The sequence below is a fragment of the Eublepharis macularius genome, chromosome 1 (assembly GCF_028583425.1).
Source record: "Eublepharis macularius isolate TG4126 chromosome 1, MPM_Emac_v1.0, whole genome shotgun sequence".
Taxonomy (NCBI): Eukaryota; Metazoa; Chordata; class Lepidosauria; order Squamata; family Eublepharidae; genus Eublepharis; species Eublepharis macularius.
The window spans coordinates 238,637,616-238,698,563 of record NC_072790.1 but is presented as its reverse complement, the minus strand read 5'-3'; the positions used below and the strand labels follow the sequence as shown (position 1 = coordinate 238,698,563).

At 48.3% G+C, this 60,948-nt stretch overlaps 1 protein-coding gene across 1 annotated transcript; it reads left to right on the top strand.

Annotated features, from left to right (window-relative positions):
- The first annotated feature begins 2,803 nt into the window (after positions 1-2,803).
- Positions 2,804-33,999, top strand: EFNA4 (ephrin A4). Its single transcript, XM_054981393.1, has 6 exons — positions 2,804-2,996; positions 25,669-25,961; positions 27,092-27,160; positions 28,792-28,851; positions 30,001-30,384; positions 33,454-33,999. The coding sequence occupies exons 1-5, from the start codon at positions 2,884-2,886 to the stop codon at positions 30,090-30,092; spliced, it is 627 nt and encodes a 208-aa protein (XP_054837368.1). The 5' UTR covers positions 2,804-2,883; the 3' UTR covers positions 30,093-30,384; positions 33,454-33,999.
- Positions 34,000-60,948: the final 26,949 nt, after the last annotated feature.

Here is a 60,948-nt window from a genome sequence, read left to right as displayed (position 1 = left end):
AAAGCTGGTACCCTGAACATCTTGTAGGTCTCTAAGGTGCCACGGGACTCGAATCCTGCTAGTGTAGAGTGCTGGACTACGAGTGAGGAGGCCTGGGTTCAAATCCCCACTGAGAAGCCTGAGATAATTCTATGCTACACATGCACTTTCAGCCAAACCCTCCATCACAGGGTTGTTTTGAGGATGAAATGGAGGTGCCACTCGTGGGCTATCACATTGTGTTCTATTGGAACTAAAGCAAACGACTCATAGAATCTTAGGGTTGGAAGGGACCTCCACGGTCATCTAGTCCAACCCCCTCCACAATGCAGGAAATTCACAAAGAAGAAGAGTCCCGAAGAAGAGTCCTCTGTGGCATCTTGGAGGCTAACTTGTTTATTGCCACACAAGCTGGTTTGGGCATGGGTTTGATTTGTTTGTTTGTTTATAGTCCGCCTTTCGCACTGAGACTCAAGGCGGATTACACAGTATGAGATTAGCACAATCAGTATCAAGTACATTTCCATAAACAATGCCATAGGGTAAATAGATATAGCCAGGGCTTTTTTTCTGGGAATAGGGGTGGCGGAACTCAGTGGTGGAACTCAGGACCACACAATTATGTCACTTTGGGTCAGCTGGAACAAGGGGGGAGTTTTAATCGCCCTCGGCGAAAATGGTCACGTGGCCGGTGGCCCCGTCCCGTGATCTCCAGACAGAGAGGAGTTTAGATTGCCCTCTGCACCACTCCAGCGGCACGGAGGACAATCTAAACTCCCTTCTGTCTGGAGATCAGGGGGCGGGGCCCCCAGCAATGTGACCATTTTCAAGAGGTGCCAGAACTCCGTTCCACTGCGTTCCAGCTGAAAAAAAGCCCTGGATTTATCATTAGCAAGAATCCGATACAGAGCAGTAAAAATACTGAAGCAGAACATAATCAATTCTAGGACTGACATTAGACAACATGGAGCACTGGTGGTACATAGAAATACATATTTAAAGCAGCAGATAAGTAAGGCAATATATTGATGAAGTCTATGGTCCCTAACACATTAGCGAAGCATCTGAGACCCCATCCCTACAATACAGCCCTCCCATTTTTAGTAAAAAGCCTTTTTGAATAGCCAGTGGTATTTTCATGCAGGCTATGAATTGGCTAAAGGGGTGCGAGATCTCTCTCTGGGGATCTGAGGAAGTGGTAGCGGATCTACTGTCCTGGCACAGGATACTTTGCCTCCTCTAAGGCGCCAACTTGTATAGTGGTGGATAAAATAAACAAGTCTCTGATTCTCTCTCATCCAAGGGAAACTGACATTGCAGAGCTATTCCTGTCTCAGCTGGTTGCTTCCAGTGGGATAACACTGGAGTCACTCTATGCAGGATTGCACTGTAAGCTCTACTCTTGGAATTCCTTATTAGTCAAGAAACTAGTGATGCTGGTGTCAGCGGTGGGATGTTTTTCAGAAAGAAAGGATATGTGTAAAAGAGAGGGATAGGGAGGGGCTGGGAACTGAAAAGAGGTGGAAAGTGAAGCCCAGGTATCTTTCCCCTCCACACACACATGGAGTGGTAGAACAGCTGCATTTAAAGAGTGCCTGTTTGCCTCTACCTGACTGCTTTGTGTATTCGTAAATAAAGCTAATATTACAAAGGTCTTTGGAGCTCTGTTATCCAAAGGAAAGCGGGCTTTGTAGGGCTTCCTCAGAACTTCTTACCACTTTGGGATGTGGTGTGACTTTAATACATTTTTAAAAAATCCCTCTGACCTTGGGGATTGTTTCTGGTGGGTTGTTGTGTTGGCCAGCAGTAGAAGAGCAAGATTCGAGTCCAGGAGCACCTTAATGACGAACAAGGTTTCCAGGATATAAGCTTTTGAGAGTCCAGCTCCCTTCCTCAGATCTCCTTGGGGAAAGCTCTTTGGAGGAAGGGCAGGGCTTTTTAAAAAATGTAATGAATGAATTTTTGAAGGCTGTTATTCACTAGCTTGCGGGAATTCTCGCTAGGCCGAGCTCGGTTCTTGTACTGATCCAGCCAGGCCCAGTTCCAACTTCCTGATGACAGAAATGCATTCTGTCTTAGCTGTTTGGAGACCTTGAGCTCTGGATTGGGAAATGCAAAATACCTTGAAGGTCCACAGAGTCTGATTTCGCCCCCCCCCCCGCTTTAAAAAGAGCAGCATAGAGCGACTTCAGCCCACCCCAGGAACCGAAGATGGAGTGCCTTCATCATCTATGCAAGCCAAGGAAGGGAAAACAAGAGAGACATTCATTTCTGGGGGAAAAAACCGGACTTTATTATTGCTCAGAGGTTTGGACTCTAAAAGAGAAACAAAACATTAATCATGCTAAATGCTTCAATATGTTGCATTCAGCAGAAGGGTCGGATTTGACTAAATGTTCTTCTGGCGATGGAGAAATGATTGGATATTAGCCTCGGCCCTCTGAAAATGTCAGCAATAAACCGAAGGGTCTGGGCCCAGGAGGGTGATTGCCTTCGCCTCCTTTGACCCTCCCTGGGTTGCCAACTGACCCCAGTTCACACCTGCTTTGCTGCTGTGCCTTAAAGAGAGGCTGGAGGGGCAAGGATTTTTCAGAAGCTTCTCCAGGGAAGGCACAGGAGCAAGGGCAGAGAAAAAGTTGGCCACCCCTTTTCTTTCCGGGGGCTGCTGAATGAATGAAGCGGCAGCGGCGCCGCGAGGGTTAACTCCCAACTTTTCTTCTGGGGCTGCAACTTTTCCGCGGAGCGGCAGCCGCCGATTGGTGGAAAGTTGGAGCCGGGGGCGTGGCCGGCGGGCCTCTTTCCCCCTCTGCGGGTCCCCCGGCCGGCCCGACCTGCGAGCGGCTCGGAGCGACGCTCGGCCGAGCAAGTCCCCCGACGGGGCTCAGAGGGCGAGCCGGCGGAGCGATGCGCCCGGCTGGGGCGCTCCTTGGGGGGCTGCTGATGCTCTGGGGGGCCCTGCTGTGGAGGCAGGTGCGCGGCCTCCGCCACAGCGTCTACTGGAACGCCAGCAACCACAGGTAAGGGCGGGGGGGCGGGGGGAGCCAGGATCCTGCCCCTGGGGGGATCCAGCCGAGAGATCCCCTTGGAATCCCTCGCTCCGGGGATCTGGCTGGCCCGATCCGCTTCTTTCCGCCCCGTCTCTTTCCGCCTCCAGGCCCCTGCGCCCCTGGGGGGCCTAATCCCCCCTTTCTCCTTCCCTCCTACTAAATCCCACCACCAGATCCCCGCACCGGATCCCCTCTCGGCGCGCGGCTTGCTGGGTTGCCTCTCCAAGGCTCCCTTTGTTTGAGTGGAGAGAAAAGGCTGGAGCCAGGAGAGACCCCCCCCTTTGTACCTTTTGCCCCCTCCCTCCAAATCTCTACTTTCTCCTCCTGCGCGCCTCCGAGGCTGCTGCTAAGCGAGGATCTGGTTAAGGCAGCCGGGAAAAAAGGGGGGTGCCTCTCTCCTCCCTCTGCCCAGCCGGGCTCCATGTTGCGCGCTCAGCATCTCTCCTTTGTTTGGAGGCCTTCCCAGGTGCCCGCCTCCCTTGCCCACCACGAAAACCCAGCTTCTTTACCTTTCTGGGGAGAGGATGCCCTTTCGGAGCCCCCTCCCCAAGCCAGCTACTGGGCCAAGAGGAGGCCTTCGCTTTGGCACAGCCCTGGGCTGGTTTGGATGGGCCAGGATTTCTGCAGCGCTGCCCACCCTTTTGGGTTTGTGCCCCAGCACTGGCAGCTTCGGTTGGCATAATTCCCCCCCCCTTGCCCACATGAGCCTCGTTGCCTTGGCCTTCATGTCCACAAACGCTCCCATGAGCCATGCCCTGTCTTGTGCCCGCAGCGCTGGCAGGTTTGGACGGCTTGCCCCTGCTTGTTTTCTGCACCTCCCTTTCTGCCTTTAGATGTGGGTCATGTTAATACCCTGTGAACTTCTGAGGCACTGCCAGGTACCCTTTTCCCCAATGAGATCTAGCATGGGAAGCGTGGCTTTTATGGGACTTTCCATGTTGAGGTTTCGCAGTTGTGCCAGGTTGGCTTCTCGTTTCCTTGGCATGGGTAGTTTAAGGCAGGGGTGTGGGCCTCAAAAGGCGGGTGAGTCCACTCTACTGAGAAGAAATTGGAGTATATGAACAGCCACAAAGGATAACTCCTGCTCCATCTCCTAGAGGTCCCATCACAAGATCTGTGCTTTTTCTGGAAGAAAAAATCGATACAGATTTCAAAATCCAGTGACAAAAATCTTACTTTCCCCTACGTGCAGACGTTTGTGTTTTTCTTTAAAAAAAAAAAGGGAGGCTAAACATACACATTTGTCAAAAAGAAGGAGGCTATCATGTTTGAGAAAAGGAACTATTACACAACGAGACATCATCCTAAATAAACATTCAGCCATGCTCAGCGGTTGTCCGTAGTTGAAAAACGAGAGTTGTGTGGCACCTTAAAGATGGACAGATTTATGGAAGCAAAAGCTTGTCGGAGGCATAAAATGGATTCTCGGGTGGCAGGAGAAGAGATCCAGGCAGAAGGAAAGAGGAGGTGTGTGTGTGTGAAATGCAGGTTGTGACATTTCTGTGCAAAAAAATGCAAAAAAGTACACACGAGACCATTCACCCCAGCTGTGATTGGTGATAACAACTTAATTTAGCAGTTTAGTTTAACACTTGTAGTGGCCAAGGGTTTACAGTTAGGATTGAAAGTTGATTTCTTATATAGATTACCTCTAGAGACTGGGTTTCCTGGAGTGCGAATTTTTTTTCTGCTTCACGTTGTGGTAGGTGATAATCTCACTAGCCAAACGGATCTCCTTCTGGGGCAGATCGAGTTTCGAACAGATGAATTTGCCCTTTCCAAAGCCCAGCAAAGTAGCTTAGCTGCTGCTCCTAGTTTGGCTGGAAACATGGAGGGGAATGTGCGTGTTTTGGAGTAAATCCTTGGAGAGCGCTGTGCTTAATTCTTGTCCAAAGGGAGGGCGTGGGCCTTCATCCGTCTGGAGACCGGGCTGAGTGAGGTCAGAAGAATGCTTACAACGTTGAGTGTTCATAGCCATGTACGGTTGCCAGGTCCAGGTTGTGAAATTCCTGGAGATTTGCGGGGTGGAGCCTGGAGAGGGCGGAATTTGAGGAGAGGAGGGGCCTCATTGGGGTTTGATGCCGTGGAGTTCACCCTTCAGAGCAGCCATTTTCTCCAGGGGAACTAGTCTCGGATGCCTGGAGATCAGTTGTTATCCTGGGAGATCTCCAACTACCACCTGGAGGCTGGCAACTCTAACTGTAGTCCGCACAGCAGCCCTCTAAGGCAAGGCCCTTCACTGCGTAGGGCCCTCCGGCTTTTCTAACTACATCTCCCAGTTTGCTCCTGTGTACTGGTCGTGTTCTTTAGGCATAAGAACTTAAGACTAACGCTGCTGGATCTGACCCATGGTCTATATTGTCTGGTGTCCTGTTGGGCATAGAAGGCCTTCCCTTAACATGGCCTCCTACCCGCTGGTATTCTGAGTTTATCTGTCCTGAATATGGAGGTCCTCTTTAGTTACCATGGCTAGTGGCCTGTGATGGAATTCTTCCTCCTAGAGGAATCTGTCTAACCCCCTTTGAAAGCCACCTCGGGCCAAGCTACACATGACGAATGACACAGGTTGGACACTTGTCAGCTTCCCTCAAGTTTTGATGGGAAATGTAGGCGTCCTGGTCTTGCAGCTTGGCTCTCTGCCTGCTGTCCAATGGACTTTCCAACTGTCATTTGTCCAACATTCCGCCAAGCTGCCTACATTTCCCATCAAAACTTGAGGGAAGCTGACAAGTGTCCAACCTGTGTCATTCCTCACTTGGAGTTTGGCCTTCACTCTTACAGCTATCTACATCCACTGGCATCCAACACCAGAATTTCATAGCTGGTCGAGTGAAGGTTGTGTGCCATCCTCATGCTAGAGATTGTGTGTTTCTCTGATGGTAGGTAGCTTTGGAACAGCCTGCCGGGGAAGCAAGTAGGATATTTTTCAGTACTTCATTTAGGAAGGCGTGTCAGGCGGTCCTCTTCCAGAAGGCATTGGGTGGAGGGTGAATTGTTTCAGCGGCTTTGGCTGCGAGTTTGCCGATCCTGCGAATGGGGAAGCCTTTGGCTTTTAAGCCTGCATGGTTTTAAATTGGTAAATTGTTTATCTTAATCTGTTTTCATGTGAATCGGACGATTATTTACGGCTTTACAGCTTGGTTGCTACGCCGTTCGCCACCTTGACTCCAAGGAGATCAGGCAGGTAGAAACATTTTCAAAAACAAAAATAACACAAGCCAGCAATATTACTGAGTTCACGGCGAGGCACAAAACCAGAGAATTCGATCTCGTAGCCAATGCGTGACCGCTTCCCCCCCAAGCCCATTCCTCCACTCTCTGGTGCATAACTAAACAGGAGTCCAGTGGCATTTGAAAGACTGTCACAATTTATTCCACCGGCAGCATTGTGAGTCAAGTATCGCCGCGTCACTCGCCTGCACGCCAAAGCATCCGGCGAAGCGAACTCTGATTCACAAGAACTTATGACGGAATACCTTTTGCTAGTCTTTAAAATGCCACGGGACTCCTCTTTAATTCGTCAACAGGCTCATTTGGCTGTCCCTCCAGAATGATGATCCCTGTCTGGAGGCACTCTCAGTGGCGAGAGAAATGCACTCTGGAGATGCGCAGGAGCACTTCAGTACTTATTTCAGGGGCTCCTGCATTCAGCTGAAAGTAGGAGCTGGTGTGATGGAGCAATGAGAGTCAGACGAGAACAAGAGAGCAGAGATGTAAAATGTACAGCCATGGGGTTAGGTAGCAATTTTCCCCAGGCCGGCTAGGGATCCTGACAGTGTTTTGCCATCTTCTGGGCATGGAGCAAGGGGGTTGGACTAGATGACCCTGGAGATCCCTTCCAACCCTATGATTCTGTGTTGAAGCCCTGGGGAAAACCTGTGGTTTTCCCCCCTTCCCAGGCTTGGGACAGCCATTCCTGCTCAGCCTGACCTACCTCACTGGATTGTTGTGAGGAACCGTGTAGGTCTGTGGGAAAGGGCTGTGGCTCAGTAGCAGGGCCCCTGCTCTGTTTGCCGAAGGTCCTAGGTTCAGTCCCCGGCATCTCCAGTTAAAAGGATCAGGCAGTAGGTGATGTGAAAAATCTAAATCTTAGACCTCGGAGATCCGCTGCCAGTCTGAATCAACGATACTGACCTTGATGGGCAGAAGGTCTGATTAAATATAAGGCAGCTTCACGTGTGTCGCTCTGAGATCTTGGAAAAAGCGTGAAATAGAAACATACTAAGCCGTTTATTATTTTTTTAATTTTGTTCCTTTGGGAGATTTCTGGCCCGTCTCTTCAGGGCGCAGTGAAATGCCGCCGCTCAATTTTGACGAGCTCCCCCCCCCTGCACATATTAAAGCCCCGTGTGGGTGTCCACCAGCTGGTCAGTCCAACCCACAGTTCACAGTGCCCAGGTGTGAGTGTGTGTTTGTGTGTGCCTGTCAGAGGGGGAGTGAATCTGGAATTCAGATTAATCTGGAGTCTTTGTTTCTGTAATCTTAGCCTCTTTTCCTCCCTTGCTGGGCCCACCCGGGCAGGAGGGGGGGGGGAGCGAGTTGGGGCGAGTCTGCAAGGGAAGGATGAAGGGAAACGGGGAACATTCCAGCCCGGTTTTTGCTGTGCTCAGCGTGGGAGCCGTTGGGTCTGCTGGCGCTTGGGGCTCGGGCCTAGCCAAAGCAGCGTTTTGGGAGTGCCATGGAGGGAGTTGGCTTGAGGCCCGAGGAGTGCTATAAATCCCAAGAAAGGATGGCAGCGTGCGTAGGAAGGCCTGGCTTGGGTGGGCGAAGGAGAGAGCCTTGCTGTGCCAGCATGCTTTGCCGGCAGAATCCAGCTCTGTCCTCTTTCCTCAGACTTTCTCCAGGCTTTGCTTTCGCTGTGTAACTTCAAACTGCAGGTCGGGGTTTACACAATCCAGTGCTCCTCCGTAGCCCAATATAAATCATCCCTGCATGTAGAGTACTAGCGTTTCAAGGAAAAGCATTCAGGCCTAGCCTGCTCCCTGACATGCTAGGTTTCGGCATGGAGGGTGTTTTAATGGATGGAAGAAGGTTCAGCTGTGCGCGCTCCACCTGTAGCTGAAATGCAAATTTCCCCTTTCTGTGAGAATTTGGCTTTACAGTAGCTGTTGAAGTTAAATGTCAGTTTAATCGGAACTGCAGTTGACCATGTTGGCTTAGTGGAACCTCTGTGTTCAGAGGCAGTATACCTTTGGATACCCATTTCTGGAGACTACTCATAAGGGAGGGCTGTTTGCTTCATGCCCTAGTCGTGAACTTCTCTGAAGCATCCTATTTCAGATTTCTGCAATCCAAACCCTGTCGATTGTATATTGACGTACAATATGTAATCCATCTTGAGTCTCAGAGAGAAGGGCGGACTATCTATAAATAATGTAAATAAATTTTTTTAAAGCTGGTTGCAAACAAGTTACAGTGCTAAATGGCTCTTTGGTTGGATCCTCCCCATATGAGCCTCAGAGGACTCTTCGCCCGAGCGATAAACATCTATTAAAGATCCCTGGCCCTAGGGAGGCCCGCCTGGCGTCGACCAGGGCCAGGGCTTTTTCGGTCTTGGCCCCAGCCTGGTAGAACACGCTGTCTTATGAGACCAAGGCCCGGCAAGATTTGTTAGCATTTCGCCGGGCCTGCAAGACAGAGCTGTTCCGCCAGGCATATGGTTGATGCTAGGCGGTGCCCCCCCAGTCGGGGGGGGGGGATAAACTATATGCCCTCCTGTCCAATGTCACGTTCCATCTCCCACATATTTTTCTGGTAAAAATGCTTTAGAGACGGTGGAAAGGTGAGCGTCTAAATTATGTGCTGCTATGTTTCTTGTTTTTATATTTATATAGTAGTATTTTAAATTGTGGTATGTAGTATTTTATGTTTTAAATGGTAATAATGGTTTGAATTGTGCAATGTGTTTTAAGCCTTGCTGTGATCCGCCCTGAGCCCGCTGGTGTGGGGAGGGCGGAGTATAAATTGATTAAATTAAATTAAATCCTGCAGGACTTACGTTCTTATGAATCAGAAAATGTTAAGAGGAGGAAAGAAACCTTATATTTTCCTGCATTAATTCAGTAAGACTCAATACTCACCCAATTTCCACACTTTTAAAAAAACTTTGCCTTTATAGGGATGCACTCCTCAACATTCTTACTTAGGAGTAAGCCCCTTTGAACACATTGGCACTTACTCCTGAGTAAGCGTGCGTAGGGATCAGGGCTGTGTGGCTTGCAGTCGGCATCTTATTTAGTCCTAACCGCTTTTAGAGTGCAAGTTGAAAGGTGAGATTTAGAGATTAAAAAATAATAATAATACTGAAGTAACCACCTTGGTTATATGTCCTGAGGTTGCTCTGGAATTCGCAGGGAGTGAATGAAGGTTGCCAGATCTTAAATGCATAAGCCTCCTTAACTGAGTATATTATTCAACATTGTTGAACATGTAGAATCCCAGACTGTACTTTGCAAAACAGATTCGTGTTAGGAAAACTTGCTTTGAGACACTGTTCCTTCTCCTCGCCCCTAACTAGACATGGGCACAAACCACATTACGAACCAAAAAAACCATGAATCGCCTGATCATCTGTTCACGATCCAGCAGTTTGTGAGGGTCTATGGCCAACGAACCAGCATTTGTTGGAAGCCTGGTTTGTTGCGTTGGGCCGTGGTTTGTGAAGCCAGACAGTCAGGCACCATCAATCATTTCCCTTGGAAACAGAGCTGGGGGAATGCCTGAACTTTGTCTGCACTCCTTCTTTCACCCTGGAAACCCGAATCGAAGCCCAGCTTACCTTGATCGGCAGGTCTTCCTTCCAACCATGGAGCTGCAAATTGGTTACAATTGGTTACATGGGAGAAGACACCTGGGGGGAAGGAGGGGGAAGGGGGGGTGTTCTGTAGCCATGGGCACTCCAATCTCATCCCTGCAAACCCTGATAGGCAGTTCTGACGGCCAACCCCTTGTACACTGGGCCAACGTCAACTGGTGGCTCTAATTGTATCGAGTGGGAGTTTCCTGGGGGCCTCGGATTGGAGAGGGTATAACTCCAAGATCCCTATTGCAATCTTGACCAAACTTGATTGCTGGCTGGAGAAGAGCCTGCTAAACACTCCCTGTGAATATGGGCTCTCTAAGTGCAACGGGGGCCGTTCCGACGCCCACGAACCGTGAACCGGTTTGGTAACGGGAAATGTTCGTTATGGTTCGTTTGTTCAGGTTCATCGGTGACCATGAACCACAGGTTCGTTAATTTTTTTTGGTTCGTGCCCATGTCCCCTGACCTCCAATTCAGATCAACTTGAGTAAACTCCATTTATTTGTATAACTCTGGTATATTACATTCTTTATTCCATTTATTAAAATGTTTATATTCCGTCTTTCCTCGTGGCTCAAGGCAGCATACATATCACAATTAAAACCAGCACAATTTAAAACATAAAAAAATTAAACCCCAAATAGTTGCAATAGATGCTTGCAGCCAATGCACCCTTAAAATCTTCCTCTTGGGGTTTAAAGTGGGCAGGCTTCACATGCATATTCCCTTCTGGGAATATGTTCCTTTCAGCTTTATCCCTGTGCTGAAAAGACAAGCCAGAGCTGTCTTACGGGGCCCGAGCGTGCATCCTCAGACGCTATGGGGGACTCTGCCTCTGAAAAGGACGCTCTACCCCACTGTTTCTGCTCTGGAGGACCAAAAGTAGTTCTAGTCCATTCCTGATCTGTTAGTGCTATTTTTTTAAAATAAGGCACACGAGACACCTCTCACAGATGTGCACCCATGCGCAAGGTTGCTTCAGAAGTCTCATTAAACTATAGGGATGGATACAGGATAAATTTTCCATCAGTGGAACAGAAATGGACTCTCCCCCCACTTCAGACCACCGATCTCCATAAAATGCTGCTGTTCGGGAACTCTGATGAACAACGTAAGGATGGCCTGCTGTGGAAAGTGGAAATGGTGGAACTTGCCGATTTAGTTTCAGGTGGGTAGCCGTGTTAGTCTTTAGTAGAAGAGCAAGAATCGGGTCCAGTAGCACCTGGAAGACCCACTAGATTTCCAGGGTATGAGTTGTCAAGGGTCAGAGCTCCCTTCGTCACAAGCTTTGACTCTTGAAAGCTTCCACCCTGGAAGTCTATTTGGTCATTCCATAGTGTGGTGCTCCACAAACAAGTTTGGTGTTCTGCCTGTGGCCCAAGTCAATTAGCGGCTTCTGCTTCAGTCCAAATCGTAGCTTGCCGTAACAGTCGAGGTGACATTCTGAGCTCTGTGTGCCTCGCCTCCCAAGCCATTGTTGCAAACTGTGCTTCGAATCTACTTTGCAATCCTGGTTTAGTAGGGAAGCATGCAAGCCAAGGTTTGCTCATTAGGATGTCATGGTAAAAAAACTCTGGTTTGCATGAAATTGGGAGCAACCAACGGTAGCCTTGGGGAAGAGGAGGGAAGGTGTTCGAGAGTGTGTGCTTTGCTTGATGTAGTGCCAAACTGAAGAATGGACTCTTGAGTATGCCGCTGTCACTGGGACTGCATGCGAATGCCGGCCTTTACTCTGGGAGGCTGTCTTGAGTGGGTGACTCGGAAGCCTGCAGTCACCCCTGGGCCACTAGAATTTAGGCAGCCGGGCCAGAGTCACACGGCAGATTATTTTTTGCAAAGTGGTTCTCGCAACCATTTAAACAGAGCCTTTTTTTATTTGTCTGCCTTTGGACTTTGTACCTTCTTGCAAAATCTGCAATCTTGGCTCCTCGCTTAATCTGCCTGTTGACTGTTTCACTGTTTAGTCATTGTGGGTTTTTTTTTAAAGCCACTGAAAACATTTCTCTTTCCCAAGTTGATTTTAACTATCAGCACTCCTATTCCTTACCGAAACTCAGCCCTGGAACCTGGCTTTGACGGCAGGGCCATGTTGCAGAATGCAAGCTCGAGAATGTTCTCTGAGCATGTGCAGAAAGTGGCTTTTGCATAGCCACTGCGAGCCCCAAGATATATGGGACTTTGTAGGAAAGGCTAATTTCTAAGCAGTCCTGATCCTCAGCAGAGAAAATGCAGTTGCCTGTCTCCCTTCCTTTGAATCCCTCCTCTAAATCTACATTTTCTGTGAAGCCCACGGCATAATCCTTTAAGTCACTTTTACTTAATAGCCATAATAGCTAAATGGAAGCTCCACGTTCAGGCAGGGTACCTTTGAACATCCATTCCTGTGAGGTAATAGCAGAGGAGAATGGTTGTCTTCCAGTCCATTTGGTTGGACGAGACGAGAAACAAGTTGTTAGACTAGGTTTGATCTTTTAGTCTGATCCCGCTGGCTTCTTAAACGAAGCAAAGCTCGGATAAAAATATTTGTTTAAAAGATTAATACCCTGCATAGCAGTGGGCTTGGAGATGGCTCTTGCATTAAAAAAAGAAAGAAAGCTAAGTGAGATACAAAAATCAATTGGATTAAACCAATAATAAAAGCGCCATCGGCATTATTATCAAGCTTTAAAACCATGAATGGGTGCTTAGTTGTATCGTTTCGAAAGCTTGGGAGACTAGGACAGCTTTTTCCCAGACTAGTAAGTGGACGCCAGGCCAGTCTTGTCAGGGGCGCATGTCATAATTGGGGTGTCGCTACACAGAAGGCCCTGTCCCCCATAGCCACCCACCAGGACTGTGAAGGAGCAGGGCCTCCTTTAATGATCTTGGTGCGTGGGTCAGTTTTTGTGGAAACAGGTGATCCGTCAAAGACACAGGCTGGTGAGGACTTTGTAGGTCAAAGCCACACTGTTTTTTTGGTGTGTGTGTGTGTGTGTGTGTGTGTGTGTGTGTGTGTGTGTGTGTGTGACCTGGGTGTTGCCAAGAAATGGGTAATTTATTTATTTATTTTATTTCTATTTATATCGTATTTGTATTCTGCCCTCCCTGCGAGCAGGCTCAGGGCGGATAACAACATTAAGAAAATTTAAAACATTCCATATTAAAACATTTAAAAGCATTATTCAAAAATATCATAAAAAGTGGAACAAGCTTTGCGTTTGTCTGTTTCCCAGCAGAGGCCAGAGCTGGAGAGAGGCAGTATTGTGTAATGGTCAGAGCGTCCATCTAGAACTGGGGACGCCCTGTGTCACTAACTCTCCCTTGGCTTGGAACTTGCTCATGGCAGCCATTTTATGACTGGTCCCTCCCCCCATGGCAGCCATTTTGTGGTGATCCTTTCTTAAATTTCCGAAAGCATTCACAGGTTCAACAAATTTGGGGGCTCCTGGCTTTAAAACTTCTCTCCTTTGCCATTTTCTCGCAGGAAAAAGCCATCGGATGGGAGGGCCTACACATTTTCCCCAGCAGGAGTAAAGGTTTTCCAGTGGGAAAACGGGGGAGAAAGTCTCGTTCCTCTATTCTCCTCAGTAAAGCAGGCCTGGAGGCTGCATTTGCAGAAGAAAAAAGTCCTTGCCATTGAAGAAATTAGAAGGTGTTGCTGAGCCCTTAGCCTAATGTACCTTGCAGGGTTTTTGTGACTCTTGGAGGATAGAACCTTCTACCCCGCCCTCAGCTCCCTGGAGGATACGAAGAGTAGAAATCAGATAAGTAGATGGTGTACTGACCGAAGTTGGTCAAAAGTGCGCTGATTCATGGATGCCACTTGGGTATCCATGCACAAGGTTAGATACCCATTGCCTGGAAACAGGGTTGCCAGCCAGTGGTTTAACCATAGAGTTTCCACTGAATCCTAGAGTGGCGTGACATCATTTCTGCATTTGCTGCAGAAATGATGTCACACTGTTTACTCAAAATCAAAAAGAGTCCAGTAGCACCTTTAAGACTAACCAATTTTATTGTAGCATAAGCTTTCGAGAATCACAGTTCTCTTCGTCAGATGCATGGAGAGCAAAAAGAGAAACTGGTCAGATATAGAGGAGGGGGGGCGGGGTAGATGCAAACATCTCCTTCTGATATGCAGATGCAAACAGCTCCTTCTGATGTGGAGATCAGTTTGCTTCTGTAAAGGTTCAGAGGACTTAGCTGTGTTAGTCTGTAGTAGCAAAATCAAAAAGAATCCAGCAGCACCTCCAAGACCAACCAATTCCACTGCAGCACAAGCCTTCGATAACCACAGTCCTCCCCGCCAGATGCATCTGACAAAGAGAACTGTGATCCCCAAAAGCCCACGCCAGGTGCCACTGGGCTCCCCCAGACCCCGCCTCTGTAAAGGAAATCAGTTACCTGTGATAATGAGATAACCATTCATAGTCCCTATTCAGTCCCAGCTTGACAGAGTCAAATTTACATATGAATTCCAATTCAGCAGCTTCCCGTTGGATTTTGTTTTTGAAAGGTTTCTGTTGAACTACAGCGACCTTTAAGTCTTTGATGGAATGTCCTGGTAGATTGAAGTGTTCTCCCACTGGTTTCTGGACGTTTCCATTTCTAATGTCAGATTTGTGTCCATTTATTCTTTTGCGTAGAGGTTGGCTGGTTTGTCCAATGTACAGAGCAGAAGGACATTGTTGGCACATGAGGGCATATATCAGATTGGAGGATGAGCAGCTGTAAGAGCCAGAGACAGTGTAGTTGATGCCATTGGGTCCTGTAATTGTATTCCCTGGGTAGATATAGGGGCAGAGCTGGCATCTGGGTCTGTTGCAGGGCCTGGTACCTGTGCTGGTGACTCTGCTGGCCGATTCATGATTGTAAGTGAGAAGTCGTTTAAGATTGGGGGGCTGTCTGTAGGCAAGGAGAGGTCTTCCACCCAGGGCTTCTGAGAGAGAGGTACATTTTCCAGGATGGGTTGTAGCTCAGTGATGATACGTTGGATGGGTTTGAGCTGGGAACTATAGGTGACAACCAGTGGTGTTCTGTTGTTAGTTCCTTTAGGTTTGTCCTGGAGCAGGCTGTTTCTGGGTACTAGTCTGGCCCTGTTGACTTGTTTTTTTCCCCTGCATCTCCTCCCTGCTGGCTTACTGAGCAGGAATTTGGGGGGGGGGGTTGCTGACAGGAGGTTTCCCCTCTATAGTATGAGGTTTAGCAACCCTGCTTGGAAGCCATCAGTGGGCACTCTTCACTTGTGGGCCTCCCTGATCCACCTAACGGGCAGCAAGATATACCTTTTCTTCTAATCTCCCCACACTTCCAAAATGTATTCTGTAAGCTCACTGGGGCAGAGACCTAAAGGTGCCTTATCCGATCATTGGGTCCACTTATCTCAGTTTGCTTTGCATTGGGTCCACCTATTTCAGTGCTGTTTACTTCGACCAGCAGTGGCTCTCCTGGGACCTGGATTGGGCAAAAGTTTTCTCAGCATTTGACAGCTGAGATCCTTTAATTGAAGATGCCAGAGACGAAACCCAGGGCCTTCCGCCTGCTAAGCAAGTGTTCCGTCACCACATCGCAAACCCTCTCTTGCGTCTTTTTGATGGTGTAACTGTAGGTCCACAGATGAGGTCGATTGAGAGGACCATAAATTTAATTCTAATGACTAGCAACCGGTGTAAGCCTCTTATGCACTCCCCCAGAGGAGGAATATGTTTTTTTGAAAGCCGCCAGTGAGACAGGCTGAGAGCGAGTGCCAGGTTGCATCTTGACCTGGGTGGAGCATTCCTGTTGTGAGTTAGATGGGAGGAACAGTAAAAACGGCAACACTTGACTGCTTCTCTTTCCCCTTTTAAGCCTTTTCCCTTCCTTCTGCCAACCGACACTTACAGAAGAAATGCTTTTCCTTTTCTTCTTCAGCCAGCCACGTGCCTGAGTGGCAACCAGAAACCAACAACGGGCTACCAAGCCCGGCCCCAAATTTGTTGATAAAAAGAATTATGTTAAATAAATAAAATACGTTGCTAATGACTTGTATGTTTATATTTGTTAGCCCATCCAATAAAATTTTTTAAAAAAATATGTTGCTGCATACTGAAGGCCATGATCTCTTGGTGTTTGGGGGGCAATCTGTGGGAGGGCTTCTAGTGTCCCTTCCCCACTGCCAGACCTTCTGATGACACCTGGGTTGGACTGGATGGGCCATTGGCCTGATCCAACATGGCTTCTCTTATGTTCTTAGGTTCTTATCCTATGCCTGGTGATATAGGAGTAAGTCTGGCTTGAAACCAGAGGGACTTGTCTCTGAAGCAACATGTTACGTTTTCCCCTTTGACGTCTCTGGGTTGGGTGGAGAGGGATGCTCCGAAGTTCATGTTCTTCCCAGGCCTACATGGGCCCAGTTCAGATTGGGATTGCTGGGTATAGAAAGAGGGGTCTTAAATCTCCCCCCTATATCTGAAACTCCCACTGAGGGCACAGTTCGCCCTGTTAGGGGCCGTATGCATGCTCATGATGACATATTTCCACAGAGGGGCAAATGGAGCCCCCCTCTGGGGCTGTTTCAGTTTGGGAAAACGCCACAGGGCTCCCTCTGTTGTAGGGCTGCCAGGTCCAGGTTGGGAACTTCCTGGAGATTTTGGAGGTAGAACCTGGAAAGAGTTGAGTTTGGGGAGGGGCCTCAGTGGGGTATAATGCCATAGAGTCCACCCTCCAAAGCAGCCATTTTCTCCAGAGGAACTGATCTCTGTGGCCTGGAGATCAGTTGTCATTCCGGGAGATCTCCAGCCACCACCTGGAGGCCGGCAACCCTACTCTCTCACTACCTCATGATCAGAACCAGCTGTGTACATGCTCAGGAACTTTCCTCTCCACCTGGCCTGAGGAATCTCTGAGGAAAATGTAACGTGTAGTTATGTCCTGAGTAAACGTGTCGGGAGAGCTGCACGCTGAGTTTCAGACGATCGAAAGAAAGCAGCCACCCTCGTGCGCCTCGGTTTCAAATGTCTGAGGGTGCCCTTATTTTATCTGTCTGGCTAATCTTTTCAAAACAAGGTGTGTTGACTTTCAAATCTCACTTGGGTCTATCAATATTTGACTGTGTAAAGTTTGTCCTCTCCAGACCCTGCTTGCTTAGCTGTCTAGCTCACCTGAAGGCTGTGCTTGAAGGGATGTGGAAAATGCAAGGAATCCCTCCTGAACCTGTTTAGTTTGCTGGTTTCCCCCCCCCCCCCAATGCGATGGCAAGGGGCACTTTGCGGTGGTGAGGAAAGGGGACCGCTTTCCTTACCAAAACTGGCCCCTCCAGTTGTTTTTAAGAACAATAAAAGCCCTGCTGGATCAGTCTGTCTAGTCCTGCACCCTTTCTCACACAACAATAGGGCATAGAAAACAAGGCCTTCCCCTGTTGTTGTCTTCTGGGATTCAGAGGTTGACTGCCTCTGAACATGGAGGTTTCCTTTAATCACCATGGCTAGAAGCCACTGATAGATCTAGATCCAGAGGACGAAGAGAACTGTGATTCTCGAAAGCTTATGCTACAGTAAAGTTGGTTAGTCTTAAAGGTGCTACTGGACCCTTTTCGATACTGATAGAACTGTCCTCCACAAATCTTTCTAAACCCCTTCTAAAGTTTTTCTGAATCTGTGCTTCTTTTCCACTACGGAGAGAGAAAAGGAAACAAGGTGGGGTTAACAGGTGGGTGGTCTTAGGGAAGAATGGTTCAGCATCTTTTCCCTCACTCCCCTAAATTTGATCTGAGATCCTTCCTCACTCACAGTACAGGTGAAAGACAGATTGTCAAGAGACACTTCATGAGTCTCCCATGTCACAACCAATTTAGCCCTGAATTCCTTCCTCTGCCTCAGGACAGGAAGCAATATCTAATCGAATCGATCTTCAAAACACTCTAAAATAGGTCACTGATCGCATTCCCAGTTGGTGAGGTGTGAGCAGCAGCCTTTACTTTGAAGGCTTTCAGCCTCTCTGCCTTGGCAATTAGACTTTCCGCTCTATCCGGTTTTGGCATAACCAACACACAGCAGCTATGGATGGCCCACGTGCCTCTCCCAATTCTCCTAGCACCAAACTTGCACGGGAATATGGTTCTTTCTCTCTTACAGCCAAAGCGGGGGCTCTGATCACATCTCTTTGGGGGATCTCCCTGTCCCCTTTGGATTTTCACTTTCCCCCTCCCAATTTCTACCCCTTTCAAATAATTCCACCAAATGTATTAGCCCAGAAAAAAAATCACTAGCCCGCTCTTGCATATCGACATAAACCAGAGAGGTTTAGTAGTTAGAGAGTCGAAGAATCTAGAAGACTCAGGTTCAAATCCTCACTCTGACATGGAAGGTCATCGGATGACCTTGAGCTTGTCATGCCCTCTCAGCTTGACCTACCTCACTGGGTTGTTGTGAGGGTAAAATGGAGGAGGGGGGAAATGATGGTGTAAGTAGGGTTGCCAGCCTCCAGGTGGTGGCTGGAGATCTGGAATTACAGCTGATCTCCAGGTGACAAAAATCACTTCCCCTGGAGAAAATGGCTGCTTTGGAGGGTGCACTCTGTGGCATTATACCTCATTGAGACCCCTTCCCAAACCCAAACCCCGCCTTCTTCAGGCTCCACCCCCCAAATCTCCAGGAATTTCCCAACCTGGACTTAGCAACCCTAGATGTAATCCACATTGGGTGACCATTGGTGAGAAAAGCGGGGTATAAATAAATTGGATGTGGCATATCAACAACTGGGTTAGTGAGGGAGGTACCATTTGCATCCAATGTACAAAAAAAATCCTTGCTAGGATTTGATTTTTATTCGCCATAGGTGAATAGCAAAATCTGCTTTTATTAATGAGGGTGGTAAGACGAAAAAACCTACCAATACTTTTCTGCCCAGTTGCTCAACAAGACAACATCCTTCCGGTGTTTTGACCAATCAGTTCAACAGCTGAAGCATAATTGACAAGCGCCTAATTCTCTTTTCTGTCTACTGTAATTTAATCATATTAGACTGTTTTTTCCAATTCAGATCTATTTGTTTCAGATTAGTTTATCCCTTTCAGCTGGAGACCATCACAACAGAGTGCGCCTTTATGGCAGGATATTAAAATCCAACCTTTTACAAACCAAAAATGGCAGTCATAAATAAAAATAAAATCATCCCTGTAGAAAGGAAAGAAAAGAGGGAAAAAAGCCAACCCCGATGTCAAATGTAATAACGTTACCAAACAGATCAATCCAAATGACAATCAATAGCGCATGTTTGCAGAAATTTACAGCAGGATCCGGCCTTCGCCAGAGCAAAGGTTGCTACTTTGAGTCACCCCTTCGTTGGAATTTGCTAACAGAAGTTCAATTTTTTGAAGGTCAGACCAATGAGCGTAACCTTTTAAGGGGGAAAATAAGGGAGAAATTCGTTCCTCAGACAGGGGCCACCGATAGAGATAAACCCAAACGTCCTCTGTTTTCATTATTTCGGTTTTGACGTTCCTCGGTGACTTATGATGACGCACACCTTCCTTCCTTCAGCCTCACTGTGATCAAATTTCTAGTACTCCTCGTAGGATGTAGGATGTGGTACGGCCTCCTCCTGGAACCTGTCTCTTGCTCTACGGACGCTGGTTCCAGATGGCGAGCGGATGCCGTGCGCTTTTGCAACAGCCAAAACAGCCAAGAGTCTTGTGGCGCTTTCAGGGCGAACAGATTTGTTGTGGCAGAGACTGCCGTGGGCCAGAGCCCTCTTTGTCATGAAGTGTTATCCCCGGCTGGCAAGGAGAGATCAGCTAATGATCTGTTTATTGTACGTCTCTTTTTCTGCCCTGCTTTCCAGCCGACAGTTTGCTCCCCGAAGCGACGTGAAGCAAAACCTGACATAATAAACAAGGTGCTGCGAAAGGGATTTCTGAAGCAAGGACTGGATCCAGCTATGATGGAAGGGTGTCTGGCTGCCTCTTCTCCTCCCTCTGGCTCCATTATGGCAGTGGGAAGCCGGCTGGATGTAAACTTATGGGTTTGTTGAGTAAAAACATGGAGCTGAGGCTGGAGAAACCATTTTCCTGCCATACTCTGTTTATCTTCCCAGGTACACCGGTCTTGTTCTTGGGGCTTCACTCCTGAGATACGGTGGTGGCATAACTTTGAAACGTCCCACCACTGTCCGGTTCCACGTTGGCTAGTTTGTGTTGCTGTTAATTTGGGGCCACGTTTGAGGACTTGGCTTAGGCATAGAGGGCCATCAAGACTTCCCTGTCACGCAGCGTGAATTGAGAATGCATTTCTAAAACCTAGTTTCTGACAGGTAGCCATGTTGGGCTGCAGTATTTATTTGTTTATTTATTTTATTCAATTTATACCCCGCCCTCCCCACAGATGGGCTCAGGGCAGCTAACAACATTAAAAATACATTAAAATCACAAAAACATAAAATCAACAATAAACATAAAATCAACAATAGAACAGCAGGATTTGGGGCCAGTGGCACCTTAGAGACTAGCAAGATTTTCAGGTAGTTTTAGGTGGGTAGCCGTAGCAGTCTGCAGTAGAACTAGGCTTGCCAACCTCCAGGTGGTGGTTGGAGATCTCCTGGAATTACAAATGATTACAAAGATCTGTTCCCCAGGAGAAAACAGTTGTTTTGGCAGGTGGGCCTGGCTGCACTGTACCCCGCTGAGTTCCTTCGCCCCCCCCCAACTCCACTCCTGCCAGGTTCCCCCCCCCCTCAAATCTCCAGGAATTTCCCACCCTGGACTTGGCAACCCTAAGTAGAACAGCAGGATTTGGGTCCAGTGGCTCCTTAGAGACCAGCAAGATTTTCAGGGTATGAGCTTTTGAGAGTCAAACCTCCCTTCTTCATGTACCTGTGACAAGGCCCGAAAGAGGTTTATGTTGTAATTCTGCTTCAGGTATCTGTTGAAGACATGCAGTAGGAATCTGCTAAAGGTATCTGTTAAAGACTTGATCTAGACATGCAGTAGGAATCCTTGGGTGCTCCAGGGTGCTGGTATTGCAGTGTGTGGGTGTGCCCTTTTTAGCATTTATGCTTTTAAAACACACACATACACACAGTAGTCCTGGCAAGTTTGTAGAAAATGCCTAGCCCATTAAAGAGACTTTTTAGCCAGCCCTTTCCATGCAATGCTGTTGTTGTGCTCGAAGGGAATCTTTCACTTAGAGGGGCTTTCAAGAATGTGATTTCTGCCCTGCTCTCAGTCTGTGGTCTGAAATGATACCATCTGCTCTGCCACCTTGACGGTCTGCTTAGAACGGTGTGTGTGTTCCATTTTGAAGTGCTCCCCCATTTTTTAAAAAAAGTTCTGAAAAAGGAACACATTGGGGGAGAATCATTTGTGCCCACCTTGATCCTTGTTGAGCTAGCTTTCTGCTTGCGAGGAGTCCTTCCCATAGCAGAAGAGCACTCAGCAGTATGAATCCCCCAGTCTGATCCAATCCGTTCTCATACGTTTTCCCCATGTTTTGCTGCTGAATGTCTGAACTGGGCTTCAGTTGTTGTCAAAAGAACATTGAAATATTGAATGGAAGCCTGAGTGGCAAACGAATACCGTGTTATTTATTTATGTCTCACAGAAACTCAAGGTGGATTACATGAGGAGGTCAGAAGAGCCCCCAGTCTCCTGCTTTTCCTCAAATGATGCAAAACTGAATTATCCAAAAGAGCTTTTTTATTCAGATAGCAGGGCAAGTGGTCTCAAAGAGATGCTTTGCTAATGGGTTAGGGACCACAGACTTCACCACTATGTTGCCTTTCGTCCTATCTGTTGCTTTAAGTAACAAAATAAAAAATAATTTTTTTTATTTTTTTTAATTATTTATTATATTTATATCCCGCCATCCCCACAAGCGGGGTACTAGTAGGGAGAGTGGTGGAAAGTGCCCTTGAGTCATAGCTGACTTATGATCCAGAGGAGTTAGCCATGTTAGTCTGTAGTAGCAAAATCAAAAAAAGTCCAGTAGCACCTTTAAGACTAACCAATTTTATTGTAGCATAAGCTTTCAAGCATTCTCGAAAGCTTATGCTACAATAAAATTGGTTAGTCTTAAAGGTGCTACTGGACTTTTTTTGAGCTGACTTATGGTGATCCCTGGGGGGATTGTCATGGCAAGAGACTAGCAGAGGTCTTTTGTTACTTTTGTTACTCTTGTGTACTTCCCGTTGCTTTAGGTATGACCCTACTGGGTAGTTCTATGTTGTCCAATGTCAGTCTTAGAATTGCTTATGCTCTGTTTCAGCATTTCTTCCACTCTGTACTGGATTCTTGCTAATGCTATGTCTTTGTAGACTTGTATTTATTTACCCTATGGCACTGTTTATAGAAATGTCCTTGATATTGCAATAGCCCCTAAAAATTACTAATGTCAACTGGTAAATCTCGAGACTACAAACAACAGAAAAATATCTCCAGTTTCAGAGCATGCATCATTAGCAGATGTTGATAACCTAAGGCCTTCGGAGGACCCCCCACCGTATGGCTGATGATAATGGTGGCATTGGGGCTCTCTGGAAAGACTCAGCTTGCCCACCCTTCTCCTTCCCTTGACATCCATGCCACCCACATGGGAGGAGGCAGTCCCTCTTTCTCTGCCAGATAGGTGGAGGGTGGCTCTTGGTGCTGAACTGAGCAGCATTAAGGACTTAAGAGGGGTGTAATTCCACTTAGGGTAGCAGTATTATTTGCCCCAAAGCTGGGCAATTGCTGTTGGCAGCCATGAGTCGTGGTTTGCTTGCCTGCCCTCTCTTTGTGTGTGCTATCCTGTCTGGGAGGGGGTCTGCCAGGTGTCATCTTGCGGAAGGCCACCCAAATCGGGAGCTCATCCTCCGTTCCTATTTTCTCACCTTACTTTAACTCCTTTTCCTGAGCTAGCTGTCTTAGCTTTGGGATTGGTCTGTTGTGTGCCAAGCCTGACCAAACTTCTAACAGGGCTAGCTGTGCCATGCGCCCAGAGCTTGTCTGTTCATATTGGAGCACTGTGTGTCACAGGGGGTTTGAATCTGCCGTTACGGGTCTTCTAGTTGAGGTGCGTCCAAAATAGGCACCCCTTTCCCCTGCTGGAGTTGGGGGAATCCCCCGCTTCCACCCTCCATTCCCCCGCTGCCACTCACCTGGCCGGCAGGGAAAGGAGGTGTGGGAACGGGCTGCTATGAGAGCGCTCCCGCGCTTTGCAGTGGGTCAGTTTTGGCCCAAAACAGGCCAGTTTAGGGCCAAAATTGGCCCGCTGCAAAGCACATGTACACCTCTGCATGTGTGCAATGACATCACTTCCGGGAAGTGACGTCATTGCAGGAAGCACATGCAAAGAGCAAGATGGAAAAAAGATAAGCACCCGGCAACCCTAATCCAAAAGATTCTGGAACAGTTTGAAAACCATATCACTTCAGGCTCCTCTTGAGTGAAATCGCTGTTAAAGCGGGTCTGAAGCTCCATGAACCCCACTGAGTCACCCAGACCAATAACTGTGGCTGACCTAGATGTTTATATAGAGGGTGAGGGAGTATCACATGACCTGCTTTGGCCTATTGGAGTCCAGCAGCTTCCTTATCAGTCATCCCGTGCTTTGGACATAGCATAGCTGCGTAGCTTTTTAGGACCCAGGTTCTGGATCCCAGCATGGGTTCGAATCCTGGCACTGTGGTTCCCATGGGACTTCAGGGCAAAACTTGAGATGTAGACTCTCCTTCCCAGCTGCAGGGGAACGACAGTTTGAGATTTGAACTCCCGTCCTGTGGAACACAAGCTCCCCAGACCTCCCCACTCTTCAGCAGTGGTGCTCTCGCTGTGTTTTGTGCTCAGATTTTAGGATGCCTGGTTGCTGGTGGCTGCATTCCCCGCCGATGCATCACACCCAGTTGGTGGGCCAGGCGGTGCCTTCAGGCGCAAGGGCTTTTGTCTTCAGGCTGGGCTGGCGGCCCATAACCCCAGGGGCTCCCCCTGACCCTTTTTGCTTCCAGCCACTTGAATTAATCGGAGCTGACGTCTGCTTGTTTAGTACGGCTGAACAGCTGGATATGGGCTGTGGGTGGGAAGCCATGGGGCCCCCGGCATGTCGCCCCATCTCATCTAGGAGGTTTGGAAGGAGACCTTTCCATACGTCTCAAAGCTCAGACTTTAGGTAGCACTGAAGAAAAAGCCGCGAAGGACAATGCGTATGTTTAATGGGGATCGAGGTTGTTTATTATTGTCTTATTTCTTGAACGTATTGGTTGGCCTTCTGTTGGCAGAAAAGAACCTCAAAGGCAATTTGGGATTATAAAAAACATATCGGTAAGGCAGACGAGAATATTAGGAGCTTTAAATAGGATAAACCAGTAATTTCCAAGCTCTGGGCTGGGCACAGTAGTGCGCTGTGAGAAAATTGGTAGCACACCGTGAGAAAGAAGGTAATGAAATAATTAAAGGCTTTGAGCCCAAAGGACCCACCCACATAGAGAGAACTGCCTGTTGCATCTCTGTCTGAGTCACTGTTTTGACCATTCCACTTACCAATTAGCCTTCATGGTGGGATAACTGTGGTGTGACTGAGCCATTCAGTTGCTCCCATTACAGAAATGCAGCCATGATGCATTGTTTCAGAGGAGGCTGCCCACTACATCTCTGCAGGAGTCTCTGCTCTGGTTTTGCCTCCTTCCATTTAAGACCATTTTTGATGCACGAGGAAACATACCAGTGTAGTGGTTAAAGTGTTTGACTGGGGAGACCTGGTTTCTAGTTCCCACTTGGCCATAAAGCTTACTCAGTGATTTTGGGGTAGTCATCCTTTCTCAGCCTAAAACCTTACACGGTTGTTGTGAGGCTAAAATGAGAGAACCTTGTACTGTAGAGGAGAAGAGATGCAGAGGCCATGTTTTTGAGGGATGTCAAGGGGAGCTGGGAGCCACAGAGGTGGGCCTTGAATCAAATTCACTCCCTCCAAGATCCCGCTGATGAATAGAGCCACAAAAATGGAAGGGCAACACCTCCCTGTGGCCTACCTTCCTTCGTTTGGATGCAGAATCTTTTATTCTTGCTGTATCCATTTACTCTGCGGCAACCGGTGCCTTACTGGCTTTGAAAGCCAACTGCATTCCAAAACCTGACCAGAACAGTTTTCTAAACTTGAGAAGGTTCAATAGAAAGAGCAAGTCGGGTGCCTGTCACTGAGGTATCGCAAGGGGAATAAATCCTTGGGGCATTCCCTCCGGACCCAAATCTCCAGGATATTATAAAACATTTCCCCTTCCCTTTTTTACTGACATTCAGCTACCTTCAACATTTCCTTCTTCCTCGAGGACAACTAGCATACTCAGTTTGTATTAAATTGTTTTCGGAGTTCCCCTCCTCCTTTCCACTTTATAAAATTACATCTTTCTACCTTCCTGAGAGGCACTTATCTCTAACTCTGAACTTTGCATAGAAAGAGGGGATGACTCTGGGTCCTCTGTATGTTTGATTTTGGCATAAACATGCATGAGAACAAAACTGGGAGTATATTTGGAGGGAGAGCGATCAGAAAACGGGGCTGCCCCCCCCCCGATAAATAGAATCCTGCCTCTCCATCTCAGTTGAGGAAGAAGTCTACTAACCTCTTCAAGGTAATCCGCCCTGCCCTCTGACAGCTAGAAATCTTATTTGGCAACCTGTTTGTTTTTTTTGAGATTTCCTTATGTCCACATCTTTTGAACCCTAACCATGAGGGCCAGAAATATATATTTTTTAAAGAAAGACAGGAGAACAAATTTCTGTCCATAGATGCCATCAAATTTCATGTTTGGGGTGTTCTCAACATTAGTTAGTCCAGATTATGCATTTAGCTTCCCTTGCCAAAATGAGGTTTCTGCAGAAATGAAGTATTGACCAATCTGGTTGTTTTGTAACGGCAGATTCGCTGACGAAGACTATGCCGTTCAGGTCGCCATCAACGATTATCTGGATATTTACTGCCCGCACTACGAGCAACCATTGGCTGCCAGCGACCCCGAGACCTTCACACTTCTCATGGTCGATATCGAGGGATACCGGGGCTGCTACGAGACGCCCGGAGCATTCAAGCGTTGGGAGTGCAACCGCCCCTATGCCCCCTATGGACCTGTCCGCTTCTCGGAGAAGATCCAGCGGTTTACCCCCTTCTCGTTGGGTTTTGAGTTCCAGCCGGGACGTGACTACTACTATATTTGTGAGTCGAGCCGCCAGCAATAAAGAAATAGCAAGCAGGCTGACATTTGCAACCTAAGCAGAGTCAAACCCTTCTAACCCCGTTGACTTCAACAGAATAGAAGGGTGTAACTCTGTTTTGTATTTTGCTGCAATTGTCTGCCTTTGGACTTTGTGTAATTGAAGTAAGTATGCCTAATGGCTAAAACTCAGAGGGGTATCTTTTTTCAAAGATATCAGTAATAATCACACTAAATCGTGTCTTGAAGAAAAGGTAACCTTTATTGGAGTTCAGCTAATGTATACACAGTATGATTGTATCATTAATCGAAATAATTTGAAATCAATTGAAATAAATCTATTAATCAACCTGCAGTAGGAAGTGCCTTTCTTGCAGATGTTGCTGTTGTTTAATATGTTTAAGAAAATCTCTAACTAATGATATCTTCAAGGAAAAAATGCTTCCTATTGATGGTTGACTAATAAGCGTATTGATTTCACTTAACATGATTTCAAGTAATAGTAATTTAATGATAGCGGTTAATATCATTCATAATGGAAAGATAGTGTAGTGCAGTAGTTAGAACCTAATTCTTCTCCTCTCCCCCGGCCAGCCTCTGACTTATACTTAGGTTGATTTCTTTTCTGCAAAGAGGGATATCCTTGGCAGAACTTTGACAGCTTCATGAGAAATTTCAGAAACGTTCTTTCCGTTTGAGGGAAGCTTCGCCCCTGGGACACCAGCTCCCCTTGTACCTCCTAATACTTTTAGTCTTCTGAAACAAAAGGGCGTATGTCGAATTCGGCCTCACATTCTGGACTTCTGTTCTTTTATCATTTTCTCTTCATGGTGGGTGGAAGGGAGAACACTTCTGTTCAGAGAGACAGCCTGCTGTACGGGTAAATATGCTGGACTAGACACTGGGAGACTCGGGTTGGAATCTCCACTCTGCCATGGAAGCTTGCTGGGCTAGTCATACGCTATCCGCCTAAGCTACCTCGCAGGGATGGATGTTAGGATAAAACGGAGGAGAGGCGAATGATGTAATCCTCTTTCGGTCCCCGCAGGGGAGAAAGGCAAGTTATCAAAGAAGCGAATAAATAAATAGATTGCATATTCTCACAGTCTCTTCTCCTCTCCTTCCCTCCCAGCGATCCCCACCACAGAAAGTCCGGGGCGTTGCTTGAAACTACGAGTGTCTGTCTGCTGCAAGGCAACCAGTGAGTTTGTTTGTTTGCAAGAGAGGACCTTTGGATGCCTCCCCCACCATAAAAAAAATCCACAGTCCACAGATTTCCCTGTTCGAATGATTGAGTGGAGATTACTGCATCAAGGGAAGGCCTTTTCCTTTATGTCTTGTTGTTGGCCCTCCCAGGGCAACTGATTGGCTGCTTCCACACACGTTGGATAATGCACTTTCAATGCTCTTCAGCGATCACAACAAATCCACTTTCAAAGGATTGCTAAAGTGTATTGAAAGTGCATTATTCAACGTGTGTGGAAACGTGAGACAAGAAGCCGGATGAGATAAACCACTCGTCTGATCCGGCAGGGCTTAAAATGCTGGGTTTTAGGCAGCGCCGGATCCAGGGTCACTGCCAGGAGGATCCATGATTGGAGTCCAGTTTTGGACGAGACGTAATTGATTTGAAATAACCTGCCCTGTCCGGCTTTGGTACCTCTGGTTGATTTTTATTTAAATTGGATCCCAAAGGTTTCTGATGAAGAGCCAGTTAGGTGTAGTGGTCAAGAGCGGCAGGACTTTAATCTGGAGAGCCAGGTTTGATTCCCCTCTCCTCCGCTTGAAGCCAGCTGGGTGACCTTGGAGCAGTCACAGCTCTCTCAGCCCCACCTGTCTCACAGGGTATCTGTTGTGGAGATAATAACAACACTGACTCGTTAACCACTCTGAGCGTGGCACTAATCTGTCCAGAAGAGCGGAATAATAAGCACAAGTTTATTAAGAAGCCTCCCTGCCTGGTGTGGAGCTTGGAAAACTACCTCTGCCTACCGTGGCTTGCAACACCCGTCTCCATCAACTACAGGCGCTTCAGGCGAGGGTTGGTGGGATTTGCTCCTTATAAAAAGAGACTGTGTGGTGTAGTGGCTAGAGTGCTGGACTAGGATTTGGGAGACACAGGTTCGAATCCCTACTCTGCCATGGAAGCTTGCTGAGTGACCTTGGGCCAGTCACACATTTTCGGCCTACCTCTCCCTCATAGGGCTCCTTTGAGGATAAAAGAGGTGAGGAGAATGATGAGAGACACTTTGGCACCCCCTTAGGGAGAAAGGCAGGGTATAAATGAAGTAAAATAAAGCAAGTGCCTCTCCCTACTGAGAGAGATACTCCCCCTGAGACTGTCTTCTCGGGCTTCCATATTCTGGATTCCTTGAAGTTTCAAAGAAAGTTCATCTCTAAGAGGAGACGTTGACAGCCTTGACCACCAACGAACGGGCTTTCCTAAAAATTTTGCTCATGTTCTGTCTCTGTGTGTGTGAGGCGAGGCCCAACCTCATTGGTCCGTGCCCGGCCCGAAGCAAGTCCTTGTTCAGAATTCCCCCCAGAATCTCTTGCAATGTGCCATCATTTTGTGGCAGGTGGGAGAGAAGTCCACACTGAAAAAGAGCCTTCCTAAAAGTTTATAAAACCATTATAGGTATCTCTGGAAGATGAAAAACTAAGTCCGGAGGTCAACCCACGGGACCAGGCTCAACTTAAGTAGGGGCAGCCTGCTTGTATCTTGAGGGGTCGGGGTCTGTTTTTTTGGGAAATGAGGCCACCTCACAGACAGGGTAGGACAGGGTAATCCTATCAGTGCCTTTGAAACTAACCCGCTTATTTCGTTTCTAGCTGTAGAACCTGTGACGGAAGGTCCCAAGTCTCAACCACGGGGAAGAGGCAGCTCGGAGGGCAAGTATTTTTGTGGGGGGGACAGAGACCCCTGGAGCTTGAGGGGACAGCTGTTTTTTGCACTTAAGGCATGGGAGGGAGGTCCAAAACTAAATTTGGCCCGAAAATTTATTAATTTACCAGAGCCCCATAAATGTGCATCGTAACTAACAGAGTAACAAAAAACAAAAAGACAAATTCCTGCTCATGGAGCTTACACGTGTCAAGTTTGAACGATAAAGGGAGCAGGAGAAAAGAGGGCGGCTGTAACAGGAGAGAAACGCGTGGGGTTGTGGTTCCGCCTCCTTGGGCTTCTTTTCAGTTGGAGATGCTGGCTAAAGGGCAGCAGGCTGCCAACTGAGCAGGAAAAAAGGCTGTTGTCCTTCGGTCTGCCATCAGTGCCTCAGTGCTCTTCATGGCGCAGAGGTAGATGGCGTTGCCTGCTGGTGCCGTGTGGTTGATAAAAAGTGCGGCAGCCGCACTGAAGAGAAGGGGACAGAGAAGAAGTTGGTGGCCTTAATCACAGGCTTCATGAAAAGAACAGGTTTGGAAGGGGTGGAGAGAAAGAGGGTGGCGTGACACCGGAGCTCTGGGCAAGAGTGCCCGGCCTAAAGGGGCTGCGTGAGCAAAGGGAAAAGTCACTTGGACTTCGGCATGGTGGGGCTGGAGAAGGGGAACCGGAGGGGGAACAGAGCTGGAGCAAAGCCACGGAGGGCTTTAAAACTGTGTTTGAGTTGGACGCAGGAGGGAGTGGGAGGCTAGCAGCTGGAGCAGAGCAGAGCAGGGCGGGCGCTGGACTGAATGCACTCCTTGATGGTTTCTTTTTTTTAAAAAAAAAGCCTAGTTTCATATTTATTTAACCCACTCATAAATGCTGCTGTTCTTCAAGCGCAACTGGAACAGTTTGCAAAATGTAACTTAAACCCCATCCAAAACACGAGCCAGAAAGTTCATCTAAGGGGGATGCGGGGGGCGGGGGGAGACACAGCGTGCGTTTTGTTCTTGCGTATCCTGCGGAGAAACGGCTCCCGAAAAGCACAAGCTCCCGGGATTCTGCGGTGGCTCCAGTTTCATCTGGGTTTACATGTGGAGCTCGAACCACGCGTCTCTCTCTTTCCCTACCGACCGTGCGCTTCTAGTACCAACTGCCCCTCCCTTTCCTTTCCACAGATGCTGTTGTAGCTCCTGGACGCAGCTCGGCCCCCTCCTGGCCCAGCTGCCTCTGCCTCGGGCTCGCTCTTGTTCCCTTCCTAGGTCTCTGACCCCAGGAGAGGCCGGCTGGGCTCCTTCGCTACGAGTCCAGGCCGGGCTGGGGGGCGCGATGGCTGTGCGCTCCCTTCACCCCGTCCCTCCCCCAGTCGCGAGGATGCTGAATTTCTCACGTGGCACTTTAGAACTCGGAAGAGGCCTTCACCGAGATGTTACGGAACCACATCACAGAGCCGAGCTGGGATCCTGACCGCCAAGGGCACAGAGCTAGCCCAGGATTGGGGATCGCCCGCCTCCATCACCGTTTGGGACTTCCGAGTGCAGAAGAAAGACTTTGGCCAGCAGGTAAGTCTTGGAGGGTGCGTATGTGTGTGCCAATGGAAGAAGGAAGGAAAGCCTCTGCGGGAAAAGGGGGGTGGGCAGAATAAAGTATGGAAGAAGTCCTGTACACCGGGGTCATGATCAGGAAGAGTGGAACGCTTTATCTATTTACATATTTGTCCCCTGCGTTTCTCCCCCGACACTTAAATCATTCTCCTCTCGATGGTTGTTGTGGGTTTTCCGGGCTGTATTGCCGTGGTCTTGGCATTGTAGTTCCTGACATTTCGCCAGCAGCTGTGGCTGGCATCTTCAGAGGTGTAGCACCAAAAGACAGAGATCTCTCAGTGTCACTGAGACAGACAGAGATCTCTGTCTTTTGGTGCTACACCTCTGAAGATGCCAGCCACAGCTGCTGGCGAAATGTCAGGAACTACAATGCCAAGACCACGGCAATACAGCCCGGAAAACCCACAACAACCATCGTTCTCCGGCCATGAAAGCCTTCGACAATACATTCTCCTCTCCTCCATTCCATTCTCACAACACCCCTGTGGAGTAGGTTCGGTTGAGCAAGAGCAACTGGCCCAGGCTTCAGAGTGGGCCTTCCAACCGTTTCATCCTCCCCTTCTTCAAAAGAGATTGTCCAGGGCTCTCTCTTCCCCTCACAACCTTCCTGTAAGGTAGGTTAGGCTGAGACTGATTAGGCCAAGGTCACCCAAGTTCAAATTCTCACTTGATCTCTGAGTGGGGCTTTGAACTTGAGGCTCCCCAGTTGTCGCCTGACACCTAAATCTGTCAATCTTGCTCTGCCCGCATAAGGTTACAGGCCATGGCCTCTCCAGTGTTAAGATCTTGTCTCCTTTGTTGGAGGTCTTGGACAGCCACTGCCTGCTAGAGTAGACCCTACTGTCCTCAGCTTAGGGTGACAATCCTCCAGGTGGGGCCAGGAGATCTCCCAGGATTACAACTGATCTCCAGAGATCAGGCCCCTTGGAGGAAATCCAAACCACAACAAGGGACCACCGTGCATAACGAACCACATAAACCAAGAACAAGCATGTGGTGGTGGAGGTGGTAGAGAGTGCCCTCAAGCCATAGTTGACTTATGGCAACCCCTGGTGGGGTTTTCATGGCAAGGGACTATCAGAGGTGGTTTGCCATTGCCCACCTCTGCAACCCTGGTATTTGTTGGAGGCCTCCCATCCAATTACTAACCAAGGCCGACCCTGCTTAGCTTCTGAGATCTGACAAGATCAGGCTCACCCGGGCTATCCACGTCAGGGAAGAACACCTTTGTTCAGGCTTAAATACTAGTCCCCAAATGACCTTTAGAGGAAACCCTTAAAGGTTATTTGGGGGCCTGAACATACTTCTTCTTGGTTTATTTGGTCTCTTGGAGAAAATGGCTGCTTTGGAGGGTGGAGTCTATGGCATTATACCCCGCTGTGGTCCCTCCCTTCCCCAAACCCTGCCTTTCTCAGGCCCCACCCCCAAATCTCCAGGAATTTCCCAACACAGAGTTGGCAGCCCTAGCTCAGTGGATCAGTTCATATGTTTAGCCATATGTGGCAAGACAGTCATATGTAGCCATGTTGAGGGGGCATGATAGTCTCCATGTTTTCTCTTCGTTCTGGTGGAAACCTAATATAAGATCCAGAGGAGTTAGCCGTGTTAGTCTGTAGTTGCAAAATAGTAGCACCTTTAAGACTAACCACAGCGTTCTTCATCAGATGCTTGGAGGGGATGACGCATCTGACGAAGAGAGCTGTGGTGCTCGAAAACTTATGCTACATTAAAGTTGGTTAGTCTTAAAGGTGCTACTGGACTCTTTACCTGGTAAGAATATAAGAAGAGCTCTGCTGGATCCAACACCTGGGGTCTCTAGCCCAGTGTCCTCTTTTCTGCAGTTGCCTGTAGAAAGGCCGGCAAGATGAACAATGGTGACCTGTATTTAGAAAGAGAGTCTATTTTGGTTTTGGAGGACAGCAGTTCACTTTGTATTAAAGAAGACGTGTTTCAGAAGGAATGCCTCCCCCCACCGATGACTCTGCCTTGCTAGTAAAAGCAAAATGAGGAGTTGGGGAAGAGGAAGCGAAGAAAGGGCTAGATCAGTTGGAATTGATAAAGAGAACGTCGCTGGGAACCTGGGTTGCCTGAAAGCCTCATCTCTCTGGAAATGGACCCTCCGCCCAAAGTGCCACGATCCGTGGCCCAGCCATTGGCCTCACATTTAAAAAGCAATTAAAACATGGTTACAGGAGATGAGAGAACTAGCAACCGTTATTCACCTGGATAGCTAAAAAGAGCCTCCATGGACAGGCGCAAGGTACCTTGCCAGTGACAGATGCTGGGCAATAAACCACAAGTGATTTCCTACCTTGCTTGTTTGTATCCCAGAATGCATCTGGTTAAAACCGGGTGGATCCTTGGACTAATCTAGCCAGGCTCTTGCTCTGTTTCCACTTGTGGGAGGAAAGGGACTCTGTACATGCTCAGAGGCGCTTGCTGGTTTAATTATCACCTTGCATGCTCTAGGGACTAAGCCTGGGAAGCAAAAAGCAGAGATTCAGAGCAGTTTTAGAGAGAAATGGTTGTCCTAACGTGAGCTTCACAGGTGTGGGAAGATTTCAACTTGGGTCTGCCCTCTGGAGGGCTTTAGGCCAGTTGTTGTCTGTTGGTTGATCCTACCTTCAGGGTGGTTGTGAAGATAAAATGGAGGTGGGGAGTCACATATGCTACCTTGTACTCCATGGAGAAAAGTCGGCATGCAACTGTAAGAGATCTGTTCTATGATGAAACCCTGGACCTGATTTTCCCCTCTCCCGCCATCTTCCAACGACCGCAGGAACGTCATAATGAAATTTCACTGCTGTTTTTTTAAAACATAATGTACTTTATTGCTACGCCTTCCAGCGTTTAAATTGTTTTTTTTTTCCTAGCTCCAAGTTTCCACTGTTGCTTTTGGCTGTGATTTAATGACTCTTAGTGCCGCTTTTAATGACCTCGTGTGCCGGTTTTATGTCTACCGATAAATAAATAAATGGAAAATGGTCTCCGACGCTTAATCAAGACTCTCCCTGTCTCTTCTTTTAGGATCCTCTCTCTGTCCAAATTTCGACGGACACCGGAGCCGAGATTCTTTCTCCTCTACCCGGTGCCTGCGATGGTGTCAGGATGTGGACCAAGTTCCCAAAAAAACACAAATGTGGTTGTGGGGGAGGACATCTTCTCTGTGTGCTGCAGCAGGCGATCGGAGGACTGTCCCCGGACTGTTTTGCCAAAGACGAGGATGATACCTCCTCCCCCTTTTATTGCCCTGACGTTTAGACTCAGTTGCTGTAAAAGGGGCATTCTTTTTTGTTACCCTTGCAATATATCCCCCTGGGGCTTGGACTCCCTCCTCCCAAAAAACTGTGGACAGCGCCAGCCCCATCACCTCTCTCTGTTCTCGGCGAGAACGACCTCTCCCCCCCACCTCCCACCCCGTCCCCGTTGATAACGATGACGCCAGTGCTTTGTCTTCCATGAAGATGCCGTTTGGCGTCGCAGACTCATCCTGGTTCCGACTTCTTTGTTGTGTTTTTTTTTTCTTAATTGTCATTGACTGAGCCAAACGATAAAACCATTTCAGAAATTCCACCCCCTGCTTTCTCTCCCTGCCACGCCCCCTCCCGGGCTTTTGAAAGGCAGAGCAGGGAACAGAAGCAACCGGGGGTGTGTGTGTGCCGGGGGTATGTGTGTGTGTGTGTGGATTTGTGTTGGGGGGGTGGGTAGAACCTATATTGCTGATGGGTGCCTTGGCAGCTGTGGAAAAATTGCTTTGCAGCTGCAAGTGGAGTGGGGAAGCTTGGGAGAAGCAGCTGCAGAGTGCACATGGCTGAATCCTGTTTTTTTTGGGAGAGGGGGGAGTCAAAGATCTACAGTTCTCTTGCCTCAATAACTTGGGCACATCTGAGCAAGCAGGCTGGCTGGCGTGGACTGACTGCCACTTTCTCCTCCCCATTGCTCCTGCAGTGGCTGCTCTTCGAGCCTCTCTGTGCCGGTGCTGGCTACCGTCCTGTTCCTCCTCCTCTTTACCATTATCACTGGCGAGGAGAATCTTCAGGCTCTTTATTGGCCAGTGTCCATTCCTCCCTGTCATCTTGTTGGGCTGAAGGAAGAGAGGGGATAGGGTTGCTTCCCTCCCTCCCGCCAGCCCCATCAAATTGGACACAGCGTGCGGTGGCAGTGGTGCCCGAGTGCTGTCACCTTGCCACCAGTTGGGCGGACCTCTTCGTTGGGGGCCCCCCTTATTGGCGTGTGAGCCTCCACAAGTGCTTAAGGAAGCTGCCCTCAGATGCAAGGCATAGATGAGCAGGGAGGGAAGAACGGGGTAGACAGTGGCGGCTCACAGCTCTAGTCTTCCTTTCGTTCCCCCATCCCACCCACCCACCTCGGCAGCCTGACCTTCCAGCCAGGGAGGGTTAATTGCGCCGTTTGATATTGAGATGTCAGGAAATGTCACAATGGAAGTTTTAATTATGGGTCGCCTGCTGGCAATTAGTGCAGACGCCGCCATGGCAAACAGGGCCTGGCGGGAACAGCAATGCCGTGGCAATCACTGAGCCTTCCCCCCCCCCCACTGCCATTCCTGGTGAGGGATCTGGGGTGGCACTTTTGCACCAATGCTATGAAATGATAACTCTAGATTTGGGGTGCCTCAGCTGGGGCAGAGCACAAGGCAGACGAATGTGTGGGAACGTTCTCTCGCTTGACTCCTGGGAAAATGCAGAAGGGGTGGTTCTGATCGCCGGTGCAAAAATTCGCATTCGGTGCGAAAGTCAGGCAGCTGGAGGCTCTGCAGGCATTTATTTTCCTTTTCTAAGTTCCTAGTCCTTACTGTTGCAAAGGATCTGGAAAATACGCAGGCATTGCCTGCTGAAATCCCAGAAGCCAAGAGGGATTGCTGAAGAAGACGTGTTTCTAGTCCTGATGGCTGCAGAACGTAATCTCAGAAACCCAAGGGGTTGCGGAATTAAGGTTTCAATGGCTGAGGACGTTTTCTGTGACTGACTAGCCCAGAAAAAAATTATGCACAACCCGCAAAACGATACTCGGTTTTGCAAAATGTTTTGTGGAGTCGCCTTAGGATTACTTAGCCCTCTCCTTTCATTTGATTTCTTTATTTTGTAGCACAAGACTGTGCATGCAGCTTGGCTCATGTGTGTGTCTCGGCCATGCGCAACGCTCACAGGTGATTCTATGACTTCCCCAAGAAGTGCTTAAAATAGAATATTGTTCAACAGCTCTTTGTCAGGAAGCACTCCCAAATATTTAACAGGCACCAATTGTCAACGGCTTTGTCTCCGGTGATTTTCGGCTGGAAATGGCTGCGCCCACGCAGAAGCCTCGCACACGCCGCAGCGAGCCGTCAGCCGCAGTCGACCGCCCTCGCCGCAGACAGCCATGAGCCTCCCGCACACACATTCGGCGGATTTATCCCCCCGGAACTGTCGGCACAGCCTGGTATAACTCCGGCTGACGTTAACGGCCCCTGCGCCATCGCTGTGGCTAAACGAGGCAATTAGAACCCCCGCCACAAATCAAAGCGGGAGAATTAGTGCCGGCCGTAAAATGTGGCAGTTGCCGTTGGTGGGAGCCGGCAGAACCTTGCAAATCAGCTGGGGCTGCGCCAAACCTGCCTGGCGCCTCCTTTCTGAAATACGTAAGCATTGAGTGCATGGGAGTGGGGGGCGCAGATCCGGTTTTTTATGACCCATCCCTGATTATAGCATCGGATCTCCATAAACGAGCTTCTCGGAAGAAGCATCAGCAGGAATGAATGGGAGCAGGAACCACCTTCCCCTCTAGTTGGCGCTACTGCCTGCGGGAAGCCTTCTGCATCCCATTCAATTCAATGGGACTTGTGGGGGGGGGGGATTTCCTTCTCTGAAGGAGCCGTGCTCTGGCACGTCGCCCATGCTTTGCGGCATGTGCGGGAGTGTGGCCTGCTGGGTGTTGTGCTCTGTGAATGGGTGTGTGTGTGTGTGTGTGTTTGGGCCATTTTTTGAATTTGCCCCAGTGTCTTAGAGTGACTGTCTTCTCTGGTCGCCTCCGCTCCCTCCTTGCCCCTGGATATAGCGGGGGAGCCTGCCTAGGACCAGTGATGCTCTCCCCCTACCGATCAGTTGCGCCTGCAGCCAAGCGTAGCTGTCTAAGCTTCTAATCCATGCTCTGGGGGTATGGAGGGGGGGGGTGGTTGTGGTAGAGCAGCGAAAGCAGCCAGGCCTGCCACGGCTTGTTGATTTCACGGGCCTTTATGTACAAAAGCGGCTCCGTTTCCTCTGATCCTGCTCCAAGCGGCAAGGAGACACTGCCTTGCCGGGGCCGCAGCTAGCGGCTCCCCCCCCTCCTCAGGGAAGTTGCAACAGGGGCTGGAATGTGCACTTTTGTGCCAGCAGATGTTCCGTGCACAACAGGTAATCAACGGGGGAACTGACAACATCCTGCCTCCCTTGCAGGGCTATTCAGAGATGGGCTGTTCAAGGGATCCCGTTGCGGAGATCCCACCGATCAGAGCGGTTTCGAGGGATCCCTGGGCGTATATTCCAAGAAGGGTCAGTTGGCTACCCCAGTTCTCCCTTACTGCCTACCTCACTAGATCGTTGTAAGCACTAGCGGGTCAATTCGTAGAAAAAGAGCTGGAGGAACTCATTAGCATGACTCATTAGCATATGCCACACCTCTTGTCATCACCAGAAGTGTGTCATTGGTATAACTGATGTGCATATGCCACACTCCCTGACATCGCCTATACTGGCTGTTTTGGACCCAATCCTGGCCATTCAGGGCCAAAATTGGGCCCCAAACGCCAAAAAGTGGCTGAAAATGGCTGAAAAGGGGCCCAAAATGGTCAGGATCAGGCCGCTGCTGAACAGGAGAGTGATCCACCACCCGTCAGAGGCCTGATCTGGGCCGTTTCAGCCCCAATCCGGGACGAAACGGGCCCAAAATGGCCGAGAGTCAGGTGGGCGGGGCCACCTGACTTGTGACCTCTTTGGGGAACTGCCGGAACTGCGTTCCTGTGCGTTTCCCCTCAAAATGAGCCCTGGTTGTAAGCACATTGAGCGCAGCAAAACGACTATTACCCATTTAATTTGGGTGCAAGGGGCGCTGGACTGACTTCTGTGTCTCTGCGCTTAGGATGAGGTCCGGGAGTCTACTCGGCCAGGGGAAAGCCCCAGTCCCCTTTCCACAGTCCCCAGCTAACTCCCAATCTGAAAAAACAAAAATCAACTTGCTTTCATTCCTCTTTCTGGAAGGTAAACATGATCGGTGCCCAGGAGCGCCCGATGTCCTTGGAACCAGGGTAACCAACTGATTAGCAAAAAAACCCAGCTCGGGGTGCTCTTGGGCCTATGGCAGAAACCAGTGGCGGAGTTTATTCAAGAGTGCGTTGCCTGCTCATTCCTGGCTGCTGGATTGGGCGACTCAATACATCGTTACAGAAGCAGCAAAATAAGTTGGCAGCCTTGCCCGCTGAGAACTAGCACGTCAAAATGCAGATTCAGCGGGGATCGCTGGACCCTCCGTTTATTCTGGAACGGCTCATTCAGCGCAAGTTCCTTGCCTGGGTTCCTCAGTGAGGAACCATACCCTTCAGTCACCACTGCCTACCCTTTGTGCACCTGCTGGTCAACAGAAGGAAATACAGCTTTCCAAGACAACAAAGGTACGGAGGACTAGAATCCAGTTATTGTCATAAGATCCGGGACAGCCAATCCGGTGCCACCAACTGCTATATAAAGTTCCAGAGCTGGCAACATTCCGGGCAGAATGGCGGGAGGGGAAGCTGCTGGAATGGCCCTTTGGAATTCTTCCTTCCCGTCTTCTTGTTAGCTCCCTGGCTGTGCCATTCGGCCATAAATTGGGCTTTGGCTGCCTGCCTGGCATCTTCAGCCGGAGCTCAGCTTGACCTGCGTAGTTCTCCTTCTTTCTGTGGTTATTGTGGTTAGAGTGTCGGACTAGGAAGCGGGAGATGCAAATTCGAATCCCCGCTCTGCCATCTAAGCTGGCTCGATGATCATAGGCCAGTAACCTACTTCACAGGGTCGACATGAAGATGATAATATTCCATTTATATACCATCCTTCAGGACAACACAACGCCCACTCAGAGCGGTTTGCAAAGTGTGTTATTCTCACAACAGTCACCCTGTGAGGTGGGTGGGGCTGAGAGCTAGAAGCTGTCACTGACCCAGGGTCACCCAGCTGGCTTCAAGCGGAGGGGTGGGGAATAAACCCTGGCTCTCCAGATTAGAGTCCTGCCGCTCTTAACCACTACACCAAACATGGAGGTGTGGAGAATGTTGGTGTAAGCTGCTTTGGCATGCCATCAGGGAGAAAAGGGGGGTATAAATAAAAGCATGTCCTCCCAACAGCCCTATAAGGTAGGGGAGGTGGAAAGAGAACAACTGGTGCAGGTTAACCCAGTGAACTTCATAACAACAGTATTCGGGCAAAGACTCACAAATCTGAATCGGACACTCTAGCCACTGCACAACACAGTCACTTCCTTTTGAAGCTGTAGGTGCTTCGTGTTGCATCTGCGCTGCATGATCCAGTTGGCATTTGGGTGGTGCTGCCAGGTTGCAGGAAGCGAAGCCTGGGATTTCAGAGGCCGTCTAAGGGGCAGGGCCTAGGGTAGGGGGTAAAGCCGAATGCTGTCTGGGAGAAGCAAAATGTGGACGTTCGGCAAATCGATTGGTAACATCCCCATGTTGGAGCTAAATGAGAGGAAGGAGAATGGGTGGTCAAAGCTCTCAAGCCAACCTGACAATTTTTTTTTTATAATTATGGAGAATTGAGGCGGATTCCATAATGTAAGTCAGAACAATCGATAGGCTCAGGAGACATCTGGAGATCCAAGGAACGGCCTAAAATCCTGAAAAACAGGCCAAGGGCTGAGATTTCAGGCAATGCTGTTTGGAAAAGGATAAAAGGGGCAAACTACAAAAGTAAGAAGATCCCGGCTGGATCCAACCGGTGGTTCCTTGAATCCAGCAACCTGTTTCACAGAATGGCCAGCCAACTAACAGACAAAGAGGTCAAGCCTGTTCCTTGATGCTTCCTCCTGGCACTGGATTTCAGAGGTTGACTGCCTCTGAAAATGGAGGCTCACTTTAGTCACCCTGGCTAGTAGCTGCTGACGGGCCTGATCCTCCATGAGTTTGGCTAAGCCAGTGAATTCCACAATGTGAGGGAAGCGATCCACGCAATAGCCAATGTCTTTGGGTGGAGTGCCTTGGTGGGGGGGACTCTTTCAGGATTGGCCTATCCACTATGGCTATTTCTGGCACGAAGCCTTGAGTTGGTGCTGTGGGCCTTTCCCGGTCGCAGTCCCCCACGCCACCCTCTGCAGCCAGCTGCGGCCCCTGGTTCTTTTGCACACTTGTGCATGAGAACTGGCAGCTGTGAGTTTGCCATGCGCAAACTGGCACGGGCACCTCTCTGCCCCATTCCCCGGCCCGTGGCTGTCGTCGTCTTACATTTGCAGAGACGCAAACACACTTGGCTCTCTCCAGCTCCTTCCTCTCTCTTGGTTGCTGCTTCTACCGCAGCCTTTCTCTGCAGCGAGCATGTCACGTCCGAGGGGGGTTTTATGGCTTTGCCTGCAAGCTGCACAGAGCGCCTGACGTAGGCCTGGCAGCACCTTGGTCTTCCACCCTTTCCTCTCTTTCCCCAAGACCCCCTAAACAAGATTGCTGGCTGCTCTTATTTTGTCAAGTGAAATTTGCCATCCTGTCTGGAAAAGAACAACGACAACAATCCCTTCAGCAGAAACGCCCTGAGGTTTAAAGGGGCGGTGGGGAGAGACGAATCCATAGGTTTGTTTTTCAACTGGAGAAATATATCCTATGGATTGCCTTTTCTTATTTTTAGGAATTAAGCAAGCTCTGGCTGGAAGTGGCACCCTTTCATTGTGAACTCCAGCCTTCTAATCCCAAATGTGATTGGTTGTGATTAGTAACGGAGCGGGCAATGGCACTCTACCCATGCTCAGGGGCATGAAAATATACCCAGCTCAAGCAATCAACACTTAGCCAAGAGATAACCTGCTTTGGGCTGAAGCTTCGACGGTGAATGTAGGGTTGGGGGCTCAGGCCTGGGTGAACCCTGAATCAAGTCGAGTCCAGATTCTGCAAAATCAAATGCTTTATTTTAGCATAGCTGGGAATTTAATTTTTTTGTTTGTTTTTAAAACTGGCAATCCCACTCTCAGATGCATCACCAACCTCGGCCGGTTGCATCACTGCCGAACCTCAAAATTGGCTCTGCGAGCCCTGAAACCGCATGTAGCCCACCAGCAGGGCTTGCCCGTGGTTTTAGCGGACTGCTAGTTTATGTGCCAGGAGGTGATGGTGAATCGCTTCCTGATTGCTGGGAATTCCTACGCTTTTTGGAATGAGACATCCCTACGGAATGGCCCGTCACCCTGATTTCAGCATTCCAGCAAATCCCCATTGCATCCAGGTAGGGTCGGAGAGGAGGCGGCTGCATTGGGCTTGAACGCACCCCATAGCTGTGTGGGTCAGTGTGAAAGGCTTGCTAGGAAGGGATGTCTGTCTTCTTTATCGCATGTATAGTCTGCCTTTCTGGCTGAGACTCGAGGCAGATTGAGCAACGCCAAAGGATGCTGCAAGAGTAGCACAACCAAACAGCAACGCAATACAAGTGGATAGCAAAATTAGAGACACAGGGCAACAGCTACACAGTAAAACAGCAAAAGCTACCGAAAAGCTCACGGGCATTCACTAGGGCCCTTTTCCTTTTATAAAATGGCCCTCCTGAACTGTTCCTTTTTTTTTTATTTAATAAGAATAAGATTGTGGGAGCTTTCTTGACTTTATCTGGCAGGATCACAATCCCAGAAATACCTTTTATTGGGATTGACCCAATGACACACAGCTTTCGAATTCCATGCATTGGGTGCCCCCCAGAGAGGATGCTCACGTATGGGGAGCTGTTGATCTTTCCCAATTGTGGGATGGCACCCGCAGAAGGCTTTACCCAGCTGAGCGGATCTCTGCGACCATGGGTCGCTCCCATTTTACCCTCACAACAGCCCTGCGAGGTAGGTTTGGCTGAATGAGAACAACTGGCTCGAGGTCACCCAGGGATCTTCAGGGCTGAGCAGAGATTTGAACCTGTATCTCCCCAGACCAACCCCTTACCCCACCATAGCAGCGCATGTGACAGGCTGAAATCCAACTGGTGCATCTTCTGGCCCAGAGATGCACGGAGGGTGGGTCTTTCCTCCACTGAGTGTCTTCTGACAGCCCAACTGGCTGTACCTCTGCAGCTAGGGTTGCCTACCTCCAGGTGGGGGCTGGAGATTCCCCAAATGATAGCTAATGTCCAGGATACCAAATTCAGTTCTGCTGGAGAAAGTGTCTGCATTGGAGGGTGGGCTGTATGGAATTATATCCGGCTGATGCCTCTGCCCTCCCCACTCCAGGCTCCAGCTATTTCCCTACCCAGAGTTGGCAACCCTACCAGACCCAGGGGGCAGCTTTCCCGGTAGCATTTCCGCCTGGCCCTCTCAGAAAGCAAGAGAGCCTTGCCTGGGAAAAGGGAGTAGGCCTCCTTCCCCTCTCCCTCCTCGGCTGCCGATGAGAAATGGCCTCAATAAAACCTAATTGACGGCGGCTCCTCGCAAATCCAATTCTTCGGCCCCCGGCCCGGGAAGCTGCCTGCTCGCCCCGCAGCCCGCGGCCGCCCAAATCGAATCTGTGCCGGGGAAATTGCGCGCCGCGACCCTCCCCTCCGTCTCGCCTTTTCCTCTCTGCCGCGGGGCTTTCTCCTAATGCCACCCCGGGGAAAAGCCCGGCCCGGAATCGGTAGATGAGCGAGCGAGGAAAGGACTGCCGGCGCCGGATCCGACCCAAGCGCCGTCCAGTTTCCCAAAGCAAAGCCCACCGGCAGGGCGGGGATCGGAAGGCAGCAGTGGCGCCCGGGGGTAGACTGCCTTGGTACAGGGAGGCTCTCTCAAACGCTCTCTCTAGTCAGTATCAATTAACAGTCAGCCCACTCTTTTTGCTAGCAGGGGCGGCGTTTTCTTTACAGCGCGCTTAAGTAGTTGAGTTGCGATGCCGCACCCCGCTGGTTCGAATCCCACTGCCGCTCCTCTCGGCTCCAGCTCCCCAGCTCTATCTTGTTGCCAACTTTGGGTTGGGAAATTCCTGGAGATTTGGGAAACGAGCCTAAAGAGGGTGGATTTTAACGGAGCGACTTCAGCAGGGTCTAATGGCAAGGAGCCATTTTTTCCCCAGGGGGGCTGATCGCTGTGGCTTGGAGGTCCGTTGCAGGGTTGCCGCCTCCAGACTGAGAAATTCCTGGAGATTTTGGGGGGTGGAGCCTGGAGACTATGGGGTTTGGGGAGGGGAGGGACTTCGGCGTGGCATAACGCTATAGAGTTTTCAAGACTCTGTTTCAAACTTTTGCTTTGAAAATTTAAGGATTTGTCCTGCTGGACCACGCCAGGATCCATCTAGCGCGGCATCCAGTTTGCATTTAGGATTGCCAACTCCAGGACGGGAAATTCCTGGACTTTGGAGGCTGGAACCTGGAGAGGGCATAGTTTATGGAAAGGAGAGACCCCAGTGGGGTAGAATGCCATAGAGTCCACCCTCCAAAGAAACCATCCTCTCCAGGGGAACTGATCTCTTTAGGCTGAAGAATAAGATCAGTAGTAATTCCGGATCTCCAGGCCCTGCCTGGAGGTTAGCAACCCTTTTCTATCATTGGTATATCAGAAGCTTATGTGAAGCTCACAAGGTGGACAGCAGCTCTTCGTCCCCATGCTTTAAGACTTAGGTATACTGCCTCTGAACAGAGAGGTTCCATTTGTCTATCGTGACCGTAGAAGGATCTCTTCCTACATGCAAAATAGTAAAGGGTCCAGTAGCACCTTTAAGACTAACCAACTTTATTGTAGCATAAGCTTTTGAGAACCACAGCTCTCTCTTGGGCTTAGAGTAAGGAATGTTATGTAGGGATGTTTGATTGTTTAATATAGAATTTGTTAAGTAATAAAGGGGGTAAAGGGTTGGAAAGCTGTTGGAAGTCAACAAGGAGGGGGGAAGGGGGGGATTAGGTTAGATTAAATTAGATAGGGTTGAACTGAAATAATATTTGAAATTATGCTCACCAATAAAATTTTTTTTTAAAAAAAAAGAACCACAGCTCTCTTCGTCAGATGCATCTGACGAAGAGAGCTGTGGTTCTCAAAAGCTTATGCATCTGACAAAGGGAGCTGTGGTTCTCGAAATCTTATGCTACAATAAAGTTGCATCAGATGAAGAGAGCTGTGGTTCTCGAAATCTTATGCTACAATAAAGTTGCATCAGATGAAGAGAGCTGTGGTTCTCGAAATCTTATGCTACAATAAAGTTGCATCAGATGAAGAGAGCTGTGGTTCTCGAAATCTTATGCTACAATAAAGTTGCATCAGATGAAGAGAGCTGTGGTTCTCAAAAGCTTATGCTACAACAAAGTTGCATCTGATGAAGAGAGCTGTGGTTCTCGAAAGTTTATGCATCTGACGAAGAGAGCTATGGTTCTCGAAAGCTTATGCTACAGTAAAGTTGCATCTGATGAAGAGAGCTGTGGTTCTCGAAAGCTTATGCATCTGATGAAGAGAGCTGTGGTTCTTGAAAGCTTATGCTGCAATAAAGTTGCATCTGACGAAGAGAGCTGTGGTTCTCGAAAGCTTATGCATCTGATGAAGAGAGCTGTGGTTCTTGAAAGCTTATGCTACAGTAAAGTTGCATCTGACGAAGAGAGCTGTGGTTCTCGAAAGCTTATGCATCTGATGAAGAGAGCTGTGGTTCTTGAAAACGTATGCATCTGATGAAGACAGCTGTGGTTCTTGAAAGCTTATGCTGCAATAAAGTTGGTTAGTCTTAAAGGTGCTACTGGACTCTTTACCATTTTGCGACTACAGACGAACATGGCTAACTCCTCTGGATCTCTTCCTACATGCACTTATTTTAAATCGTCTTTAAAAAAAAATTAGTTGCAAATAGTTGCCGCCTCTTGTGGCAGCGAGTTCCATAGGACAGTTGTGCATTGTACTAAAGGCTCCTTCCTTTTGTCCCATGTCGAGCCAATTGCTCGTTCGAGGATGGCTGCAGAAGCACCGCCTTGCTTAGGAAAGCAGAGTGCGGAGTGCTATTCAGTCCACGATCTTAGGTGCACTTTACTTGGAAGTAAGTCCATTGAAAGTCAATAGCGGCACTTAATTTGGGGCACCCTTATGTAGAGACGCTAAGCATCTTGGTACATGTTGCTTTGTTGCCACGTCTGTGTCAATAAAAATGTGCATTTGTATTTATTTATGCCAGCGTATCATTAAGTTTCCATGTTTACCCATATCTGTGTCAGCAAATGCGTGCACCATTTCCCCCCACCCCACCCCGCAATCCCACCCAGCCCTTGACAGCTCTGTTAATCTCTTTCATTTTCTCTGCCCTCTGGGAGACCCTGACATTTCTAAGGCATTAGGCCTGGCTGTGCATCTCCCCTACCTGTCTGTGGTGTGCTGCTTGCCCCACGTTCACGCCCTTGACGGAATGGCTTGTTGGGGCTAAGTGCTACCGCATGCTCTAATCAGTGGTGCAGACTGCATTTTTCTGGCCTGTTCTGTTACTGGACAAAGAAAGGATTCTGAGAAACAGGCAGTACATAACTAATTTTATTTATATTTTTAATACTAGCTGCAGGATTCTAATATCTGATCCCCTTCAGATCTCTGGAATTGTCCTTGCAGCTGCTCAAGTTTAATTTTACACTACTCATATAGACTGCTGCTGCCAGTAGCCGTTCTGTAAAGTAGCTGCCATCCCTGCTTGTGTGTTTCTGATCTTCTTCTCCTCCATTAGTATTTAATGGCTGAACGGACATTAAGAGCCAATAGGAAACAGCTCATGCCACCCTGCCTGGCTTGCTGCCCTCACTAAGCCTCCAAGCTAACTTTTGGCCTGTGGCTTTTCATTTTGCCATCTGGATAATTCCATTCTAAAAGGAAGACGGGATAGTTGCATATTATTTTAATAGCTGCTGATATATGATCTTTGCCCATGTGGCATTCAGAGGAGGTGCTGTTATTGCTCTAGATACAGCGCCATAAACAGCCAAGATGCCTCGGCATGAAAAAAGTGGCCTTCCGAGCCACACTGGGCTCTCTGTATCATTTTTGACTTTGAAATGATGGCTGTTTCATGCTTCCAGCCAACACTTTGAGATCTGCTGATTTGCTAGGGCAGAATGTCAAAGTTCTGCATATTTTACTACAAACAGGGTATCTTGAAATTCCTTCCAAATGTAACCTTTTAGTGACCCAGCTTGCTGTTGAGATCTCTACAGTGAAGTGTATTTTGTTTCTCTAGTTCTGATTTGCTGTTTGACTATCTTGGGGTGACCGGGAGTACGGTTATTTTAAAGTATTTGTCCTGAGTTGAAATTTCATGCGCCACTTGTGATAACTTGTGATCAAACTTTGCAATGGATAGTTAACTGGCAAGTGCAATTCATAGTCTAGTTGTGTTCCGTTTGATACAATCAGTCATCCCTATTTATCAGCCCTGGTTTTGTGACCCACGTTCTTGTTGTTGTGTCCATACACACACCCCTCATTCTTCAGGGATCAGCTCTCTCCGCAGGGTCTCTAGAAGTCTCTAAATGTGGGAATGGATTCATATCGCCTCCAGCACACTCAGAGGTCAATACAGGTACATGGCCACTGAGGCGCCATGCACTGTTCTCACCGGCCATTTTGCACCCTGCAGCTACAGAAGAGTATTTTGCACTGTTGATAAGCGATTGTAAGGACACTTAGATTTTTCTAGGATATCTTTACCAAAATCTCCTTCTTGGCTTTTAAATCAATGGAGCACAGACTATTGCAAAATAAATCAATACAGCATCCAGCGCACGGAGCACAGCCTTGTGCAATGTATAATAATAAAGTGGGGAGGGGGCTTCAGCACCAGTCCTCAATATGAGCATTGAGGTACCTTTTTTCTGTGAAATATCTGAAAGTATGTCATTTTTATTTGCATCAACCACAGGTTGGTGCAAACGGTTTCAAAAGATGACAACGGTTTAAAATACAGTACATCCAAATTAATTAAAACACCAATACAATTGCATCTATTGGTTTCCAGCATGAGGAATAGAAATGTTCCTTGGCAACAAGTGATGTACAATCGCTCCTCTGCTCAAACAGCAAATGACGAACAGCACCCTCGAGCAATTGCGGGGGGAAAGTTTGCTTTTAATGATGTGCTCAAAAGTGCTCTAAGTGGTATTACAAATGTCCTGTGCATGCCTATTCTCTCACTGTTTCCCCACAACTGTATTTCCTTTGTTTGCATTCTGCCTTTATCCCCATTGAATACCCATAGTGGCTTATGTCATTCTCCTCTTCTCCATTTTATCCTCACAACAACCCTGCGAGGTAGGTTAGGTTGAGAAGGTGCAAGTGTCCCAAGGCCATGCAGCAAGCTTCCATGGCAGAGCAGGAATTTGAAACTGGGCAGGGGCCATTTTGTAGAAAAAGAGCTGCAGGAACTCATTAGCATAACTTGTTAGCACAACTCATTTGCATATGTCATGCCCCTTGCCATTGCCGGAAGTGTGTCATTAGCATAACTGATTTGCATATGCCACACCCCTGACATCTCCTGTCCTGGCTGTTTTGGACCCAATCCTGGCCATTCAGGGCCGAAATTGGGCCCAAAATGGCAAAAGGGGGCTGAAAATGGCCGAAAAGGGGCCCAAAATGGTCAGGATCGGGCCGCTACGGAGTGGGAGAGTGATCCACCAGCTATCAGAGGCCCAATCCAGGCCGTTTCAGTCCCAATCCAGGCCAAAACGGGCCCAAAATGGCCGAGAGTCAGGTGGGCGGGGCCACCTGACATGTGACCTTTTTGGAGAACTGCCGGAACTGCATTCCTGTGCATTGCCCCTCAAAATGAGCCCTGAAACTGGGTCTCTCAGATCCTAGTCTGTCACTCTTAACTAATGCCCCACACTGGCTCTGCTGTCTTCTCTGTTGTCCTCCTAACCCACTGGATAGGGAAAAAACTCTTCCTAAGAAGAGTTACTCCATTCTAAGAAGGCTGGAGTAACTCTGTTTAGGATTGCACTGAGAATTGGGCAAAATAAGTGATTTTTGTGTATTTCAATACCACTGCGTGTGTCTCACCTGTCTGGCTGATTCCCAAAGCTTTGTACTAAATTTGGTCGCAACCACTTCGTCTGCTTTCGCATGGTTGGCTGGAAACTATTGTTTCGGCCAGTAAATTTGACTCTGACTGCACAGGTGCCGAAACACATTTGAAATGTGGCTGAATTTAAATGATGTTCACCACTCTGTGATGAACCTGGGGTGCATGTGAGCCCAGCAACATCAGATGTTGTGTGCACACGCCAAGAGTGACTATCCAGTCAGCAGCCATGCTCAAGGCTGCTCCAGTGCAGAAGCAAAAAGATTCCAAATGCTGGTTGCTTCGTGTTGTGCATTGCGCATTGATGTGAGCATAGATTGTCGTTTGACTCGGGGGGGGGGAACGGGCATTCTGAGAACGGCAAGTTTGATTTTTTTCGACCACGGTGTGTGAAAAAATTGAAGCTGTGCTGAGCTGTGCAACTTCTCTGACCTCCTGTGCTGCTTTGGCAAACTCGGCTGCCCAAGATGTGGACACACCTAAATTGGAAAGGAGGCAGCACGTTTTTCAGGGCCTCCGTAAAGCCTGATAATTCAATAATAAATTCTTGGAGAAATCTCTCTCTTGGGTCTTGATACAATGGGCAGCAATGAAGATAATGTAACAGATCTTCGATTCCATTACATTCACATCCACCAAAGTGCTCATTTTTGCAGAATGCCTTTCTATCTTCCATCTTAATATGTTGAAAGCATGGTATTAAAAATACATTTTGGTAAATGGCTTCTAGAAAGAGACCAAGTTTCTATCTCGTGTGCTTGCAACTGGGGGTGCCACAATATCCACCAGTGGTTCCTGTGCTTTAAACTAATATTGTCAGTAACCCTCAGAAAGCCACAATAAAAGATTCAGTAGCCTGCTTGATTTGGGGTATTAGTTGTAGAGATGGGCACGAACCAAAATACGAATCAAAGTTCGTGACGAACCAGGCCAGTTTGTGGTTCGCGAACCAGCGGTTTGTCAGGGCCCATTTCTGACAAACTGCCATGAACATTAGGCTGGTTCGTTCGGTTCGTTTTTTAGTTCGTCACTGCAGACAGCCTGGCGCCGATCAATCAGTTTCCTAGGCAATAGGGGATGGACTTCCTGCAGACCTTCTGCTGACCTGGAAGTGGCCTTCTTCTGGCCCGGAAGTGATGAGGTGCTGACCTAGATGTGACATTTTCACGAACCAAACGAACCAGTTCGCAAACCATGGCATGTTCGTGAAAGTTCGTGGTTCAATGTGACGAACTATGAACTGCACAGTTCGGGTTTTTTCCAGTTTGTGCCCATCTCTAATTAGTTGTTGGCGGCCAGACAGGGAAAAAAGCTCCTACAATGGGAGTAGTTTGTGCTGGTTCTTCTAGAACTGAATTCTTACCGTAGATGATCGAGTCTGTTTCCAAAATATGCACAGAGGAACCAATGAAGACCCTTCCTGCCATTTGCTTCCAAGCTAGGGACTGAAGAATTAGGTTACGTGCATTTCACTGGTCAGGTTGCACATATACCCTTCATAGGGGAAAATAGGGATACTGTTGGAAATTAGCAGCGTTAATGCAAAGAGTGCACACTGGAATTAATGAGAACACTCCAGTGTAGCTCTGTAAGAATACTTTACTAAAGGATAAAAATAGGGTTACATTGGAGAAAAATAATAAATAGCTAAACTGACTACCTCTTGCTAGAAAAGTAACTAAGAGAGTGAGAAAGCAACTGAGACAGGCAAGTGAGCAAGAGAGAGGCAAAGAGCAATAAAACTTCAGTATATAGCTCACTTAATTGCCCCCCCCAATAAACTGGTTGCACAATAGAAAATCCTAATTCTACTTCATTATGCTTAGAGACTCCGGTTTCTATGGTGGGAATCCAAATTCAAGGCCTAAGTGGTTACATGCAATTAAGTTTACTAATTAAGTAACACAAAACAGTTTAACTCTTTCATGACTGAAATGGAAACACTTGCAAAAATCCCAACAGATACTTTTGTATCCCTGTCACACCACCACACCCCTATTCTTGCCTTAGTTCCCAAGGCACGTTCAAGCTCCAAATGCAACCATCTTCACTTGCAACAGCTTGTTCTCCAAACTGGTTTCTGAAGCAAACGTGCCTTAGGAAAGGGATCGTAATAGTTTGTTCTTGAGAGCCGGTGTGGTGTTAGAGTTTGAAAGTTAGACTAGGGTCTGAGAGACCCAGGTTCGAATCTCTATACTGACATGAAAACTCACTGGGTGATCACGGGCCAATCACACCCTCACCGCTTAAGCTACCTGACAGGGATGTTGTGAAGTTAACATGGAGGAGAGGAAAGTGATGTAAGCCCCTCTTAAACCTGGAACCCATCTGGATCAAAAAGCAGAAGGGGTGCAGGGCTGGAGGATTTGCCAGCCTCCAGGTCAGGCCTGAAAATCTGCCAGAATTATAACTGATCTCCAGACTACATCATCATCATCACAACAACAACAACATTTGATTTATATACTTCCCTTCAGGACAACTTAATGCCCACTCAGAGTGGTTTACAAAGGTTATTATTATCCTTATAACAATCACCCTGTGAGGTGGGTGGGGCTGAGAGAGCTCTGAAAGAGCTGTGACTGACCCAAGGTCACCCAGCTGGCTTCAAGCGGAACAGTGGAGAAGCAAACCTGGTTCTCCAGATGAGAGTCCTGCCGCTCTTAACCACGACACCAAACTGGCTCTCAACCAAACAGAGATTAGCTAGGCAATCCTAGGGAGTGGGGGGGGGGGAGTGTAAGGGGCACAGCTGTAACCACGGGCAGCTACGGAAAAGCTTTGTCTTATCAGGCATTAATGTATCACATCTTTTTCTTTTTTTAGTTTTAGATTTTATTTAAGAAGAAAGAACAATTAAAAGTGCATAGAAACATACAGAAAACTATTAAATAGATCTACCACATTATGTATGCTTTAAAATACATTGAGTAATAACAATAAACTGAAGTACCTACAAAATATAAGTAAACTATATGAACTATTTTTCCTCCCCTTCCTCCATTCCAAGCAGATAGTTCAAAGCAATACAAATTATACTTCCACCTATTGTTAAGGATCACAGAATCACAGAGTTGGAAGGGGCCATACAGACCTTCTTGTCCAACCCCCTGCCCAATGCAGGATCAGCTTAAAGCATCCCTGACAAATATTCATCCAGCCTCTTCTTGAAAACCGCCAGTGAAGGGGAGCTCACCACCTCCCGAGGCAGCTGATTCCACCTTGGAACTACTCTGACCATGAAAAAGTTTTTCCTAATATCCAGCCGGTACCTTTGTGCATGTAATTTAAGCCCATTGCTTCGGATCCTATCCTCTGCCACCAACTGGAACAGCTCCTTGCCCTCCTCCAAATGACAGCCTTTCAAATATTTAAAGAGAGCAATCATGTCCCCCCTCAGTCTCCTCTTCTCCAAACTAAACATTCCCAAGGCCCTCAGCCTTTCCTCGTAGGGCTCAGTCTCCAGACCCCTGATCATCCTCGGAGCTCTCTTCTGCACCCTCTCGATTTTTGTCCACATCCTTTTTGAAGTGAGGCCTCCAGAACTGCACACAATACTCCAGGTGTGGCCTGACCAAGGCAGTATCGAGAGGGACTATGACCTCCTGCGATTTCGATGGCCCCTTTGATACCACCCAAGACTGTGTTTGCCTTCTTTGCCACCACATCACACTGACTGCTCATATTTAGTTTACAGTCCACTCTTACCCCAAGATCACTTTTGCATACACTACTACCCAGATGTGTATCCCCCATCCAATATTTGCGTTTCACATTTTTGTGGCCCAGATGTAATACTGTGCACTTACCTTTGTTGAATTGCATCCTGTTCACAACTGCCCACTTCTCCAGAGTATTCAGGTCTTGTGGAATTTTAAATCTATCTTCTTAGGTGTTTGCCACTCAACCCAATTTGGTATCATCAGCAAATTTAATGAGTAGCCCGTTTACCCCTTCCTCCAGATCACTGATAAAAATATTGAAAAGTACCTGGATCCTGCATGAATGAAACTATAAGCATCTATATGTTAAGTATCCACATTCAATTCTATCACAGATTATTTAATATTCGTTCCATTACTTGACTTATTTGATCTAGTCTTAAATATATTTGATTGCTTATATACTTGCCTAGAGTAATTGTTTTTCTATTCCTTTTCTTTTTTTTGCTCTGTTTTGAAGTAACATTTCAGCATACAGTGTCTTTATTATATCTTTTTAATTATGATTTCTAATGGATCAACATATAAAATATATAATAGGTTAATCCACTAATTTAATTTTGACCCGTCTTTGTATCATGCATCTGACGAAGAGAACTTGATTCTCGAAAGCTTATGCTACAATAAAATTGGTTAGTCTTAAAGGTGCTACTGGACTCTTTTTGATTCCACTAATTTAATGTATCACATCTGCTCCCCCTCCAAACTGCCCCTGCCTCCTGCCACTTAACCTTTAACCCTGGTCATTCCGCTGAAGCCAAATGTTTCCAACCATCTCTCCCCGTGCCCTGTCTGCCTCGTCTTGACCTAGAAAGAGCAGGCCAATTAGGAGCATGACGATGTGACCGTCTTGGCCGGCAGCTGAGTCAGCCACATCTCCCAGTAGCAATGGTCAGCTCTCTGAGATAGGAGAATGTGTCGCTAGGCATCCATGCATGCCTAAGAATGAAAGTACGGTCATGGCAGAGAGCTCTGCCACAAATGAAAGCCGCTAGCTTAGATAATTTGAGAGCTGGGAGGGAGGAGAGATTCACGGGATCTCTCGGCCATTATCAGCCTAGCGGAGCTTCCATGTATAAAGGCAGTCTGCTCCGAGTCCTAAATCCCAGATGCTGAGAGTGAAAAGGCTTGCGCTCACATGCCCTGCTTGTGAGTTTCTGGGAATCATTATTGGCTTCCCACTGTTGAAAACTGGATACTGGGCTGGAGGGATTTGGGGTATGGTCCAGCAAGGGGGTTCTTATGTTGATTTATTTAGTTATTTATTTCAAATTTCTATTCCGCCCTTCGAGCGAGCGGGCTCAGGGCAGATAACAACATATTAAAATACAAAATACAATAAAAACAACATATTAAAATACAATAAAATCCATACACATTTAAAACACGATGGTGGACAGCCTTCACAGAGAGGGTTCAGAATTTATACACCCCTTTTTTTCCAGGCCGGCAGAGGCCCAGCCTCAGCCATATGCCTGGCGGAAGGATAGTTAGTCCTGCCGGGCCCTGATTTCAGCAGACAGAGCGTTCCACCAGGTGGGAGCCAGGACCAAAAAGGCCCCGGCTCTAGTTGAGGCTAGGCAGGCCTCCTTGGGGCCAGGGACCACCAACAGCTGTTTGTTCCCTGATCGGAGTGTCCTCCGGGGAATATATGGGGAGAGACGGTCCTGTAGATACGCTGGTCCCAGTCCAGATGCTCAAGAATGCACTTTTTGTGCTGTTGCATTAAGAACATTCGAGTTTGCATTTCATCCCACAATTTCGATCACTTTACAATTCTCCCCCCAACTATAACTTTGCCCTCCAGCCTCCTGTTCAACCCCCTTTTCAGGCCACAGGACCCCCACCTTGGCATTGGCATAAGTCCGGGCACGGTTGTCGGGGTGCATTTTCCGCCAGCCCCCTGAGGCGTTTTGCCCGTTGCCCTGGAACAGCCTTCATTGTCGGGTGCTTAATGCTGCGCATCGCACAGGGCCTCATAGGTCAATACCAGAACCTTTAATCTAATCCAGTTCTCCACTGGCAACCAATGCAGCTTGCGTTCCTTTGTATCTGGGTGCTGAAGGGGATGGACTGAGAGCCAAGCTACAAGGGACGGATGACACTTGAACAGCAAGTGAACAGACTCATATGTATTCCTCCCTGTTCACTTGCGCTCCACGTGCGCTCCACTTGATCACTACATGGATCAAGTGGAGTGCAAGTGAACAAGGAGGAATACATATGAGTCTGTTCACTTGCTGTTCAAGTGTCATTCGTCACTTGTAGCTTGGCCCTAAGGCAGAGTTTGATGACCTGTCCTGAGAGGTTAGACCATCCCTCCATGACATGCCAGATGGAGCGCAAGAGATCGAGTCTTCAGCTTTACCCAGAGATGCTCAAGAATGCGCTTTTTGTGCTGTCGCATTAAGAATATTCGAGTTTGCATTTCGTCCCACAATTTCAGTCACTTTACAATTCTCTCCCCAACTATAACTTTGCCCTCCAGCCTCCTGTTCAACCCCCTTTTCAGGCCACAGGACCCCCACCTTGGCATTGGCATAAGTCCGGGCACGGTTGTCGGGGTGCATTTTCCGCCAGCCCCCTGAGGCGCTTTGCCCATTGCCCCGGAACAGCCTTCATTGTCGGGTGCTTAATGCCGCGTGTCGGGGCCTTTCTCCCGCTGACACTGCGCGAGATGGGAAGTGGCAGGCGAACAAGAGGCCCACAGCTGCTGCTGCGGAGTGACGGGTGACCCCGACGGACACGGGGCTTAGCCGGGCTAGGTGGGGAACAGGTTTTCGAACTCTTTGGAGGCCAGGCCAGCTTCCTCAAAGATCGGGCTTCAAGAGGTGAAGGGAAGGGTGGGAGGTTCGGGGGAAGGGGTTGCCCTCTGTGGTTGCCCTGGGAGAAGTGGAGGAGCAAGGCCTTCCTCGATGATGGCCTGGATGTGGCAATGTGAGACACACTGGGACAAAAAGCCCATTCTTCTTTGTTGACGTACCAACAACTTTTCTCACAATCCAGAGGAGTTAGCCGTGTCAGTCTGTAGTCGCAAAATAGTAAACAGTTCTCATGCATCTGAGGAAGAAAACTGTGGGTCTCGAAAGCTTATGCTACAATTAAGTTGATTCGTCTTAGAGTGGCTACTGCACTCCTTACTATTTTTCTCACGTGTCACCACCACAAGCAAGAACCCAAAGGGCCGGTGCTGAGCACCTGCTTTACACTCAGATGGACTTGGGTTCAATTCTTACAATTAGGCCTTTTTTTTCTGGGAAAAGAGGTGGTGGAACTCAGTGGGTTGCCCTCGGAGAAAATGGTCACATGGCTGGTGGCCCCACCCCCTGATCTCCAGACAGAGGGGAGTTTAGATTGCCCTCCATGCTGCTCAGTGGCACGGAGGGCAATCTAAACTCCCCTCTGTCTGGAGATCAGGGGGCGGGGCCACCAGCCATGTGACCATTTTCAAGAGGTTCCGGAACTCTGTTCCACCACGTTCCAGCTGAAAAAAAGCCCTGCTTACAATTAAAAGTTTTCAGGCAGCTGTAGCAGGGCGGCCCTCCCACAAGATACGCCTTGTTGGGGTTGCCATCCTCCAGGTGGTGACTGGAGAGTTCCAGGAATTACAAATGATCTCCAGGCTACAGAGATTACTTCCCAGGGGGAAATGGCTGCTTTGGAGGGTGGCCTCTAGGGCACCATACTCCACTGAGGTCTTTCCCCTTTCCAAACCCTGCCCCCCCCAATGCTTCACCCCCAATATCTCCCAGAATTTCCCAATCCAGAGTTGGCTACCCTACACGATTGCATCTGTTTGTAAGAAACAGCCTATGTGCGTTCACTTCTGGGTGAACACATGCTCACTGTAACTTGTGAAGAGGGTTAATATGGAGCTAAGCGTGCCAACGTACTGACTCAGTTATAGTAGGTGCCTTTGGGCCGTGGCTCAGTGATAGAATGTCTTCTTTGTGCGCTGAAGGTCCCAAGTTCACGCTCCAACATCTCCAGGTAAGACGTCTAGGGTGGAAAGTATCATAACGTCCTCAAGCTGGAAGCCGTCTTCAGGCTATGGAGCCTCCCTGCTCCGCCGTGCCTGCCCTGGTTATCTTGGAGGATATCCTTATTTATCTGCATTCTTTACCTTTTACAGCCGTCTTACCGGGATGCATTAATAGACACCTCTATTTGGATTTATTTATTGGGATTTTATATTGCGTTTTGCTGTTTTAATGTAGATTTGTATTTCTTTTGTATTGTATATTTTATCCTGTATTGCATTTATTCTTGTTGTAACCCGTCCTGAGACTGCTTGTAGGGAGAGTGGGCTATAAATCGAATGAACGAACGAACGAACGAACGAACGAATGAATCTAATCCAACCTCTTCCTCAAGGCAGAAAGTCCAAAGTGCCAGCGTCCCTGGGAAAAGAACTGTGCTCAAAAACTTCTTGCAAGAGACAGCCTGCCTCTCTGGAACCGGCGTCCCATTGCCAAACCGCTTTTTCTGTTAGGAAACTCCTGAGAATGTTGAACCCAAATCTCTCCTCCTGTAACTGAAACCTATCGAATCGAGCCTCTGAAGAAGTGAAGAAGGAGGCTTTCCCCCCATCTGTGTGATAGCCCTTCAAGTATCGGAAGAGTAGGATCTGTGTTGGGAAACACCTTTCTCCGCAGGTGCCTTGAAGCTATTGCCAGTCAGTAGACAATATGGAGCTTTGGCGCCCGAGGGCTGTATTGATCAGAGTTTTGTCTTGCCCTTTCTCTAAGGTGCTCAGGAAAGTTTATATAGAGTTCCCTCCTTTTATTTTAACTCCCCCTCCCAATCTCTGAGGTAAATTAAGGCAGTTTCAGGTGCTCAGAGGTTCTAGAGAGGAGCTGTGGCTCAGCGCTTATGCTCTGGGTCCCAACTTCAGTCACTGGCATCTCCGACAACAAAGATCTTGGGTGGCGGGGAAGGCTTTTCTCTCACAGAGACCTCAGATAGACCAAAAGGGCCTGACTCACGATAATGAAAAAAGAAAGGAAAATCTCCTTAGTTTAAGTACCGTGTCAAATTAACCCACAATTAGCAAATTTGGCAGCCGTTCCAGCTTTCTTGCAGGGTGGGGTCGGAGGAGGAGGAGGGCTGGGCTGGCCACATGCACATGGTGCAACAACTTCTATATGGGCCGCACCCCTGGCACATTCAAAGACTGGGGGGCGGGGGCGGTCAGGGCTTATTGCCTCAGTTTCTCTGGTCTTGGGTGAGGCCTCAGCCTTTGCGCTGCCAGTCCCAGCAGAGAGAGAGAGAGAAAAATATTTGGAAATGGTAGGAAGTATGCGCTTGTGTGTCTTCATGTCACTATGGCAACAGGGCCTTTGGCATATCACCCACCAAGGGGAGATGAATGCTGGTGCAGGCAGGGCCCCCAAATATGTACCAAGGAGAGGCGATAGAGCGGCTTGAACAAGGAATAAACAGGCTCATAGCACAGGCCTCAAGCCTGGACAAAAGCCCATCAGGCCCACATTAAAGTGAGAAGGGACTTACAGCGGTCCATGGACACATGAAGCTGCCTAATATTCAGACAGACCCTGGGTAGGTAAATTTCTGGAGGCTTGGGGGGGGGGCGGATCCTAGGGAGGGCGGTGTTTGGGTCAGGGAGGGGCCTCAGAGTAAGGTTGCCAGGTCCAGGTTGGGAAATTCCTGGAGATTTGAGGGGTGAAACATGGAGAGGACAGGATTTGGGGAAGGGAGGGACCACAGCAGGGTATAACGCCGTGGAGTCCACCCTCCAAAGCAGCTATTTTCTCCAGAGGAACTGATTTCTATGGCCTGGGGATCCGTTGTAATTCTGGGAGACCTCCAGCCACCACCTGGAGGCTGGCAACCCCACTTCAGAGAGGTATAGTGTACACCCTCCAAAGCAGCCATTCTCTCCATGGGAACTGATTCCTGTGGTTCTAGAGATCCACTAAATTGCTGGGAGATCTCTAGGCCCTGCCGGGAGGTTGGCAACTCTAGTCTATCTAGGCAGAGGTTCGTCATTCACCAACTAACTGAACATTTTAACTGGAGATGTCGGGGACTGACGGGGACCTTCTGAATGCAAGCAGATATTCTTCCACTGATCCACGGCCCCCTCACAGAAAAGGAGGAGAGGTTGCCAACTTTTCTAGACGGACTCTGTGGTTGCGCTTTTGAACAAAATGTGCTGAACTCTTATTTCGAGGCCTGCTGAATTGGGGCTGTTGGCCGGCTGTTCTTGGCCGGTCAAAACCATGCCCTCCCCCCAGCACACCAAATAGGTCGCCTGGTGTAGTGTATAAGAACCAGCCAGCCAACCCTTGCCATGTCTCTTCAGTGCCCCTTTCTGGGCACGTTTCTGTCTGGCCTCCCCGCCCCACTTTATCTCCTGTCTCCCAGCTAAGCCTGACGGACAGTAATTCCTCTCTGCCAGGCCGGACGTGCAGAGATGTCCACCGTGGCTACAGCTGCATGCAGCCGTGGGGCTCTCCGCTTGCATGCTAAACCCCTTTCATTGCACCCAAGGGGGAGACAAAAATCATATTGGAGCTTACAGCCTGCCTAGTTTATTGCAGCGTATGCTTTGCTAGGCAAAAGTCTACTTCGTTAGATGCGGGAAATTGTCAGGGAGGGAAGCGCACTCAGCAGAAATGGGCATCCTCCCCCCTTCCCACTTCAGCGTGAGATTCTGAACTTTTAAAACCTGGCTCCCTCCTCCCCCAGTGCAGTTCTGTCTAGTTAAAACTAGGGTACTGCCCCAAACTGCTGTAAGTCCAAGGAGAACCTGAGCGGGAGAGTTGAGTCTTAGAAGATTAGTTCAGAAGTCTTGAGGAACTCTCTGCCACAAGATCACAAAGGGAATAGGATGAATTCATGGGTGTATTGATGGCTAACTAGAGTTTGGCAAGAACCTGGAAAATTCCAGACTGTGATGTTCGTGGTTCGTCGAGTTTCACGAACCATGAACTTGCACTAATGTCTCCAGTTCACGAACTGGTTTGTTTGGTTCATGAAAATGTCACTTCCAGCTCAGCAGAAGGTCTACAGCGACCCCATCCCCCCCATTGCCAGGCTCTCTGCAGTGAAGAACTAAAATACGAACCAAACAAACCAGGCTAAAATTCATCATGATTCGTGAGAAATGAGCTCCCACGAACCTCCAGTTCGCGAACCACGAACTGGCCTGGGCTCATGACAAACTTTGGTTCGTATTTCAGTTCATGCCTGCCTTGACTATTAACCACTGTAGTTAAAGGGGACTTCCATGAATAGGAGCAGCATACCTAGGTTTGACAACCTCCAGTTCACCCAGAATTAGGATTGATTTCCAGAGTATAGAGGTCAGCTGCCCTGGAAGAAATGGCAGCTTTGGATGACAGACTCTTAACAACACATCCTCACTGAGTCCCCTCCTGAAATTCTGCCCACCTCAAGCACTGCCCCAAATCTCCAGGAATTTCCCAAGCTGGCATTGACAACACTAAGCATACCTTTGAACACCAGATTCTAGGAGACAAACTGAGTAGATCATTGCTTTCCTGTCCAGCTTCTATATTTCCCCAAACCTATCGGCTTGCCCCCAGTTGTAAACTGGACTGGATGAACCTTTAGTCGGAATGCTGGGCTCAAGGGACCTTTGGTTGGATCCTATTGATCTAATCTTCGTTTAAAGCTGTCTAAGCCACCGGCTATGGCCGCATCTTGTGGCAGAGAATTCCATAAGATAAGTGTGTGCTGGGTGAAGAAATATTTCTTTGTGTTTGTCCTGAAACTACTGCAGAGAAACAACAGAGAAGAGGCTAAATATCTGTCCTTATTCTTGTGGTCCACTCCTAAGTGTTAGAAATCTTGGTCAAATCCCCTCTCAGTAACCCAGTGATCCTTCTATAATCGACTGCCCATGCCCCAGGAAACATCACATATATATGATCTTTGCATGTTTTGATTGGACATGCCTTCAGTCTTTGATGGGATTTCATACTGAGAGAATTGGCTATCAGACAAAATCCCCCAGAAATCTGTAGATTGCTTGCTTTTAAAAAAATATGCTGAATTACAAGATATTTCTGATTTAATCAGGTGACAGATTAAGTATTTCTTACAGCTTCAGTATTTCTAAAATAAGGTTTGTTTTTTTAAAAAAGCGACAGCGGCAAGCATTTGAAGAAGCATTCCCCTTCCTCTCGCACGTAGGAGGTAATGCCTCTTCTGAGATGGGGCCTGCTGTAATATGTGTGAGCATCACCTAAGGAGAGGCATTCCTCATGTGTCTCACACAGAGGAAAGAATGCCTTCACTGGACGGTGCCCACTGTTGTATGTCTGAGTATTATATAGTGAGGACTTCTCTCTCCTCTCACACATGGGTGGGAATGCCTCTTATGAAATGATGCCTGGCCTACTGTGATATGTCCAGGCATTATATAAGAAGAGGCATTTCCCCTTCCTCTATTACACAGGGCAGATGAAGTGAGCAAATTCTAATCTATCAACCAGTCCATTAAAATCTTCATAGATTTGCTCATGGACATTAAAAAATGTTTACAGAAAGAGTCCACTTGTCACTTGGAGGTGATGCCTACTGTAATGTGTCAAAACCAACACAGGTACCAGACCCTGCAACAGACCCAGTTGCCAACTCTGCCCTCGTAACTGCCTAGTAAATGCGATTACAGGATCCAAGGGCGTCAACTACACTATCCCTGGCTCTTACAGCTGCTCATCCTCCAATGTGATATATGCCCTCAATGTGCCAACAATGTCCATCTGCTCTGTACGTTGGACAAACCAGCCAACCTCTGCGCAAATGGTTACAAAAGAGTAATTTGTCACTTACTTGGAGGTGATGCCTATTGTAATATGTGTAGACTTTATATAAGAAGAGGCATTCCCTCAGGGACATTAAAATGGTTACAAAAAGAATCATTTTTCACTTACTTGATGGTGATGCCTGCTGTAATGTGTGTGGACCTTATATAAGAAGAGGCATTCCCTTTTCTCTTCCACACAGAAGGCATGCCTCTTCAAACATGGAGTCCACTGTGACACAAGCATACATGGTTTCAAAGTTAAATATGCTTCTCTCCCCTCTGCCCCCCATTCACCTAGAGCTCTTGCTTTCTTTTTGGAATGATTTTTTTAAAAAATGTTGCAGTGCAAACCTGTGAAGATTTTAACGGATCGGTTAATCGATTAAAACTCGTCCACTTCATCAACGGAAGCTGTTTTGAATCAGACCATAGCCTCGATCCAGTCTCGTCATTCAGCCTTTTCCTGGCTGGAGTTTCTGCTTCAAGTCCTAGCATGTTATGGCTGCTCACTTCTTTTTCAAATGGTAGTTTCCCTCCTTCTTAGTCCTTGACCAACTGCAAGCAGGAATAAAGCGGAACAGAGGCAAAGGGCAGACGTGGCCCGGAGGAGGAATCTGGCATGAGCAGCGTTCAAAGGGCCTGGCCCGAAGGCTGGAGATGTGAAGCCGTCAGGTTTGCTGGGGTGGAGTAGGAGATTGCAGGGGGAGGGAGAAACAGGACGTAAAGGGAGTTGTAAAGGGAGACGGCTCACGTCCGGTGTCTCTGGCTTCAGAAGCCACCACAAGGCTTAACTTGGAGCC

Bases quoted from the DNA above. Each gene is read 5' to 3' on its own strand.
- EFNA4 (XM_054981393.1), top strand. From the start codon at position 2,884: ATGCGCCCGGCTGGGGCGCTCCTTGGGGGGCTGCTGATGCTCTGGGGG. The intron at 25,962-27,091 runs GTGAGTCGAGCC...CTTCCCTCCCAG, and splicing joins ACGTGACTACTACTATATTT to CGATCCCCACCACAGAAAGT. The intron at 28,852-30,000 runs GCAAGTATTTTT...TCCTTTCCACAG, and splicing joins GGGAAGAGGCAGCTCGGAGG to ATGCTGTTGTAGCTCCTGGA.